This window comes from Nicotiana tabacum, chromosome 23, assembly GCF_000715075.1.
Source record: "Nicotiana tabacum cultivar K326 chromosome 23, ASM71507v2, whole genome shotgun sequence".
NCBI classification, from domain to species: domain Eukaryota; kingdom Viridiplantae; phylum Streptophyta; class Magnoliopsida; order Solanales; family Solanaceae; genus Nicotiana; species Nicotiana tabacum.
In genome coordinates, this window is record NC_134102.1 from 93728514 (window position 1) to 93800602 (window position 72089).

Consider the following 72089-nt stretch of genomic DNA (forward strand, 5'->3'; position numbering starts at 1 on the left):
TTTTCTTTTCTTTTTAATATTCTTTTATTTTATCATGTTTGGATTCTGGTTTGGAATTGTGGGACATTTATTCTTTTATTTTTGTGTAATGATGTACCGAAACAAATGGGTTTATGGGAGAGTACAGCTCATTGAGCCATTTCAAGGATTGTATATATATAAAAATTAATTGTGAGGGAGCGAGATGAGTTAGGAACTAATTCAAGACTCGTGGTAAATATAAAATATAAGTATAAATAAATGTTTTGGATCTTTAAAAAAAAAATAGCCATGAACTAATTCAAGACTCGTTTCAATAAGTAATAAAGTAATAATAATAAAATATGCAAATAAACAGAATACTTTGAATACTTTAGTATGCTTTAGGTGCGTGTTAACCAATCAATTATTGTAATTATGTATACGTTCGCGTGACATAATTATGATTTTCTAAATTAAAGGCAAAGGATGCGTTCGTGCGACCTTGACAAAACAATCCTTAAAAATAATAAAGTGTTATTGATTGTGTACACGTACGCGTGACATGATTCATGACACACCAAACAAAACGAATACACGTACGCGTGATTCGTTTCAAAATAATTTCATAATTACAAATAATAAAGCAATTAAAAACGGTAAAAAGGTAAATGTACATAGGTTCTAAAATGAGTAATTAAACCATTTAATTAAGCCAGGTATGATTAAAGCGACCGTGCTAAAACTACGGAATTCGAGAGTGCCTCACACCTTCTCTCGGGTTAACAGAATTTCTTACCCGATCTTCTGTGTTCGCGGACCGTAAAACAGAGTCAAATTTCCTCGATTTGGGATTTAAAATAAATCGGTGACTTGGGACACCAGAAATTATCCCAAGTGGCGACTCTGAATCTAATAAAACATTCCATTTCAATTAATGTCACTTAAATTGGAAAAACTCCTTTGATTCCATTCCCCCGGGTAAAAGGAGGTGTGACAGCTCTGGCGACTCTGCTGGGGACAAGAACCCAGAACTTCTAGTTCGGGGTTCAGAATTCGAGCTTATAAGATGATTTATACTTGGCTTTATTGATTGTATGATATTTGTGGGCCTAATGTGCTAATTGTTTCTTATTTACCGCTTTGATACTATTTGAACTGTATTAAATTGTCTTCTTACGCCTCCCTTCTGAGTCTTCTGAATTTATGGTGTACACGTGCGCGTGGCCCACTTTTCTGTTAGAATTCATACCAATTAGAACGAGACTGGGTCAGTAACTAGGCCGGGTAGACTTTCGTACTCCCGGTACATTACCCCCACCTCGGCTCGAGCTGTCCGCTTGGGTAAGCCAGGTCTAAAACACTCCCCTTAGGATTTAAACCTAGAATAATATAGCCTCATGCCGGATCCCTAGTAGGAACGTTTGTTTGCATCATGTGCATTTGACTTTGGGGACTCAACACAGGGGTTGGGTCCGTCTAGGACAGGTGTACCCGAAATTACAAGACCATCCTTATGCATCTTATGTGCTACTTGTGCATTATGTTTGATTTGGCTTGTGTATGTTGACCGGTTTCTAAAATAAAATAAAAATATAAAAATATTGAGGGAAAACCAGAAAGAAAAAAATATGAGGGAGAAAATTTACCCGATTTTCGAAAATTTCAGTATTTACCCCCCAAAAAAAAAAGCCTGCATTTTTCAAAAAAAAAAAAGTGTCATCCTATTCCTGAAATTTTTACGAACTACGCGGGTCTGATTCTCACCGGATGTGAGATACGTAGGCAACCTTCATAGGGTTCGGCCCCATTTTTATAAAATAACTATAAAAAAAAGAAAAAAGAAATGTGTCTAGTATTTTTTTTTAATCAAAAAACAAATAAGCAGACTCAACTTCGGTTAATCCCAAATCGTTCCTGTCGGAATAGCGAACATCTTCAAAATTGTTGAAGGGATGTTCTCGCAAGAACGGACGTGTCTGTCAATTGGGAATCACTTTTACCATAATGCCCTTCCCCCGGCCCTAAAGCTATCCTTGAAAGTAAGAAGGGGCCATAGTTGCAAAAATAGCCACCCTTTCTTCGGTCACAATTGCAAAAATAGCCCCCCTTTTTCGTTGATTTTTCTTAAAATTGAGTTATTTACAAAAGATTGTTTGCAAAAGGAGTGCATTGGTTCTGTCTCTTGAGACTAGTGTCAACCCTAACCTTAACCACCCACAGGTACAAAATGAGCACTGTCCAGAACACACCGTTCACAGTTGTAGACGAGGCTCCACTTCAGCTTCAGATTTGGTGGTATGATTTAGGAGAAGATGGTCAGAAATGGGTCACCAAGTACCTGAGAGCCCTCACAGATATTATGAAAATTAAACCACGGGATGATTTGATTGAGGCACTAGTGACTTTTTGGGACCCTGTTCACAATGTTTTTCGCTTCTCCGATTTTGAGCTAACTCCCACTTTAGAAGAGATAGCTGGATAACCGGTTTTGGCAGGGATTTGAGAAAATAGGAGCTCATATTCCCGAGGGATCTTTCTGTACACCGATTCTTCGATCTTCTGAACATCAGTAAGCAAATTAGAAAGACCAACATAGTCGAAGGGTGTTGTTCTTTCTACTTCCTGTACTCTAGGTTCGAGCAGCCAAATGGGTTTGAAATGCATGAAAGGGGCCTTAACAACAAGCAAAACAAAGACACATGGCAGATTCATCGTCGCTTCGCCTTCATAATGGCATTTCTGGGAATTATGGTCTTCCCAAACAAGGAGCGGACAATTGATACCCGCATAGCCAGGGTTGTACAGGTCCTCACTACCAAAGAATATCACACTCTTGCCCCGATCATTCTATCAGACATTTATCGGGCGTTGACTTTGTGCAAGTCCGGGGCAAAATTCTTCGAAGGGTGCAATATTTTGTTACAAATGTGGTTGATTGAGCATCTCCGACATCACCCCAAGTTCATGAGCTATGGTCCGAACAAGGACAATTTTATTGAGAGTTACGAAGAAAGAGTAAAAGATTACAATTCTCCAGAAGGGGCGGAAGCCTGGATATCCCACCTAAGATCTTTAAATGCAAGTCAAATTGAGTGGACTTTGGGATGGCTCCCGCTAAGAGAGGTGATACACATATCGGCCATAAAAAGTTATTTGCTGTTATTGGGTTTGAGAAGTGTCCAGCCGTATGCGCCACACAGAGTTCTAAGACAGCTAGGAAGGTACCAAGTAATACCTAAGGATGAAGATTTGAGTGTGCAAGTTATTGAGCTACACCCCGAAGCCCCACTCCCCGAAGCTTTAATCCAGCAAATTTGGAATGGTTGTCGCTACTTGAAATATGATACTCAGGTGCCAGATCCTGCGAGAGGTGAGGTAGATCCGGGTTATGCTATATGGTTTGGGAAGAGGTCTCACGTGGATGATGTGCCAGAGCCCAAAAGGCCCACAAAAAGGCCGCATGTTCAAGCCTTTGATGATAAAATCCAAGAACGGTTGGCTTGGGGTGAACGGGAAAAGGGATACAAAACAACTATTCATGTCTTAGAAGAAAGGCTAAGAAACCTCAATTTTGAGAAAGACTTGCAAGAACAAGAAGCCGAAGGGGAAAAGAAGAGTCTGATCTGCAAAAATGAAGCCCTCCGTGCTCAACTTCAACAGATGAAGAAAGCCTCTGAAGTGCCAGTGAGAAGTTGGAAAGACCAGAGGACCATTGCCAATCTGATAGAGAAAGTGCAAGATTATGATTCCCTCTTGGCAAAGACTGAAAAGTCGTTGGACAAAGCCAATGAAAAGATCGTACAACTAAATGAGAAGGCCGAATCAAGTAAGGATCGCCAAGTAACACAATTTGAAGAAAAGAGGGCTCAATTCGAGAGAGAGAAGGCCCATTGGGTACGTTCAGAAGCTCAGCTCCATGCACAATTGGAAGAAATGAGAAGGTACAATAGAGAATACCAGCATGCAAATTTTGATAGGGAGATGGCTCAGGCGAGACTCGAGCAGGCTAGACTTCGGGCTCAGTTGGAGTCAGCCTTAGATCGTGAGGGCCACATAAGGGAGATAGCCACCACTCGCCAGCAGCAGTTACAAGATCGAGACCAAAATTTCCAGTACTTCAAAGAGCAAGTTCATAATTTGGCTGTTTACACCGCTCAAAGTTATGTGAACTGCCAAGGGATGGATTATGAGAAGTTTTTGGAGCATGCACCTACTTTTGCCCGTCTTCTTGCAGCAGAGTTAGAAAGGATGTACCGTACATTAGGGGGTCAACCAGGGCAAGCCCCACCATGAGCAGATGTTCCAGTGTTTGAAAGCCAGAAGATTGTGGAGTTGAATTATAGTCGTAGTTGTTAGAACTTTTTATGTAGTAGTTATGTTTTAGTTTGAGTCATTGTTGAATCTTTAAAATTGCTGTCTTTTAGTCTTGTCAGAGTCTGGTAAGTCATTTTCAATATAATGTCCTTTCTGTTATTGTATTATTTCGTTTTGTTAAAAAAAAAATGTTAAAAAAAAAACTATTATTGTTTTCCCCTGAACTACGTAATGGTCTGATTCATGCGGCGTCATGATACGTAGGCAATCCTCATCGGATGCGATCATAACCATAATTAATCTAAAAAAAATGATAAAAAAAAACCCCCGTTAAATTCAAGATGAAAATAAACCAATAAATCAATAAGCCGGGATGAAACATAAAGCCTTCCAAGATCATTTTAGAAATGAAAATGGCATTAGGTGCATAACATATAATGTGTGATTAATGTCTGCAAAATGCCTAACTCTAACACGTTTGTTGTTTGTCATTTTCAAAGATAAAGTAAAACTGAGGTGGTTGGTTTGTGGTTTAAACTGGCGACTCACCCTTACAACACGAGATCAAAAGGAAAAAGTAGAATGGCAAACAACAGTGAGAATGAGTCAGATAATGATGATGTCCATGGACATTTGGTTAAACAAGGTTCAGGACTGGTTGGAGAAGTAAGAGTGTTGAAGCAACAATTGGCAGAGATGTACCAAGCCTGGGTGAATGGACAAGCACCGCCCTATTACCCATAGGGCCTTCGGACAATCTTCATAATGTGTCAGTTGCCACTCAAGTGCCTATATCCATAACAAGTAACCCATTGTACCAACCTGGATTTAGTCCGAGCTTTAACCTTCCCACTATCCCCAGTACCTCCATTCCACGTCCTCCAATCGCACCCCTCAGAAATGACCCACCTACTATACCCATTGTCCATACTTTCACTGTCCCTCAACCGGCTCTTACTCAAAAGTCCAATAATGATCCACAGCTGGATGCTCATGATGCCCAACATTACTCTCCAGAACTGACTTTAAAGGTTCCAGATTCATACAAGCACACTCCTCATAACGTGTTCCCAATTGAGATCGAAAAGCCCGAAAAGAATATGGAACAAGAGGAAATGACCAGAAAAATGAAGAGCTTGGAACAAACCATGAGAAACATACAGGGTTTGGGGGGCCACAAGAGTGTTTCGTTTAGCGATCTATGCATGTTTCCCCATGTTCATTTGCCACCCGGCTTCAAGACCCCCAAGTTTGACAAGTATGATGGGCATGGTGATCCCGTTGCCCATTTGAAGAGGTATTGTAACCAACTAAGGGGAGCGGGAGGCAAAGAAGAATTGCTCATGGCTTATTTTGGGGAAAGTTTGACAGGAATTGCTTCAGAGTGGTTCATAGATCAAGACATCTCTCACTGGCACGTTTGGAATGACATGGCTCAAGATTTTGTCCAACAGTTTCAGTACAATATTGATATAGTGCCAGACCGCTCCTCTCTCGTCAACATAAAGAAGAAACCAACAGAAAGCTTCAGAGAATATGCAATCAAGTGGAGAGAGCAGGCTGCTATGGTCAAACCACCAATGAAAGAGGCATAAATGATTGACTATTTTCTCCAAGCTCAGGATCCAGATTACCTCCATTACATGTTGGCCGCCATCAGTAAACCTTTTGCTGAGGCGATTAAGATTGGTGAAATAGTTGAGAATGGCATGAAGGCAGGCAAAATTGTGAGTCAGGCAGCCCTTAAGGCAACCACACAAGCAATACAAAGCGGGTCAGGCAATTTCAGAAATCGGAAAAAGAAAGAGGAAGGATCCATGATGGCATCTGGGTTCGGGGGAGTTCAAAGAGGAATACCTCCTTCTTACGTGCAATTCCAACAAGGACTATCCAATTCTCTTCAACATTATTATCCGCCTCAAGGTCCCCGATACTCAGTTCCCCTGCAACAATACACAGTGTTTAATGCTCAGGCTTATGCTAGGCCTCCCAATCACCAACAATGGCGGGCACCGATTCCACAAGGCTCCCGTCAACTCCGACCGAATTTTCAGGCACCATATAATCCTCGTCCCCGACAAGAATATGTGAGAGAACAGGAGCCAAAGAAAGAGTTCACCCCAATTGGAGAATCGTATACATGCCTATTTCGAAAGTTGATGCAGTTGAAGTTGATTGAACCTATTATGCCGCGTTATGTGAATCCAAATTCAAAAGGTTTTGACTCAAATGCAAGATGTGAGTATCACTCTAACACCCAAGGGCATAGTACTGAAAACTGTTGGACATTAAAGAAAGCCATTGAAAATTTGATTGAAGCAAAGGCAATTGTGGTAACAAACAATGAGGATACTCCTAATATCACAAACAATCCGCTCCCAACTCATGATAATACACATTTTATTGGGATGATTTATGATGATCGGGATTATAAGCAGTCTGGCAAGACAGAGGTGGTTTTTAGAACCATAGGGCCAGAACCAAAAGTGATAGTGAGCCCGCCGCAATTGGCACCATTGATGGTAAAAGGTGCGAATTCTAGTTTGAACTTGGCATGTTCTGAAAAAATGATTCTCTATGTTCCTGGAAGCACAAAAAAGGTTGAGGTTCAATTCGGTGGGCCAAAACTTTACATCCCCGGAGGCATTCAAAAGATCATTCCGAATAATGGTTTGAGGAATATAACAGAGCCAGTCGTGATTCGACCTGTTGCCCAACTCCTAGTGACAAACACAAAAGCTATTCCCTGGAATTATAACAAGACTGTCATGACATACAAAGGAAAAGAGATAGTTGAAGAAACAGGTGAAATAGGGGGCTTGACCCGCTCTGGAAGGTGTTATTCACCAGAGGAATTGAGAAAAGCTAAGCAAGCCAGGGAAAGTCACTTGCCAGTGAAAGAACCCGTTGCAGAAAAAGAAGCGGAGGAATTCTTTAAGAAGATGAAATTGCAAGACTACTCAATCATTGACCAACTAAGGAAAACTCCTGCTCAGATATCTTTGTTATCTCTGCTTTTGCATTTAGAAGAGCATCGTCGTGTGTTGATCAAAACTCTGAACGAGGCATATGTCTCAGAAAAGACAACGGTGAATCAGCTAGAAAAAATGGCTGAAAGATTCTTTGAAGTAAATAGAATTACTTTCAGCGATGATGATTTGCCTGAGGAAGGGTGTGGCCATAATAGAGCTTTGCATCTTATGGTCAAATGTGAAGGGCACTACGTAAAAGGAGTCATGATTGACGGAGGCTCAAGTGTAGATGTGTGTCCTCTTTCTACTCTACAACAGCTGAACATCGACAATAACAGAATTCGAACCAGTAATGTCAGCATCAGAGCTTTTGATGGTTCAAAAAGAGACACTATTGGGGAAATCGAACTCACCATGACAATCGGCCCGGTTGATTTTAACATTGTCTTTCAAGTGTTAGATATGGAAACTTCATATTAATTTTCTTTTGGGAAGGACGTGGATCCATATGGCCAGAGCTGTACCATCCACCCTACATCAAATGGTCAAATTTGAGTGTGACGGGCAAGAAATTATTGTTCATGGGGAGGACGACTCATCCGTCTATAAAGACCCGTCCATTCCATATATAGAGGCCAACGAAGGATGTGAATCCATCATATATCAAGCATTTGAGGTGATTGAGGTGGACCAAGTGGAAGAAGGAAAACCAATTCTGCATCCCCGTCTTTCAGCCACATCTATGATGGTATCTTCGCTGATGTTGAGGAACGGCTATGAACCAGGAAAAGGATTGGGATCCTCTCTGCAAGGAATTGTGAACCCCATTGCTCCATTTTCGAAGAAAAATACCTTTGGCTTGGGCTTTAAAACCAACATCAGCTGACATAGACAAAGCCAAGGCCCGCAAAAAGAATGGTTGGAATCTGTCCAAACCAATCCCTCACATTGCCTACTCTTTTGTCAAGCCACAATTTGAAGAAGTCCAAAATCCTTCTACTCAGGATGACATTGACGGAGTTTGCCAGGGTCTCAAGGAGATGTTCTATGAGATCAATATGGTTCAAGTTGGGGAGGGCCCTAGCCGTGCAAGTGTTCAACTGATTGGTCCAGATACCTCGCTCAGCAACTGGGAAGCAACTCCTCATCCCATCAGAAAGGAGTCTTGGTAGCCTGTTTTGTTGTTTTTTCTGTATTTGGATTATTTTAAGAGTTGTAATCCAGATATTTTAGTTTAATTGCTTTGCTGTGATGTTAACCCTTCTATCCTTTCAAATTCAATGAAATGAAGTTCCATTTTCGTAGTAAAATTCTATCTTTTTATTTCCCTAATTTTTGTTATTTTTTTTTATCATTTTCAGTTTCGATAATGCTGGCTTTAAAAATATGACATGCATGCGGAATTCATGCCCAGATCTTAAAAAGCTGTCTAATCTCGAAATAATGAATCAAGAAGTTGAGTATGACGAAGATGAGGCTTTTAGAGAAATGAAAAGGCAATTGGATCAATTTGAGAATAAGCCTAAGCCTAACTTAAATGAAACTGAGGCAATTAACCTGGGAAGCCCTGAAGAAACCAGAGAAACAAAAATAAGCATTCATACTGAACAAAAGACGAGAGATGCCATAATTCAAGTTTTGTTCGAGTACAGAGATGTATTTGCTTGGTCGTATGATGACATGCCGGGTTTGAGTGCCGATCTAGTGGTCCATAAGCTTCCCACACATTCTAATTTTGCACCAATCCAGCAAAAACAAAGGAAGTTTAAGACAGACATGAGTGATAAGATTAAAGAAGAAATCACGAAGCAACTAAGTGCAAATGTGATCAGGGTCGTCCGATACACTACATGGTTAGCAAATGTTGTGCCAGTGCCAAAGAAGGATGGGAAAATCAGATTTTGTGTTGACTATAGGGATTTAAACAAAGCAAGTCAAAAGGACAACTTTCCCTTACCCAACATTCATATCCTTGTTGATAATTGTGCTAAACATGAAATCCAATCTTTTGTGGATTGTTATGCCGGATATCACCAAATTCTGATGGATAAAGAAGATGCAGAAAAGACCGCCTTCACAACTCCATGGGGAACTTATTGTTATAGGGTCATGCCATTCGGTTTGAAGAATGCAGGGGCAACTTACATGAGAGCCATGACTACCATATTCCATGACATGATGCATAAAGAGATTGAAGTGTACGTTGATGATGTGATCATTAAGTCGAGAACACAAGCTTACCATGTGCAAGACTTGAAAAGGTTCTTTGAAAGGCTACGAAGGTACAATCTCAAACTCAATCCAGCCAAATGTGTATTTGGAGTTCCTTCTGGGAAGCTTTTGGGTTTTATAGTTAGTCGAAGAGGCATTGAGTTAGATCCCTCCAAGATAAAGACCATTCGAGAGCTGCCTCCCCCAAAGAACAAAACAGAAGTCATGAGTTTACTCGGGAGGTTGAATTACATTAGCAGGTTCATCTCGCAGCTTACAACCACATGTGAGCCTATTTTTAAGTTGTTGAAAAAGAACGCCGCTATCAAGTGGACAGATGAGTGCCAAGAAGCTTTTGATAAGATCAAGGAATATTTGTCAAATCCCCCTGTTTTGGTCCCGCCGGAACCTGATAGGCCTCTGTTTTTATATCTGTCAGTAATGGATAGTTCCTTTGGTTGTGTTCTGGGTCAACATGATGCCACAGGCAAAAGGGAACAAGCAATATATTATTTGAGCAAAAAGTTCACCACTTATGAGGCCAAATACACTCTTTTGGAAAGAACATGTTGCGCTTTAACCTGGGTCGCCCAGAAGCTTAGGCATTATCTTTTGGCCTATACAACTTACCTCATATCCCGAATGGATCCCCTGAAGTACATCTTTCAGAAGCCGATGCCAACTGGCAAATTAGCAAAATAGCAAATCTTGCTCACAGAGTTTGATATTGTTTATGTCACTCGCACTGCCATGAAGGCACAAGCTTTGGCTGATCATCTGGCAGAAAACCCGGTTGATGATGAGTATGAGTCTTTGAACACATATTTCCCAGATGAAGAGGTTAATTTAGTTGAAGAAGTAGTCCAAGATGACAGTCAAATTTGGAAACTATACTTTGATGGGGCTGTCAACATCAAAGGCGTAGGGATTGGGACAATTCTGGTATCACCTACTGGGCAACATTACCCTGCCACGGCGCGACTTCGTTTTTTCTGTACAAACAACACAGCAGAATATGAAGCTTGCATCATGGGTCTGAACATGGCAATAAACCTAAATGTGCATGAATTGTTGGTGATGGGAGATTCAGATTTGCTTATTCGGCAGGCTCAAGGTGATTGGGAGACTCGAGACATCAAACTCATTCCATATAGACAATGTGTGGAGGATCTTAGCAAAAGGTTCAAGTCCATCGAATTCAGGTACATTCCCAGGTTTCACAATGAATTAGCTGATGCCTTGGCCACCCTGGCCTCAATGCTTCCATATCCGGGTAATACTCACATTGACCTATTAGAAATTCAAATTCGGGATCAACATGGTTATTGCAATACAATTGAAGCAGAACCAGATGGTGAACCATGGTATCATGATATTAAGCAGTTTCTGAAAACAAGAGAATATCCGGAACATGCTAATAGGGATCAAAAGAGAACTATTAGGCGACTCTCTAATGGTTTCTTTTTGAGTGGGGAAATCCTATACAAAAGAACTCTGGATTTGAATTTGTTGAAATGATTATGAATGAGGTGCATTCGGGAGTTTGTGGTCCGCACATGAATGGATATATTCTAGCAAAGAAAATCCTTCGGGCAGGATATTATTGGCTTACTATGGAACGAGATTGCTTTTGTTTTGTTCGCAAGTGCCACCAGTGTCAGATTCACAGTGATTTGATTCACTCGCCTCCTTCAGAGTTGTATCCTATGTCGGCTCCTTGGCCTTTTGTTGCTTGGGGAATGGACGTCATTGGCCCAATCGAGCCAAAAGCTTCAAATGGGCACAGATTCATCTTGGTTGCAATTGATTACTTCACCAAATGGGTGGAAGCTATTACATTGAAAGCAGTTACCAAGAAAGCAGTAGTAGACTTTGTTCACTCCAACATTATCTGTCGTTTCGGTATTCCAAAAACCATTATTACAGATAATGCTGCTAATTTGAATAGTCATCTGATGAAGGAGGTATGTGAACAATTTAAAATTGAGCATCGCAATTCTACTCCTTACCGTCCCAAAGCTAATGGAGCTGTTGAAGCTGCAAATAAGAACATCAAGAAGATTCTTAGGAAGATGATCCAAGGGTCTAGACAATGGCACGAGAAACTACCTTTTGCTCTTTTGGGATACCGGACAACTGTCCGTACATCAGTTGGCGCAATGCCCTACTTATTGGTTTATGGAACTGAAGCGGTCATACCTGCTGAAATTGAGATTCCCTCTCTCCGAATCATTGTTGAAGCAGGGATTGAGGACACTGAATGGGTGAAGTCCCGATTGGAACAGTTGAATTTGATTGATGAAAAGCGTTTGGCGGCAGTTTGTTTTGGTCAGTTATACCAACAAAGAATGGCACGCGCTTACAATAAGAAAGTGCGCCCAAGAAAATTCGAGGTAGGACAACTTGTTTTGAAACGTATCTTTCCACACCAGGAAGAAGCAAAAGGAAAGTTCGCACCGAATTGGCAAGGTCCTTACCTCGTCAAGAAAGTATTGTCAAAAGGAGCTCTACATTTGGTAGATATAGAAGGAAAGGTGACTGATATATCCGTCAACGCAGATGCGGTCAAGAGATACTATGTATGACATGGCTATGTTGGGGCATTCTTATATTTAGCATTCTCAGGTTGGGATGACGAAAGGCTATCATTCTCGCTACCCAAACACTGGTCAACCCTAGTTATCCCTTTAAAGCCTTGTTTATATTTCTTTGTTTTCCCCTCTTTTGGAACCAATGTACTTTAAAAAAAAAAAAAAATAACCATCAAAACAAGTTCATGTTCATTGAACTACGTTCGACCTGATTCCGAAAGGATACGTAGGCAGCCTCACTCTGGGGTTCGGTCACACCAAAACAAAAATCCACATGTACCCAGTATTCAAATAAACTGGGGCATGGTTTTATTTTATTTTCGATGGTTGTTCCATCAAAATGGGTCCAAAAGTTGTAATTCAGTTGAATATTTCTTTTTACCTTTCCCTGCTAAGACCTTCTGATCAACTTTCGAGAATGCTAAGTCATTATACTACGGGTGATGCCTCAGTCATTGTAAAGAGAGAAAAATAAATGAGAGAGTCTTATTGGTGAAAACCCTCACGGGCATTATAAGGCAATGGTGAGTTGAGAGAAAGACAAATGAGAGAGGTCAATTGGTGAAAACCCACAAAGGGCATCATTGATCGATTTAGGTCTTCATATATCTTAGCACAAGCATGGTTAAGACAAAGAACTCAGTTTCAAAGTGAAGTTTACAACAGATTTCGAGAATTAGACGGTTCAAACGGATCGGGCATCCAGTCCAAAGTGCATGTCATGTTCATTGAAGTCAGCATATTTCCTCTAGATAAGTCCTTTCTTATTTTTTCTTCTGAAAGGGACACTTCTTGATTAAGTTGTAATATCTATTAGGTCACCTTCTTGTTTTCTTTCGCATTACTTTTTTGAGTCCCTTTCAGTATAATCTTGTCAAAGCAAAGCAAAGAAAAGGCCGCAAAATTGGTTACAGTTTCCCCGTTATATAAAGCAAAGATTGCTGGGCATAAACCGTATAGGAAAAGACATAAAGCCATCTGCGATTTTCCTTGACGAGAAAAAGGCTGGAATGACTAAATAATGTTCCAAGGGTCAACAAAAGTTACTCAGTTAAAAGATTTTTGGGAAGCAAGGTTGTCTGCACCATGAACACAAATGGTGATAGGCGCAAAATGGTTAGGTTTTGATGTTGAGAAAGAAGATCTCCAGAAAGAAAAGACAGAATCTCCATGCAACTTGTACAATCATCGACGGAGTCAGTTTTTCTAACAAGTGTAATAGACGCAAGGTCAAGTCGCCCAAGAAATCAAGGCCACAAACCGACCACCATTTTAAAACTAACAAATCTTTCTTTGTTTAGAACAGGAACATAACAATTTTAGGAAACAGTTCGTGAAAAGACGAACACCACCAAGTGAAGTTCTCAAATCCTTGATTTTCTCCTAATACATGTAATCATGTTATTTTTAGTTTCATTATAGGGAATCAATACCCTATCTTCAATATAGGGTACTACATCCCCTGGTTGCATTTTTTAACATAGGGTACGACATTCCGTAGTAGCATCTCCGAGTGCCAAGAGCCTCATTTTATTGCCAACATAGGGTACGACATTCCCTAGTAGCATCTCAGAGAGCCACGAGCCTCATCTTATTGCCAGCACATGGTACTACATCCCCTGGTTGCATTTCTCATTGCTAACATAGGATACGGCATTCCCTAGTAGCATCTCAGAGAGCCACGAGCCTCATCTTACTGCCAAACACAGGGTACTACATCCCCTGGTTGCATTTTAGTGCCAACATAGGGTACGACATTCCCTAGTAGCATCTCAGAATGCCACGAGCCTCATCTTACTGCCAAACACAGGGTACTACATCCCCTGGTTGCATTTTAGTGCCAACATAGGATACGACATTCCCTAGTAGCATCTCAGAGAGCCACGAACCTCATCTTATCACCAACACAAGGTACTACATCCCCTGGATGCATTACTTTTTGCCAACATAGGGTACAACATTCCCTAGTAGCATCCCAGAGTGCCGCGAGCCTCATTTTTACATTCTGCCTACATAGGGTACGGTATTCCCTAGTAGCATCTCAGAGAGCCACGAACCTCATCTTATCACCAACACAGGGTAATACATCCCCTGGATGCATTACTTTTTGCCAACATAGGGTACAACATTCCCTAGTAGCATCCCAGAGTGCCGCGAGCCTCATTTTTACAGTCGACATAGGGTACGACATTCCCTAGTAGCATCTCAGAACGCCATGAGCCTTATCTTATTTCCAACACAGGGTACTACATCCCTTGTCTGCATTACTTTCTGCCAACATAGGGTACGACATTCCCTAGTAGCATCCCAGAGTGCCAAGAGCCTCACCTTATTGCCAAATAGGGTACTACATCCCCTGGCTGCCTTACTTTCTGCCAACATAGGGTACGATATTCCCTAGTAGCATCTCAAAATGCCACGAGCCTCATCTTATTGTCAACATAGGGTACTACATCCCCTGGTTGCCTTCCTTTTTATTAACATAGGGTACGTGTTTTTTTTTCAATTCTTTATTCTGCAATAGCAAATATAGTTTAATGAATTTTCAATAACTCACAAAAATTTCCTAGAGCAAACTGGGGCAGAAAATTTTTTTTTTGTTCGTTTCTGATGATTTGCAGGTTGTTTTTGCAAAGTACGGATTGGATGTGCAAAAAAATAAGATTCCATCTCTCGCCAGAGAAAGTGGAACGTTTGATCTCAATACCAGCCGAACCAGCTTTGACATAATGCATGCTAAGACATAGGGTCTCAAGATCCATCTTCTCGTCATCTGATCGAGAATCAAGCCTCGGAGAATATTTCATAGTTTGTTACATCGAGAGCATCAAATTTCAGTTTAAAGTCAATGAGGGAAGCAAGTCAAGAATCAAGACAAGACTCCAGATAGCATTTAGATAGAAATTTTGTAACTCTTAGATTTCAAGAGTATGTAATTTTCTTTTCACTTTGATGTAATAGTAGGAACCGCGGATCAGAACCTCGACGGAACTTCGCTCGGCTCTCCATCTAAGTATACTCTATCAGTCATTTTCCACTTGAACTACACGTGACCTGATACCCTTATAACCCGGGATATGTAGGCTGCCTACAACCAAGGCTCGGTCGCACTTTTTTCTTTTATCTTCTTTTCCTTTTTAAATAATAGTGAGGTCAAAAATCAGTCACCTTGTTCATTTTCTTTGCTTGAAAACTCTTCATGTTTCCAAGCAAAGAGGGGCATGCTGTGAACACCTAATTTTTTACCGCACCCAAATTCTATACTATTTTAGTGTAAATATTTCTTTTTAGGTCTAATCTTAATATTTTAAACTTTTATCTTACTCTTAATAGGTTTTATTTTTTAAAAAAAAAAAAAAACTACAAAGATATTCACATACTTATAGTACAAATTTTATTTCTTTTTGTAAAGAGAAAAAGAAAATTTACAAAAAAAATAATAATAATTTGGTTTTCTTTAATTAGAATTTTAATAAGTAAATTATAGTATCTTTATTAGTATCATTTAAAGTACATGTAAATATTTAATTTTTCTATATTGTAAGAAATGTTAGTTTATCTTCTTATTTAATATTTTAATTTATCTCCTAAAAAATGAATTCAAAAATCTGATTTTTAATTAGATAACAATCCCAATCCCATAAACCTTCATTTTTAGCCTAACTTCCCACCTTTTATGTCCCTCTTACTCACGTCTCTCACGTCCCAAGCCCATATCCCCATTTCCGTCACACACACACACACGCCCCCCCACCTTTCCACTTTTCTTCTCCATCAACACACATACTATTACACATGCTCTATATTAGACATACATTTAGATTAGAAAAGGGGGGAGGAGGGAAAGACTTGACTGGGATCTAAAAGAAAAAAAAAGAACGAGAGAGAGAGGGACAGGAGGAAAAGATTTCATTGAGTGGAGAGTTTGAAAAATATTTGGCTTCTTTATTTCTTTAAAGAAACTTTAGAAAGAAAAATGGAGTTTGAATAGAAGCAAAGATTCGAGTGGACGTTTGGTTACTGCTTTGGTTCCGATTCCGAGTTTTTGTCTCCTTTGGCTGCTGTCTTTCTCATTTGGAAATTTTGAAACTGAAGTTTGTACGTACCAGTTTTTACTATTATTGGTAAAGAAGCTTCACATTACAGGTTTTCTTCTAATCTTTTGTTTAATCTATTTTAATGTGTTTGTTGGAAGATAAACTATAAATAGCTATTTTATAAGAATTAAGCTCTATTATAAAGTTATTGTGTTGCTATAGTTTATATATCATTTATTATCTGAGTAGTATTTGAGTTTTTAGTTTTCTCTTAATCCCTGTTGTGTATTTAAAATATTATTTCTTAAATATTGAGTGTGTAAGTATTTTCTATTTACTATTCTGGCTAAAATATTTTCTTAAATTTTTTGTGTTAAAATAATATCATTGGTAAATGGGTAAGAATAGTTCAATCAATAAAGTTATATCTGATGCCATAAAATTTATTAATAAGAAGTACTGAAGCTAAAAATCAAGTCCATCATGAGTTTTTATGTTAAGTCTATTAATTTGCGGTAATACCACTTCTAAAAAAAAAATAGTTTTACTTCCCTTCAAGAGTTCATGTAAACTCCATATAGTCTATTTTGGGTTTGGAGTTTATTTGAATTTTTTCTTTTATGTGTTATTTTGAATTTTTCTTTTTTTCTTTTTTCTAAAAATTTTGCAAAAGACTCACGTTACAAGTTTCAATGGAAGGTTGTGATATTTCTATTGATTAGTTTTCTTAGTTTTACATTGATCTCTCTTCCAATGTGACTAATAGTGAATATCTTATTTGGTTCAATTTGTAATGTGATTTTCTTTTCTTTTTAATATTCTTTTATTTTATCATGCTTGGATTCTGATTTGGAATTGTGGGACATTTATTCTTTTATTTTTGTGTAATGATGTACCGAAACAAATGGGTTTATGGGAGAGTACAGCTCATTGAGCCATTTCAAGGATTGTATATATATAAAAATTAATTGTGAGGGAGCGAGATGAGTTAGGAACTAATTCAAGACTCGTGGTAAATATAAAATATAAGTATAAATAAATGTTTTGGATCTTAAAAAAAAACAAATAGCCATGAACTAATTCAAGACTCGTTTCAATAAGTAATAAAGTAATAAAAATAAAATATGCAAATAAACAGAATACTTTGAATACTTTAGTATGCTTTAGGTGCGTGTTAACCAATCAATTATTGTAATTATGTATACGTTCGCGTGACATAATTATGATTTTCCAAATTAAAGGCAAAGGATGCGTTCGCGCGACCTTGACAAAACAATCCTTAAAAATAATAAAGTGTTATTGATTGTGTACACGTACGCGTGACATGATTCATGACACACCAAGAAAAACGAATACACGTACGCGTGATTCGTTTCAAAATAATTCCATAATTACAAATAATAAAGCAATTAAAAGCGGTAAAAAGGTAAATGTACATAGGTTCTAAAATGAGTAATTAAACCATTTAATTAAGCCAGGTATGATTAAAGCGACCGTGCTAAAACTACGGAATTCGAGAGTGCCTCACACCTTCTCTCGGGTTAACAGAATTCCTTACCCGGTCTTCTGTATTCGCGGACCGTAAAACAGAGTCAAATTTCCTCGATTTGGGATTTAAAATAAATCGGTGACTTGGGACACCAGAAATTATCCCAAGTGGCGACTCTGAATCTAATAAAACATCCCATTTCGATTAATGTCACTTAAATTGAAAAAACTCCTTTGATTCCATTCCCTCGGGTAAAAGGAGGTGTGACACAACCAACTCAATAAGTAGTAAATCAAACCTTTGGACTGAAAGGTAGTGACGAACTCAACCGGCACAGTTCAATATAGAAATAACAGTGCAGAAACGTAGGCATGCTTTCAAGTTCAATAGATAACTCAAACAGTAAAATAGATCAACTCTGAATGATATGAAGAATATAACTCCTCTACTTCAACATGTCAATGCACATGCTGTATGTGATGCACCATGCTGATAGCCTCATGTTCTCACACTCTCAAATGCTCAATCACTCGGTACTGTATATGGCCCATACGGCCCTGTAAAAGATCCATCTCAGAATATATATACATCACTGACCATCAGTCACCCAGTACCGATTAGGACCAATCCAGCCCGTGGAAAAGATCCATCTCCAGGTATATAATATTTCGGACAAGATCCATGTCCAGGGAAGATCCATCTCTCAATAATATCAATTGCGCTCATTGGGGGTGTGTGCAGACTCCGGAGGGGCTCCTTCAGCCCAAGCGCTCATAAATCAGTATATCCGCTGCGGCGTGCAGCCCGATCCCATGAATGTCACTCATAATCAGGCTCTCGGCATAACTCGGTAATCAAACTCTCTAGTCTCACTCACGGGCTCACAAATGTCATGAAACTATCCCGAACATGATATGATGTAATAATAAATAATAATAGAGACTACGATATGATATGAAATGAATGAATATGACTGAGTACGAAATATCAATGAGATCAGTAAGTCAACAGCAAGAAACGACCACTATGGGTCCGAACAGTACCAGCATATAGCCTAAACATGATCTCTAACATGATTGACAGCTCAGTTATATTATCACATGGTGAAAACACGAATATCAATAAGATAGAACCACTTTACAGTGCCATGGAATCAACCAGGTCACAAAACCCCAAAGCCCATTCGACCACGAGTCTAACCATACCAAATTTATCAAAATCCGACATCAAATCGCCACTCAAACCCCCAAAATCAACTCACTAAATCCCTAGCCTCAAACCCCCAAATTTCACCTCAAAAATACACCAACTAGGTGAAAAATTCAGTGGGAAAACATAATTATTGAAGAAAAAAACCACAAGGAGCTTACCTCAAGAATCTCTTCAAAAACCTCCAAATTCCGAGCTCAAAATGTTAGAAATGGCAAAAATCTCGGAACCTTCGTTTATATAGATTCTGCCCAGGCCTTCCGCACATACGGCCAAAATCCGCTTATGCGGTGAAAATTCCACTTCTACAAAAGCCACTTAGCCCTAGTTGCCTCCGCTCTTGCGGCGTCTGACCCGCATCTGCGGCCTCGCAGGTGCGGGAAAATCATCGCACCTGCGACCCCCTGTTCCTCTCTTCCTTGCCCGCTTCTGCGGCTTCTTTCCCGTTACTGCGGGCTCGCACCTACGGTGCCCACTCCGCAGGTGCGATTACACCAGCAGTAACAAAACTTCAGCTGCTTCTCTAACTTAATTCCAAGTCCGTTAACCACCCGAAATCAACCCGAGGCCCCCGGGACCTCAACCAAACATACCAACAAGTCCTAAAATATGATAAGAACTTAGTCGAACCTCGAATCACCTCAAACAACATTAAAAATACGAATTGCACATGGATTCAAGCCTAATGAACTTTGAAATTTCTAAATTTTACAAACGACGCCGAAACCTATCAAATCACGTCCGATTGACTTCAAATTTTGCACACAAGTCACAAATGACACTTCGAACATACTCCAACTTCTGGAAATCCAATCCGACTACGATATCAAAAAGCCCACTCCCGGTCAAACTTTTCAAAATTCCAACTTTCGTCATTTCAAGCCTAATTCTACCACGGACCTCCAAATCACAATTCGAATACGCTCCTATGTCCAAAATCACCTAACGGAGCTAACAGAATCATCAAAATTCAAATCCGAGGTCGTTTACACATAAGTCAACATCCGGTTAACTTTTTCAACTTAAACTTTCAATTATAAGATTAAGTGTCTCAATTCACTCTGAAATCTCTCCGGACCCGAACCAACTAACCCGATAAGTCATATAACAGCTATAGAGCACAAAAGGAGCAGAAAATGGGGGAATGGGGCTACAACTCTCAAAATAACCGTCCGGATCGTTACAATTGTACCGTGGGTTTAAAGACGCAACTTGAATGTCCGCCTTTTCCTTTCTTAACCTTTTTCAGAGTGATGTCTAATAACTTAGACTGTTCAAACATATTATACTTCATAATATATATATATATATATATATATATATATATATATATATATATATATATATATATATATATATATATATATATATATATATATACTTATTTATTTATTTTGCTAAGGAGTCCTTCTGATATTATTGGGATAAGATTGTAGAGCTTCGTACACTTAAGAGTTAAGACCAAATGTGGTAAGATCAATCCATTCTCTTTAGTCCGTATGTCTAACTCCCAAAGTTTAAACAGGGGGAGTTATGACCCGTTTATTGATTTGGCCCAATGAATGAATAAAATATGACTCCTAAAATTATTTTTAACTTTAGCTATATAATAAGTGAGAGTTTTGGTACTACGAAGGGTAAAACAATAATTAACAAATAATTCTATTCTATTCTACTACTATATAATAAATGAGAGTTTTGGTACTAGGAAGGGTAAAACAGTAATTAAAAATAATTCTAGCTTCATATGTGACGTCATCTTGGCATGGTTTTTTTTATTATGGACACCCTTTTGCCCTTGCTTTATGGATATATTACATTAGTTGGCTTAATGTATCTAGAAAATAAACCTCTTTTTGAGCCTGTTTTGGTAAATTAATTCTTCTTGGAGTTTCTGCATTAGTCTACACTCTCGATCACTATACCTCCAGTCATCTTCTAACTTTACCCAACAACCCATATGGTTTAACTTGAAAAGTATCAATTCTCAAGTTGAAGTTCAAGATTACACAAACAAAGAGTCAACTGATTGCTTTTCTTTGAGGTAGGTTTATGTTATCTTTTCCGTTTCAATCTTTTTGGTTCTTGGGTTTCTTTTTGTTGATTTTCTGTTTGATAGAGTTGATGTTTCTTTCAAATTTTGTTGTTTTGTTTGGTATTTGGTTCATATAATGTTGCATGTATTGTTTTAACTCTGCTGAATTTTCTGCATTTTATTTTGATGGATTCTTGCAAGTCTTTTTCTTCTAACTTCATCCCTTCTTCCAGCCTCACTGATGATACTTATTGATGGATATTATGGGTCATCTGCACTTACTGATTGTGATCTATATTGTTGTTCTTGTGGAATGTCTCACTGTGGGCATCCGCTTAAATAAGAAATAAAAGCAAATTAAGGTGATCAATATATTAATATCAAGCATCATCTTTATATTTTTATTGTTATGGTAACCTCGATGACAAGTAATTATAATATTTTATCAGGATAAATGATTAGCCTTTTTATACTGGTAAAGTTTTCAAGTATTTTCTGATTTTTATTCAAATATATTTTTCTGGGTGTCAGAGAAAATGGGAAGACTTTATGGCTGGAAAAAGGTTATGAAATAGCAAAGAAAGAGTGGTTCATTATATTGTTCAATTCACCATCTATTACAACTGCTTATGGTTCTAATTGCCTCGATTACCTTCGTCATACGTTAGAATAGTTCGTGAATGCCGGTAAATTTGTATAAATTTATTTGTGTCGTGAAAGTTATTATGGTAGGCTGAAGTAACTTGTATAATGTCTATCCATGTTTCAGTTCCAGTTGTCTATCCAATAGATATACGAGCATGCCTTTGTATGGTCCATAACCTAAAAATATGGGAAATGTCCCCTTTTATGAGGAAAAAAAGAATATATTGGATGAAACTTACCGATGACCAATTACTCATATATAATTTTGCTTGTAGAAAACTAATTAGTCCCTCTTAGATAGATTGATTCAAACTAAGCCTATACATTTGTAAGTTTTTATTTTTAAAGGTCATAAAATTTGGCACAAAAAATAAGATGTTGGCTACAGGGAAGGAAGAAATAAATCTACACAAAACTCTTTCACTTGTGCCACAAAATTCTGGTATTGTGCAAATATGGATACAATATCTCCTCCGATCTCTCACTGACTTGTAATCACATTATCATATTTTCTTATAATATTTTTGGTGTTCAAATATATAGTTTTGCCAAGTTAGTAGTGCATTATAGATCTTATAGCTTAATTTTTGGAGCAACATTAATATATTGGACATTTGAAGGACTTGTATGCTATGTTGGATATGGTATCAAGTAATAGGAATGATTATCGCGACAGAACAACCTATTTTAAAGAATGCACTCTTCATTCTTATATTTTTTGAGATAGTGACTGTCAAATTATTTCTATCCTCCAAATAAACGCAGCAGACACTAGACACCAGACATGATCATGAACATGTATTTGCCTTAGCATTGTCAACAGCTCATATTATTCTTGCTCTCTTTGAGCTAGGGCGAGTGGCTACTGCTTCTTATTTCTAGGTGGATCATGGATAATGTTCTTAAGTTTTCTTATCATGCGAACTTAGAATGGAAAGCCAACAGGAAAAATGTAAAGCATTATGATAAAGATAAAGATCAGTTCTTAAGTTTTCGTAAGAACTGATCTTGTGTGCTTTCTTTTTGATTATCACGCGGTCCCTTTTGTCAGTTACACCTTTCATCCCTTTTATAAGGCAGTGCATCAAATTTTGGCAATTAAGGTTCTTTAACCTTGGCGGTAAACTTTAACTTTGGCCAATCGACTGACTACAAATAATTAAAATAACTTGAGCGTTAGTGATCTTTTCCAACCTCGACAATCATTTTGGAACCAGCTGTCCTCCAGTTCTTTTATGATAGTTAGATAAGAGGTAATATATACATTAAGATAACTAGAAAACTTGAGCCATATATTACTACTTCTAGATGTTGGTCTTTCTACTTTTAAATTTTTTTTTGCTTTCACCAACTTTTGTACATGACAAAAAAGGGAGTTGATTTTTATTCATGTGCCATCTTTGGATCATATGTTTGTGGTCCTGTTTTCCTTACTACTTGCCAACAGATTGGTCTATTTTTATTTTAAAGAGTTATAACATCGTTTTCTTTGTGCTGTAGTTTTCATGATGTCCAGACTTAAATGCATGTGGTAACAGGTGGTAAACACAATAGATTGGACAAACTGTAGTGCCACTCAAATGGTGGCATCCCCCGAAAGGCCTCCACGTTCAGGAGATCATATGGGTACACTAGCGTATTGTTTTTTTTTTCAAATAAAAATCATGATCTTTGCCATGTCACTACAGACTCCGATAGAAGGGACTAGATTAATTTTTTGATAGTTATTCTAGGATTTCCTGCAGCTTTGATTAACTTTTTAGCTGACTCTGTACATGCATATCTTTATCGACTATTTTCTGTCAATTCATTGGGTATATAGAAGAACTCATTCAGTGTACCTAAAGTTTCTAGAATAGAAAGCCTCCACAGATTAGCATTACTGCACAATATTCTGTAATTTTCTTTAATTGCCTTTCACTACTTACTTTTGTTCTACATTAGAGTTGGTAAAATAAGTTACTTCTAGATCATTTCTTAAACAGTAGCAACAAGGCATTTTATTCTAATTTTGAAGACTTATTTTATCACATAAAAAGAAAAAAGATCATTTGAGGATAATGTGAATGATTGATAACATGACAATAGTCAAATTTAGCAACATGCACATGAGATAGAAATTATGCTCATATAGTTTTTAGGTAAAAATTATATTTGCTCTCTTGGTAAAAGTGTTACAACTGGTATTTGATAGCAGACATAAGTGGATACAGAAGTTCTGAATCTGAGGACTTCAACATGCGCATGAAATAGAAGTTCTGCCAAGAATTGTTGATGGAGAGGCATGAATAATTTACTGAGAACTAGCAACAAGTATCTGGAAGGGGAGCCTTGGCGTAAAGTTGTTGACATGTGACTAGGAGGTCACGGGTTCGAGCTGTGAAAACAGTCTCTTGTAGAAATGCGGGGTAAATGTGCGTATGATAGACCCTTGTGGTCCGACCCCTTCCCCGTATCCCGCGCATAGCGGGAGCTTGCTGCCCTTTTAGCAACAAGTATCTGACATAGGTAACATACTTGAACGTAAATTCTTACTCCCTGGCCTTCACTTCTGGGTCTTCAGTTCCTATGTGTACCTTACCAGTCCCTGTCCCAACGTTTGAATATTTGGAGGATGTGTGACCATATAACGTTTGAATTGTGGGGGGGACTTTTGGCCATATTTTCTTTTCGCATTATTTGTCATTTTGATTTCGTTTGTTTGATTCCAAAAGAAAAGAGGGAGCGCTGCCAATTTTTATCTTTAAGAAATATTTATTTCATTTTTTAATCTTGTAGCATTGGTGCAGACACTACAGCACTAGGGTGGTTGATGGTTTCTTTGGGGCAAAAAGAGCTCTTGAGTCCTAAAGGATCGAGTGTCTATTAATAATTTCTAAAATATTGGGAGTATTAACATCCGAAAATTTCCACTTTTATATTTCATTCCCGCTCTTCTTTCTTTTCTTTTCTTCTCTTCTTCTTCCTCTTTAAATCTTTGCGTTTTTCTTTTCTTCTTATTCTTCATCTTCCTCCTTCCTTCTCTTTTCTGGCATAGTTTCTCTTCTTTTTCTTCTGCCCTTTCATCTTTTTCTTCTGATTAAAGGATCGGGTGTTTAAATATTTGTTAGTTGTTTGAAGGAGGAGAATGAGGCATAAGGGAGGGGGAGGGAGGGAGTAGGGGAGTTTGTGTAAATAAGAAAATTTTAGATTTTTAAAAATATATATGCGCACTATCTACCAATTTTTTCTTAAGACTTGAATCTTTGACACTAAATAAAGTTGGACTCAAAGGTCCCATATAATCTTTTGCCCCAATTTAGCAAGTTCAGAATCCATTACAGAGCATCATACACTTTGAATTATCACAAAGTTTAATACAATTAGAATCTAATTCTTGGCGGCTACATTTACCGTCATTCTTACACAAAATGCTCCAGCATCCGTGCAGTATGATACACGCGAAAGCTCCAAGTAAAACTAAGCAAATAATCAAACAAATGCGACGCTTAATCTTTGTATAAGGATCTTCCCAATATTGTTGATCTTCCCTGTTCAAATGTAATTGATCACCAACAACCTGGGGAGAACACTGAGCTGGTTGAGGAGTAGTATGAGCAGAGAAAAATTCAGAATTTGAGTCAAATGGTAACGTAAGGTCATTGTATTCTTTCCAAGCAATATCATAATGGCTCAAAGTTTCTATGTACTCTCTTCCTATTGAATATATTGCGAAAAGATTGATAATGGCAGCGAATAGGGAGAGAGTGAAAAGGAACCATCGGTTAGAACAATTGAGGGATGAAGCATTGGATATGGAAGCTAAGATGACACCTTGGAAGATGAAATAATAGTTTGCAAGTTGGAAAACAATGTTTTGGAGATTATGAAGGCGATCTTTGTGCTTGTCAATACGCTTATCCATTGCTTCTACCATCATTTGCCTTCGTGCATTATCAATTGCTCCTCCAGTATCCATTATTAGAGAATATCTATGCAAGTTTTATATATGTATATATAGGGCATGTAGTAGGTTAGTATTGTCAGTGGCGGAGGCATGATATTTGCGAAGGGGGTTCAAAAATTTTAAAAATCAAATACACAATGAAGCTAGCCAACCAAAAAAAAAAATAGATGCTAACATATTTCATTAATAGAAAGAAAAGTTCTCAACACAAACATAGTGTTAAGATAAACTGATCATAGTAACAAGACTTTCAAAACAGAAAATACAAAAAACAAGTCTTGTGTTAGTTATAAGGAGTTAGTTACTAATGAGATCAACAAAAAATAACTAAATACATTATTACAACTGCACTCGACGAGGTTTCATATCTTGAAATGTTTTAATAATAGCCTCATTAGAAATACTATCAAACACATTTTTTTTCTACATAGCACCAAATAACCGCTAAAGAACTCATCATTCATTCGACTTCATAAGTCATTCTTGATAAACTTCATCGCCGAAAAAGCTCTTTCAACTGATGCAGTAGCAACAGGCAGAAGCAAAGCAAGTTTCACTAAGCGAAATATAAGAGAATAATTTGAATGATTGTTTGTCTGAACTAATCTTTTTGAAAGATCACAAAGCCCATGTAGATCGGAGAATCTTTCATCAACATCACGAACATCAATAATATAACTTGCAAGCTGATTCTCAAGAGCACCCATACTAAATTCATCAAAGTCATTAGGATATAACTCTGCCATTCTCATTATTTTCTTGATGTCAAAACTTAAAAATGAGTTAATTGGATTCAAACAAGCAATTCCATGAAGCAAATAAGTTGTCACTTCGTCAAAACATTCATTAAATTCTTGAATTTGCCAATCAATAATTTTGCAAAATATTTTAACCCGATAATGATGTGAGGCTGTACAATCAGCAGGTTTGCCGCGTGATCTTAAAGAACTAACATATGGCTCATCAAAGTGAGGTATCAAAATATTATATTTGATACAAAATGCAGATATCTTAGCAATAAGAGATTCTCATTCCTCTTTCCTTAACTTTTGCAACCTTTTCTTTTCTACTTCAACAAGTAGCATGGTGTTTGCAATGTCTTGCTCTTTTTTGGTAAGAATTTATTGAGCTCATTTGTCATTGCTAAAATATTTCTCATCAAATGTAACATGAATGCACCCTCAAATGTTTGACAAGCCCTGAGATATCACATTGCCTTGGCTCTTTCTTCTGTAGAATGTGTATCAAGAACAAGCGATTCAAGAACATCAAGAATAGAGCCAAACATCATAATAAAAATATTAAAAGATTTAAAGTGATATCTCCAACGAGTATCACATGCTCTTGAAAGACCAAGTTCTTGATTCAAGCCCCTACCGGTTGTAAGCTCACCCATATCTAATGCCTCTTGAATTCTTTCTTTTTGAGATTCTCGAAATTCATCCATACGCTTAAAAGAAGATCCCAATATATTCAAAATATTTGAAACCAATACTACAAGTTCCCCCACTTGAAGACATTTCTTAGAAATCGCAACAAGGGTAAGTTGGAGTTGATGAGCAAAACAATGAATGAAATGAGCCGATCTACTTTCTCTCTTAATCAACATTTTAAGACCATTAATCTCACCTTGCATATTGCTTTCCCCATCATAACATTGTCCACGCACATATGATAGACTTAAGGAGTGTTGAGCAAGTAAATTAATAATTGCACTCTTCAAAGATGAAGTACTAGTATTTTGAACATGAACAACATCAATAAGTCGCTCCATCACAAATCTCATTATATCAATATAACGTAAGACAATAGCCATTTGCTCCTTACAGGACATATCAAAAGATTCATCAACTAGCAAGGCAAAGTAATCACCATTTAGTTCCTCAATTATAGTTTTAGTTGTTTCTATCTTACATGCAGTAACAATGTCTTTCTGAGTTATCGGAGAAGTCATTTGATCATTTTGAGGAGCATGTTCCAGTACATAATCACGAATATTATCACACACTTTTGCATACCATAAGAGAGTTTGATAAAAATTACCCCCTACTAAGTGAAGACTTAGATTCATCATGACCTCGAAATGCTAAACCTTGAGTTATAAGAAGTCTTACTACAATAACTGAAGCAGTTAAGCGAATCCAATACTCATATTTAAGTTGATTAGATTGTCTCTCAAATGAAGATTGAATAGACCATTGTTTCAGAATAATAGCAAGCAGCAACAACAAGGTAGAGAGATTGAAGAGAGAGAGAGAGAGTGGAGTGAGCTAGTGAGGCAACGAAGAGATAGAGAGAGAGAGATTTAGGGATTTTAACCCAAAGTCAGTCACATTTTTTGGGGAAAAACATATTAAAAGAGACGAAGTCGTTTCGTTTAAAATTAAAAAAAAACATCTTAGGTAAAAAGAATTAGATTGCAATTGACAGGAACTGAACCTACGACCTTCTACAAAATCTGAACACCCTTGACCACTAAGCCAAGCTTGTGTCAAGGGGGTTCGACATATTATATCTATACGTAAAAATAAAAATTACCCCTATATAAACAATGCAATTTTTCCTAAATCCGCCCCCGGGTATTGTACGCATTTTTTATTCTCTAAACTATTTCCTACCATCTCATTAAATATGAGGACCTTTTTGTCCTTCTACCAAAAGTTCTCGCAATTCCCTCTTTAATTCCTCTTCTCTACTATTCCCCTTCGATACAAACTCTTCAGATTCCTGGACGGCGAACAACAAATTAAATATTAGGTCTCTACTTATTTACAAAACATAAATTTTAAATCCATATATTAATTATTATATCTAAGTGCACATTCTTTCCGGTTATTTTCTTACTGATAATTTGGATTCAAGATTTTTGAGATTTAAATTTGGATCTATAGAACTTTGGGTATTCAAGAAGATCCTTTTTTTTAAAAAAATAAAAAAATCTAAGATAGTGTTTGGATTCGATTATTTCCATTCCAAGTATATTTTCCTTTCTTGGTTTACCTCGTAATTATTTAAGTGAAAGTTGCAATATTTAGCGTTGGGTATTTGTTATTATTTGTTAGAAATGAAATTATAGAGATGGGTTTGGGGAATATGTAGTGGAATGATGAGGATAAGGCTATGGTGACAGCTAACTAGGAACAAAACCTTTAGATTGCTTAATGTCCATTTCTGTTTCATACAATATTACTTTAATGGCAATGGAAAGTGATGAGAATCTGCACATTTGAAAGGGACTTTGACTTTTGGAACTGTTATGCGCGAGAATTTTAGAATTTTTTTGGTGAAAAGACAAAAGAGTCCTTGCATTTAATGAGATGGTAGAAATAGTAAGGGTAATTTAGAGAATCAAAAGATGCATATATATATATATATATATATATATATATATATATATATATATATATATATATATATATTCTTTTTTTTTAGACAAGAGTGGGTTGCTATAGTGGTGAGCACCCTCCACTTCCAACCAAGGTCTTCATTTAAAATTTTTGGTAGGATAGTGGTAGTTGAAATATATTTTCAGCTAATATAATAGTCAAGTCGAGACCTAATCAGAAAGTTTGAAAGGAATAACGTGCTTTGGGAAGACCCTTAAAGTGCGGTGGTACTTTCTTAAAATTTCTATCAGATTCATTTAATTGAGGCACCTAATGCAAGAAAGACCAGTTATGTTGACCAAAATTTAATCTCATATTGGTCGGATGCTTCACCTATTCAACTGATGTAAATGCGGCTGAGGCAATTCCTCGGCTGCACACACGATGTCTAATAAAGGAAAATATTGTTTCCCAACTCTAACCAAAATAAGTCTGACAACCCCAACTACCAAATTAGACCCAACGGCAGGCGACCTCTCCCATCTCCGCAATAACATTCTTCTAATTCTCCTGGCATATATATGTCTATACTCCTAAGTTGCATAGTATAGACTTAATATATCAATTCTACTCCATTATGATCTATTTTGACGAGCCAGAATGAAGGTTTCTTCTATATCTGCATGAGAAACATTTTTATTGCGAGCTGCATATTATGCACAAATTAAGACTAAAACAATAGAGCTACGAACATCTAGAAAGCTATTAACAAGAGGAATTAGGCCCTACCTGATGCACTGCTATAATTGCTATGTCATACAAGTTAAAATAAATTTGTGAATAATATAACAAGATAGGTTAAATGAAGATAGTACAAAATCTTTCCGTCCGGAAATTAGACATGGATAATTAAACAACACAATAGTATTACCAAGTCTTCCCGGGCCGTCCGGCAAAACTTGTGAACAATTTAACAACACAAGGAAGTATTACCTATCTGGCAAAAAAGGTGAAGGAGGCTATTTGGTAAACGGTTTGGTAAATGATCTTGGATTGGCTCAAAGAAGACTTTACTGTTTTGTGACAGTCATAGTATCATTCATCATAGTAAGAATCAGATATTGTACCATGAGCACATATTGACATCAGACATCACTTTTATCTGAGATATTATATATATGACAGGGCATTGTTTATGTGAAGAAAATGTTTACACATGATAATACAACTTATATGATATGACCAATGCAGTTGAGCTAACAAGTTTAGATTGGTGTGTGCTGTAAGTACTCATGAGTAGAGCCCTTACAAGGAATGTGGGCAAAATTAGAGTGATGCTCGTTTTTTTGACGTCGATGGAAAGAATTCAATCCAAGTAGAAGATTTGTTAACTTTTTATTTTTGTATTATTTTTTTGTGGATCCCAATTGTTACCCGACTCGAAAAGCTCGTAATTACGCATTTCAGAGAGTTACGGATCTAACATAATAATACCGAGTTCAATTGAACTCATAACTTTCAACGCGGAGTATAAATTTATATGTAAAAATCGATTAAATTGCAACAAAGAGTATATATGAACTCATAACTCTAAAAGTATAATGAGTAGTTTAAATCTTGACCCGAAAAAACGCTTGAAATATCATATTGGCTTTCTCTGTCTTTAGTAATTAATTAGTCTATTTATGACTGAGAGGGCACCCCATTTAATCCTTATATCCTTTTCTTCTTCTCTATTTTCTTTGTATATGATTGTGTGCTTCTAACCTTTTTGCCCCTCAAAATAATTTGACCAAAAATTCTAAACTTATGTGAACTTAAAAGATGATATAAGTGATCAACATCATACTATATTGAAAACTATTAGTGAAAGTTATTTTACTACAATCTCCTTCAAACATTGATAGACCATTTTACTCTTTTATTACACATATTCAATTTGTTATTATTGTATAAATATGTAAACATACGTTATAAATTCTTATATGGACTAACATTCAATTGTAAGTTATAATTAGCAAGACAATAAAGAGTTACTTCTATTTAATTATATATATATATATATATATATATATATATATATATATATATATATATATATATATATATATATATATATATATATGTATGTATTCCATAGTTTGCTTAGCATTTGGAGTTGCGTGCTGCAACTTATAGCAATAATTACATACTTAAAAGTTATTAATTAATTAATTATTCTGGAATTAAAGTCTCTCTAATGTGTCGTGTTTGTTTCACTTGTAACGGAAATGAAGAAAACTAGCGAATTAACCTTTCATTATCGTGACTTTTGAGATTTTTGCATTATCCTTGAGTGTACCTTTTGTCTTATAAGTAAAATTACCTTACAAAATTTTTATGTGAATTGTGCCATGTGAAAATAATATTTTTTTCATTGATTTACAATAACATTATTGTCTATTTGCTGACAATTACAAGTTATCATCTTGATTATCGAGGTGTTGGACAATGGAAATTCAGAAGGCCTTATTTATACATTGTTGTATATGCTCTGTATTTTCTCACCGAGTTTAGAGTTCTAGCATTATTGTCGAGGCCAAGACAAATATTATGTTGCCAGATGAACTCTTCATGTATTCTCTTTGTTATTTTTGTTCATCTGTCTTCTGTTTACTCGGATGTCTTTTCTATTATTGCTTGGGGGTTTGAAATATATAAATTCTGATTGTATTTGTATATATAATTCTTGTATTGTGTCATAATTAACTATTCAGTTGCCAATCCATTTAAATGATAGTATTTAGAGGTATCGTAATTTTAGTGAATAGATATGTATTTTTTTTTGAAATTGTGGTTGATCTTGTCCAAGTCGCACCTCAAATCGAGGTTATGAAACGGTCGATGCAATAGTAATACCCAACAAGGAGTTGGGGTCGAATTTCACAAGGAGCTATATGTGGGACTTAGGAGTATATATTGTAGTGTATGAGCTTGAATTATCTCAATTTACACTTCCACAAATTTGGATTGATTCTAAGTCTAATTTAAACTAAGATTGCAAGCTAAGAAGTGTAACTATGAAATTGTTTTTGTTTGTTTTTCAAGTTTTGTAAAAAGCCTAGGGGTGTGACCATTACCTAAGTGTAATTGCCTAATAATTGTGCACAGAGAGTGACTGTGCACAATTTGGCTTTCTCAAGTCCAAATGGGTGTTGCACAAAACGGTTGATAAAAGCTCAAGTCGGGTTATTACTATCTCTAGGTTGAAACCTTTAATTGGGACTATCAATCTCTCGATTGGCCCAATTCCTTGTTAGCCAAGTTTTCCTAGACTAAGTCTCTCTTTCTCAAGTAAAGACTAAGTCAAATAGGCATGAACTAATGTTTGCAACCATCAATTCTACAAATTAAAGCACGAACAAGGCTAAATAATAAACACTCAACCATAAACAAACACTAAATCAAACACCCATAATGTTTACACACTAGGGTTGGGTCACATCCCTAGTAAAACTCTAGCTACTCGTGCTTGAAATAGAAGAAATAGAAGAAAAAATGATAATTAAACCCATATTGATAATTAAAATGATGAAATCAATGTTCAAAAAGCACAAAATAGCAAAAACTACTAAAAAGAGTAAAAGAAACCGTCTACTCTAGCGGCTGATGTCAAAACTTGACCTAAAAAAGTGAAATTCTTCTATTTATACAGGGCTGGAATTTTCGGACAAAAATGCCATTTTCGGAGGTTCTACGGTCGCACAATTCCATGTGCGGTCCGCACTTTGCTTTAGCTTGACATGACTGAAAATCTGCGGCCACATAATTCTGAACTGCGGCCGCACTGCTCTCTTTTTGCGGTTCGCATAATAATGTCTGCGACCGCACAATAATTGTACGATCCGCACTTTTGTTGGACTTGAGATGTAGGTTCTCTGAACTTTTGCTCTGACTCAGTTTATGCGGCCGCACATATCATGTGGGGACCGCACTTTGCACATTTCTCTTATGGGAATTTCTTCACAACCTGCGGACGCAGATGATATTCTACGGTCCGCACTTCTGAGCTATTGCGCCTGTTTTTGTCTTTGAGTTCAGATTATTCCTTCTTGAGTTGGATTTCATCTTGGGAGCTCATCTTCCAATATTCCTTCAATTAAGCACATTTCATCAGTTTTCGGAAATACAATTAAGCGCTTTTGGACTGAAACGAAAGCTAAAAGGCACTAATAAGTAGTCAAAATCTCCACTTATCAGTGGTGTTATAACTTTAGTCTCATTTTATGTTTTCTTATATTTATTTCTTTTATTATTATCTTCTGAGACTACGAGATTCAAATTTTGGTGTGTAATTGTGAGTACTGGTCTAAGTAAAGCGAAATATTTAATTAGTGAGTGCAAGTTAGATTTTATAATAATTTTATTTTTATTTCTACTTCTGAGGAAGTATTTATAAATCTGAACGAACAATCCTATTTCTGAACATTTGGGGCGAAGATAAATATAGAGTTATTATGCTTTGTTTGCAGGTTTTGTTGAAATATATATTTCTTCATATTTTTCCTAATTTTGTTAAGAGTATTTACATGCGTTTATTAAATTTAGAGCATGAATTCATCAACATATTCATACCATTAGAGGTTATTTTATCTTACTTAGCTTCAAACACCTTTTGCTAAATGAAAAATGTAGCACTCCATTGCTATGAATTGTGTTTAATGAATAAAATTTAAATGTAAAATTGATATTTTTTATTAGTTGCAGTATTTTCTATTTTATAACTTAATATTTTTTTAAATTTGTCGATATTTTATAATAATGACCGGAACAAACATGCAACGGACGTTACTAGAGACCAGTAATGTAATAAGAAGGAAAGTTGCCTCACCCAAAATTCAAATGATCATTTGGGTTAAAATCTGTTGGGTTGAAAATCTCTTTACATAATGTTTTCGTTTCCTTTCTTTCGAAAAAAAAGAAGAAGAGGGGGGGGGGGGGGGGGGGGGGCTTGGTGGGCGGCATGTGGAACGCTGGGGTTCGATAGGGAAACAATTAAATTTCTGCCTTAAGATTTTGAATATGGTCTTGAATTATTTATCACAAATTTAGAGTAATAATATTTAATCAAATTAAAAATCTTCAGTGATGAATAGTAGCGTCAACTCCCAATTAATACTATGTATTATGTAGTTAAATTATTAACATACTTTTGAACAATTAAATTGCGTCTAACAGCAAGAAACGGGGGATTACGTAATGAAATTCCTCAGGAAAAAAAATTGCGTCTAGGAGCAAGAAATGGAGATTTGCGTAATCAAATTCCTCATATCTTAAGTACACATAGAGTTTGTTTAAAGAAAGGAAACTTATATATAGATTCATTAAGTATCCATTGTAAGTTGACTTGAAGGGAAAAGGGTTGACTATTATCGGAGGGATCAAAGATTTGAAGCTTGTCGGTGCACTTTTGGATTCAACCAAAATCTGCTATGCGGTGTCCACTACTAATAGATTACTATTTTCTAAAAATATGCATATGTATATATGGAGTTTTTGCCAAACTTTACGGGTGTCGGTGACCCCTATTTATATAGCATAGGTCCGCCCCGACTATTATGAACGGTCCAATTGTAACCATATCTACATTTCAAGCGGCACAAATAAAATAACTGCCTCCAAAGTAACAACTAACAAACAATATATACTAAGCTATTGGAAGCCCATTTTAAAGTATGGATTTTATCCAGCTTGAGTTGTTTGGAATTCCCCACACTAATCTGTGTAAAAGGATATTATTAACACAAATCTCTCTTATTAAGGGCAAAGTAAATCAACATCATATGTAGAAAAGATACACTTAATATTACATCAAGGAAGCTCGCTCTTTCATGTAGGTTATTGTGGATCCCAAACTCTTCCCCCTCTACTCTCCGTTTGCCTATCTCACTTAAAAAAATATAGCACTCAATTCAAAGATTTGTGAAAGGTTCGCTCATCTCTCTCAAAAGAATGTCACAAGTACGGCTTTAAGTACCATAGGCTTGCCCCTCATTTAAATCACCACTAATGTAAGCTTACTCGACTTGAAATCACGTAGGGCTTTTTCGGAATGCAATGAAGGCTTTTGGACTAAGGTTGGATAAGTTATGATAGAACGGGTTCATCTTTCCTTAAGCACTCCATTTTCTTTTATCGGCTCATGTTTTGCCAACTCTTTGAGGCCTTTTCTTTTCCTTAGGGGAACTAGAGAGACTTAACATCACTATTTCTTGGTCATGATATTCATTTTTCTCCTTCTTTTCTTTCTCCATGCTTTGCATCATTACTTTTCTTTGAATCCCTTTAACTTATTCATTTTTTTTTGTATTTTTTTTTGTTCTTTCTTTTTCTTGCCTTTCCTTCTCTTCATTTCTTTTCTCTTTTGCCTTAAATACCTTTTTCAGACTCCTCGTCTCTCCCCAAAACTTATATTTTTAGCCAATTATTTCACAAGAGTATTAAGGAAAGCTCGGGTGCTAAGAAAGGGTTACAATAAAACGGGTAAAGGCTTGTAACATGGTTATCAAATGAGAAAGGTTTTAGTCTCAAATGGGCTGACTAGGGATAATAACATTGGTGGGCCATAGAAAATTTCAAGCGGGACAAGGAGAGCCTACAATCATTTCTCAAGCCAAGCAGAACTTATAATTTCGCCTAGAAACATATTCGGGGCAAGTTCTAGACCATTTTCATGGGTACTTGGACTTGCAACAAAAATATCTCACCTCTCACACAACTGGATTGTTAAAGAAGATATAGTCGAGGGCCCACAACGATCATATTCAAGATTGAAAATCACTATGGTTTGACTAAACCACTCGATGATTGCCTAAGTCAACACAAGAGTCAAAAGGTCACTAACTAGAGCTATTTCTTTCCAAAAAAACTTATTTTTAACTATAAGCACGTAGTTAAGTGTGTTGGTACCAAGTAAAGCATGTTTGCCTCTTCGAGCCTGACTCAATTAGGTTTTTTATTCATTATTACTACTATTACTACCTAGACATCAAAGATGGACTCAATCCCTTAAGAAGGTTGTCACGCCAAACATCGTTGGGACGAGTCACCCGGTTCACACAAAAATTACCTTTGGAAAGAACCGTGGCATTAAGAAAACCAAAGGCTTATTATCCATTAATACATAAAAATAAGCTACTAACTCAAAAAGAAACTACTAAATTAAACATTTGCTAATAATAAAATAAAATAAAGAAGCTACAAAGCAAAACTACTGAAAATGTAATGAATATACATAATGAGAGAGGACAAGAGAGAATATATACATAATGATAGAAAGGAGAGAATATATACAGAATAAGGAGAAATAAGAAAATACTGTCAGTTATTACAAACCAAATGTCTAGAATCATCAAAATAGCTCAAATAAACTCCACCGCCCCTCCCGATTAAAATAAGCATTGTCCTCAATGCTTAACAAAATAAGAATAAGGAAGGGTAAGAGTGAAGAGAACTCCCTATGTGGCCTTGGGCATCTCTGTGTCCATAGCAGCATCACTGCCCTCAGTCTCCTCTAGATAAATCTCATCATCCTTGGCTCTAGGAGTATCTATGTTGGTGAACATATGGTGCACCGCCTCGGCAGTGTCGACAGCCAGGTCTGGCTCCTCAGACTGGCCAGCTGGTGCCACTGGAGCTGATGGTGCTGCTGGATCTGTTGGTGCTGCTGGATCTGTCTCCATCAGCATGTCAAGTGGAAGATCACTAGCTGCTGCTATCTTGGTCACCTCTCTCCTCAACTTGTCAACTGATTTCTTGGACGCCTAAGATTTCCTCATTTTCTTTACTTACTTTCCCGGCTCCTCAATCACTACTCCATGTGCTACCAAGGTGTTCATTATGGTGGTCTGGTTCTCCAAGATCTTCTTCAATGTATCCTCCACTATCGGAGGAATCTGGGTTGCCGGAGTGGATGATTGCACTTCAACAGTACTGGATATGTCAGACAGCTTTGCAGTGTTTGTCTGCATCCAATTATTGAGGCTCACCAGTGTTTGGGAAGCTCGAAACGCAGATAGTGGATGAGTGGGCACAGGCACCGGCTTCAAAGCCGAGGTGGAACCTGTAATAAGTGTGGTTGAAGGACCTGAAGAATGAGGTGGAGGCATAGTTGTTGCACTATCTGAAGGCTCTACTAAAGTAGATGGCATGTCAACTATCTCAGCAGCTACCCCGGCGGGCTCGTCAGATTGGCCCACAGTGGTAGGGGGCTGACCCTTCTTTTTTGGGTTTCTACCACCAATCAAAGAATAATATGAGAAGGTCTTCTTCGCCTGCACCTTAGTATCAAAATCCTTTGGCTCCACCCGCGCATCCGTAAGGTACTCAGTGATAGTGTTGGGATACAGGTAGGAGGTGTCGCCTTGCCTGGCGACCACAGACATGTTGGCCGACATCACGATACCCACATTGATCGGGTACCCGGCCATAATAGAGGCGACTAGCACTGCTCGAAGAATCAGAAGATTAGTTTCAATTTGGCACGGGTCTAGTCTGATGCACACAAATGTATTCCATCCCTTTGCCTCAAAGTTTAGGGTGTTCCGCTGAATGGGAACCCCTGCTATGATCCATAGTGGAGGCAGCCCTGGAGCTGTAAGAATTTTAGCTAGCCACGGGCAAGCTGCATCTCCCAGTGCTAACTCTTCCAGGTATTGCACAGGCTCCAAATCCTTAAACCCTAAATAAGTGTTCAGGGTGTTCTGGTCGAATCTCACCTTCAGATTTCTCACTTTTGTTACTTTGGTTCTTTTCTTTATATGCGCCACATTGGCGTAAAATTCCCGGACCAGGTATTCCTTGGTATCCACCATACTCTAGGTGAACCACATCCACCCCTTCTACTCCCAGAACTGTCTCAACACTGCCGGGTTATATTTGTCAAGGTCTTTCAAATTGAACTGATGCTCAAGAGTGAGCGATCTCAACGGCCACCACTCTCGAAAACTCGTGAAGGCGGTCATACTAACGAACCTATCTTCCCATACCTCTTTCTTCTTCGACCTCTCAAGGCTGGAAAATCTAGTATCAACCTCTCGACTATCATCCAGAATATCATCAACATCCACTGTAGTAGCCGGTGCATCAAGGGAAGGTATAGATGCAGGCTCCAAAGCCTGACTGTCACCTTTCGAACCCTCAGAAGTGCTTTGTGATGTAGAAGGCTCGTCCCGGAGTTGGAATCTACATGGTGGCTTTGATTGGACAGCATGTTCTTCAACCAAGTTGCCCTCCGATGCCTCCCTAGATGGGACATAAGAGCTTGATTCGGCGGGCTCGACATTTCTTCCTTGGCTAGATGTAGCCTTTTTGTTTATAATCTTTTGAAGGGAGAGAGGTAAGGCACTTTTGCCTCGGCCCTTGGAATGTTCACCCCTCCCCTTTGATGTATCACCGCGGTCTCGAGATCTAACCATTATTGTACAAAGCAACAATAGAAGTCAGGTCTAGTTCAAGTGTAGATAGACAAATATTCACAGAACAAAACATGTTTGTAGGGTGAGGAAGTGTGGTCCACACAATTGCAAGTGCGGCCGCAGCCTGGGTTGTGCGAACCACACAATTTAAATTTGCGGCCGCAGAGAAAGAACTGTGAACCACACAATTATCATTGCGGCCGCACATTGGATATCCCAAAATAACAACTCTCTAAAGATAGAGATTGGGCCATTTTGCGGCCGCACACACTTTTCTGCGGCCGCAATGTAATTTCTACGGTCCGCACTATTTCAAGTGCGGTCCGCAGAATCATGCTTTACCAGCTGCCCTAATCTCAACTTCTGCGGACCACACAATTTCTAGTGCGGCCGCAGATTTCAAAATAAAATCGTGCAGACTTCCTAAGGGTTTCAATTTTTTGCACAAATTCGACATAGTAATAGAAATTAAACATGATAATGAAGTTACCCATACCCCAGATAGCAATTATGAGTTGACCCAACATAATTTAAACCCCACATAGTTGTAAAATTTACTTCTAGTGACAAATGGCTTGAACTAACTAAAAAATTTGAAATTAGACTAAAAATTGAAAAATCTATGAATAATTGAAGTATACCAGTGATGAAGTAGTGCGAAGGAATGATCACAGATGTGTATTTAGAATGGTAGTTGATTGAACAGATGCATGCAAAGTTTTAGCTTTATGAGTGCTTAGAGAGTGAAAAGATTGTACAGTAGGCATAGGTTCACTATTTATACACGATAGTTCTGGCTAAGGGACAAAGAGACGCGTGCGGACACAGAATTCCTTCTGCGGTCCGCACTCTGTTACCTGGAGGTTCAAATCCTTTGAAAATCTGCGGTCCGCACAATTTGGGGTGTGACCGCAGATTTTGACTGCGGACAGCAGCATTCGACGTGCGACCGTACTTTGGCTATTTCTCTGACAAACAAACTTCAGAGAGTTTGCAATTTTCCATCTCAAGTTATGCGGTCCGCACAAGAATTGTGAGACTGAAGGTCCCATTTTACTGTAGCATTCAAAATTATACGGTCCGCACAATACATGTGCGGTCCGTACTTTTTTCATACTTAGCCAATTTTTCTGAGCACAGTTCTTGTAAAGCACTCATTCCTGCAATATATTCGAATCCTGTTAGCACAAAAATAACACCTATCTACTAAAGAAGAAAAGAAAAAGAAGAAAAATACATCGGTTGCCTCCCAAGAAGCGCCTGATTTAACGTCGCGGCACGACGTAGATTACCATCACTTGAAATTAATCACTGCTACAACGTGGCCATCACCAACTTTTTCCAAATAATGCTTCACCCGGTGACCATTGACTCTAAACACCTCATCATTTTTATTCTTCATATCCAATGCACCAAAAGGTGTCACACCCACAACTTCAAACGGGCCTTACTATTTAGACTTTAACTTTTCGGGAAATATCCGCAACCGTGAATTGAAAATCAACACAAGATCACCTTCCTTGAACTCCTTGTTCCAAATGTACTTGTCATGAAGGTATTTCATCTTCTCTTTGTGTAAGGACGAATTTGTGTATGCATGGTACCTGAATTCATCCAACTCATTCAAATGTGCCTCCCTCAAGTTAGGGCGACATCCCACTCAAGATTCAACTTCTTTAAAATCCACATGGCTTTGTGCTCAAGTTCCACCGGAATATGACAAGCTTTTTCGAATACCAACCGATATGGAGACATTCTGATGGGTGTTTTGTAAGCCATCCTATAAGCCCATAAAGCATCATTAAGTTTCTTGGACCAATCCGTCCGGTTTGCATTCACTATTTTAGACAAAATACTCTTTATCTCCGGGTTGGAGACTTCCACTTGACCGCTTGCTTGTGGATGATAGGGAGTCGTGACTTTATGAATGACACCATACTTGGTGAGTAAGGTGTCGAAGGCTTTGCTGCGAAAATGTGACCTCCTAACCCTTATGATAGCTCTAGGAGTGCCAAACCTTGTGAAAATGTTCCTCTTCAAGAATGCCACCACATTTCTCGCTTCATTGTTGGGTAAAGCAATGGCCCCAACCCATTTGGACACGTAATCAACCACGACCAAGATTTAGGTGTTTCCACAAGAATTCACAAAAGGACCCATGAAGTTAATACCCCCACACATCGAAAATATCAATCTCCAAAATGGTGGTGAGGGGCATTTCATTTTTTTCGAGATTCCACCGACCCTTTGACATTCATCACAATGCTTGACTAGATCACTTGCATCCATGTAAAGAGTGGGCCAATAGAAACCGCAACTTAGCACTTTGGTCGCCGTTCTTGCTCCACCATGGTGACCACCATATGGAGAAGAATGACAAGCCCGAAGAATTTCACATTGTTTCTCTTCCGGTACACATCTTTTAATCACTCTATCCGTACAAATCCGAAAAAGGTACGGTTCATCCCAATAATAGTCTTGACAATCCCGTTTGAGCTTCTTCCTTTGGTTTGAAGAGAACTCATCAGGGATGATACCACTCACAAGAAAATTTGCTAGATCCATGAACCATGGCACCCCTTTCATTGAAATAGCCAAAAGTTTCTCATCCGGGAAGGAGTCATTGATTTTCAGGCCATCATGTGGCCTCCCCTCCTCCTCCAAACGAGACAAATGGTCCGCCACTTGGTTTTCACTTTCTTTTCTATCTTGAATGTCAATATCAAACTTTTGCAACAAAAGCACCCATCTCATCAATTGGGCTTTGGAATCTTTCTTGCTCATAACATAACGAAGTGTCGCATGATCCGTGTGAAAAATCACTTTTGCACCCATCAAGTATGGGTGAAACTTCTCCATAGCAAACACAATAGCAAGAAGCTCTTTCTCTGTAATAGTGTAGTTGACTTGGGAACTATTCATGATCTTACTAGCATAGTAGACCATGATGAAAAATCTTATTGATGCGTTGCCCCAAAACAACACCTACAGCTACATCGCTTGCATCGCACATGAGCTCAAAAGGAACACTCCAATTTGGAGCAGTGATAATGGGAGTAGTAGTCAACTTGAACTTTAGCAATTCAAAAGCTCTCATGCAATCATCATTAAAGTGTAACTTAGCATATTTCTCCAAAGGTTTGCATAACGGGTTCATAACTTTAGAGAAATCCTTGATGAAACGTCGGTAAAACCCTGCGTGTCCTAAGAAACTCCGCACACCTTTCACCGAAGTTGGAGGTGGAAGTTTAGAAATCACCTCAATCTTTGCCTTGTCGACTTCAATGACATTCTTTGAGATCTTGTGGCCAAGGACAATGCCTTCCTCGACCATAAAATGATATTTCTCCCAGTTTAACACCAAGTTTGTTTCTTTACATCTTGCCAACACTTTATCCAAGTTTGCGAGACAATCATCAAAAGAATTTTTGACTACCGAAAAGTCATCCATGAAGACTTCAAGGTAATCTTACACCATGTCCGTGAATATCGCCATCATACACCTTTGAAAAGTCGTCGGTGCATTGCACAACCCAAATGGCATCCGCTTGAAGGCGAAAGTACCATAAGGACATGTAAAAGTAGTTTTCTCTTGATCCTCCAGAGCAATAAGAATTTGGTTGCATCCGGAATACCCATCAAGGAAACAATAGAAAGCACGACCGGCCAAACTATCAAGCATTTGATCTAGGAAGGGAAGTGGAAAATGATCCTTCCTTGTGACTTTGTTGAGCTTACGATAGTCCATACACACTCTCCACCCGATCACCGTTCTTGTAGGAATCAACTCATTCTTATCATTGGTGACCACTATCATGCCCCCTTTCTTTGGGACACATTGAACCGGAGAAGTCCACGGACTATCGGAAATGGGGTAGACAATCCCGACATCTAACCACTTGATGATCTCCTTTTTGACAACCTCTTACATATCTTCGTTGAGTCTCTTTTGATGCTCAATAGATGGTTTGGAACCTTCCTCCAAGTTAATCTTGTGCATGCAAAATGCGGGGCTTATCCCCCGAATATCTGTCAATGTCCATCCAATAGCCTTCTTCCTCTTTTGTAGCAATGTAGAGTCTACCTGCGCATTAGTCAAACAAGAGAAAAGAATAACCGGTAAAGTAGAAGAAGGGCCAAGAACTTCATACCGAAGATGTGGAGGTAATGGCTTCAACTCCAGATAAGAGGCTCTTCAATTGAAAGCTTTGTAGGAGGAGTTTTCCTATTTTCAATATCCAAGGACAATTTGCGGGGTTCATAAATGTACGACCCCATTCCTTGCAAAGAGTTCACACATTCCACGAAGCCTTCCATCTCTTCATCATCAAAGTTGAGCAAGACGACCTCCAACGTATCATCAACATTCATCACAGCACTTGTTTCATCCACAATCACATCGGTCACCAAGTCTATGAAAGAGCACACCTCATTGCTATTGGGTTGCCTCATAGGCTTACACACATGGAAAATAACTTTTTCATCACCGACCCGGAAAGTAAGTTCTCCGGCTTCAACATCAACTAGAGCCTTCCCCGTAGCAAGGAAAGGTCTCCCAAGAATAATCAATACCTCATAGTCAACCTCACAATCAAGAATAACAAAATCTGCCGGAAGAATGTATTTATCAGCACAAACCAATACATCTTCAATTACTCCCAACGGTCTCTTCATGGTACGATCGACCATTTGTAGTCTCATAGATGTGGGTCTTGGTTGCCCAATTCTTAAAGTCTTGAAAACCAAATAGGGTATCAAATTGATACTTGACCCAAGATCACACAGAGCTTTAGCAAACTCAGCACTTCCAATGGTACAAGGGATTGTGAAGGCGTTGAGATCTTCCAATTTAGGATCCATTGAATGCACAATTGCACTCACTTGATGAGTGACTTTGATAGTTTCAAAATTCATCGACCTCTTCTTTGTCACCAAATCCTTCATAAACTTTGCATAACCGGGAATTTTCTCCAAAGCTTCAACCAATGGCACATTGATCGATAGACTCTTCATCATGTCAATGAACTTTTTAAATTGATGCTCGGCATTTTTCTTGGCAAGCCTTTGAGGATATGGAGAGGTGGTCTTAGGCAATAGTGACTTAACGTGCTCCCTAGACGGGTTCACGTCCTCTTGAGTCTCTTCCACATTGACATCAATATCAATCCGCACTTCATCATTTGCTTGCACAGTATTGTTCGGGGTCTCATCTTCTTGTACCACTTGCTCATCATCCACAAGTTTACTTTGACTTGAGGTGGATGCGTTTCCATCCTTTTCACTCCTTGTCATGATGGCCATGGCACGTACCGTGTTGTTCCCCCCCCTTTGGGTTCACCACCGTGTCACTTGGTAGTGCCCCCTTAGGACGAGTGTTTAGAGCTTGAGAGATTTGCCCTATTTGAACTTCCAAGTTGTGAATTGATGTGGTGTGTGAGGCTAGTTGTGCATCGGAGTTGGCATTCTTCTCCATCATTTGTTTGAACATATTCTCAATTCGTCCCATCTCATTGTTGGAAGAACTGGGACATTGGGAAGGATAAGAATGCGGGTTTCTCGGTTGTTGATACATCAGGGACCTTTGAAAACCCGACTCCCGATTGCGTTGGTTATTATTCCATCCCCCTTGATTGTTACCTACCCAATATCCTTGGTTGTTGCCACTCCAATTACCTTGGCTATTTCCACCACTCCAATTTCCTTGATTGTTGTTATTATGCCAATTCCCTTTATTGTTACCTCCATTCAAATTACCTTGGTTGTTAGAATTCCAATTACCTTGATTGCCTTGAGGTCGCCATTGTTATTGATTCGGGCCTTGAGAGTTGTTTCTTTGCCCTTGAAAGTTGTTCACATATTTCACTTAATCCTCTTGTTCATTGTAAGATTCATCTTGATCAAACCCACTATCTTCTTGCACATAATTCTCCACTCGATTTTGCACTTGCGGACCCTTTACTCTTCTTTTGTTCACCAACATGCTTACTCCATTCATGGCATTGACTTGCTTAGGACCTTGCACTTGTTGAAGTTGAGCCTTCGCTAATTGATTCATTGTGGTGGTCAACTCGGCAATGGCTTGCCCATGATCATGCAATTCTTTATGGAGGTGAATCACGTTCGGATCACCTTGAGGAACATTTTCCTACTTTGATTTGCCGATGAAGTGTCCGCCATTTCATCTAGAATCTCACAAGCTTCCGCATACGGCGTTGTCATGAAATTTCCACCGGCAAGTTGATTTACCACGCACTGATTGGTTGTATTGATCCCCCGATAGAAAGTTTGTTGAATCATAGCCTCGTCATGTCATTATTGGGTCACTCTTTGACCATTGTCCTATACCGCTACCATATCTCATGTAACGACTCATTGGACTCTTGTTTGAATGCTAGAATCTCGTCTCTAAGAGTAGCCATATGCTCGGGAGTAAAGAACTTGGCAATAAATTTCTCCGCCAACTCATCCCACGTATGGATGGTATGGTTTGGCAATCTCTCCAACCAATCCAAGGCTTTTTCCCGTAGAGAGAAGGGAAATAGCCTCAACCTTAAAGCATCATCGAAGACGTTTGTCTGTTTACTCCCCCAACAAGTGTCCACAAACCCCTTCAAATGTTTGTATGCATTTTGGTTCGGAGCCCCGGTGAAGAATCCTCGTTACTCTAGCAATGTAAGCATCACATTTGTAATTTGAAAGTTGCCCGCCCTAATACGGGGCGGGACTATGGCACTTGCATACCCTTCATTCGGCAACACCCAGTGTGGAGCCGCTCTTGGTGGAGGTGGGGGTGGAACTGGGACGTTGTCTTGAGGCGGTCGGCCTCTTCTATTTGCTTGAGGTTCAAGAGGAACCTCTTCAATGTCCACATCCCCCAAAGGTATATTTCCGAATTGATCATTGTTGAGAGCCATTGTTACACCTACAATTGATTCACAAAAATCAGTAACACGGAAGGAAAAGAAGATAATTCACACACAAAATCAAATATATAGCTAAATCCATTTTTTATCTCCCCGGCAACGGCGCCAAAAATTGATCTCGTCCAAGTCGCACCTCAAATCGAGGTTATGAAACGGTCGATGCAATAGTAATACCCAACAAGGAGTCGGGGTCGAATTTCACAAGGAGCTATACGTGGGACTTAGGAGTATATATTGTAGTGTATGAGCTTGAATTATCTCAATTTACACTTCCACAAATTTGGGTTGATTCTAAGTCTAATTTAAACTAAGATTGCAAGCTAAGAAGTATAACTATGAAATTATTTTTGTTTGTTTTTCAAGTTTTGTATGACCATTGCCTAAGTGTTTGCCTAATGGGATATAAACCTTAATGCTGGTTTTGTTAGTCGGGTGTATTATAGCTATCAACACTCAACTACCCACTCAAAACCTCTCGGCCAGAGAGTGACTTTGCCCAATTTGGCTTTCTCGAGTCCAAATGGGTGTTGCAAAAAATTGTTAATAAAAGCTCGAGTCGGGTTATTACTATCTCTAGGTTGAATCCTTCAATTGGGTAATATCAATCTCTCGATTGATCCAATTCCTTGTTAGCTAAGTTTTCCTAGATTAAGTCTCTCTTTCTCAAGTAGAGACTAAGTCAAATAGGCATGAACTAATGTTTGCAACCATCAAATTCACAAATTAAAGCACGAACAAGGCTAAATAATAAATACCTAACCATAAACAAGCACTAAATCAAATACCCATAAAGTTTACATACTAGGGTTGGGTCACAACCCTAATAAAAATTTAGCTACTCATGCTTGAAATTGTAGAAATAGAAGAAGAAATGATAATTAAACCCATATTGATAATTAAAATGATGAAATCAATGTTCAAAAAGCTCAAAATAGCAAAAATTACTAAAAAGAGTAAAACAAATCGTCTACTGTAGCGGCTGATGTCAAAACTTGACCTAAAAAAGTGAAACTCTTCTATTTATACAGGGCTGGAATTTTCGGACAAAAATGCCCTTTTCGGAGGTTCTACGGCCACACAACTCCATGTGCGGTCCGCACTTTGCTTCAGCATGACAGGACTGAAAATCTGCGGCTGCATAATTCTGAATTGCGGCCGCACTCCTCTCTTTCTGCGGTTCGCATAATAATGTCTGTGGCCGCACAATAATTGTGCGGTCCGTACTTTTGTTGGACTTGAGATGCAGCTTCTCTGAACTTTTGCTCTGACCCACTTTCTGCGGCCGCACATATCATGTGCGGACCGCACTTTGCACATTTCTCTTATGGGAATTTCTTCACAACGTGCGGCCGCAGATGATATTCTGCGGTTCGCACTTCTAAGCTATTGTGTCTGTTTTTGTCCTTGAGTTCAGATTACTCCTTCTTGAGTTGGATTTCATCTTGGGAGCTCATCTTTCAATATTCCTACAATTAAGCACATTTCATTAGTTTTCGGGAACACAATTAGGCGCTTTTGGACTAAAACGAAAGCTAAAAGGCACTAATAAGTAGTCAAAATCCCCACTTATCAGTGGTGTTATATCTTTAGTCTCATTCTATGTTTTCTTATATTTATTTCTTTTATTATTATCTTCTGAGACTACGAGATTCAAATTTTGTTGTGTAATTATGAGTACTGGTCTGAGTAAAGCGAAATATTTAATTAGAGAGTGCAAGTTAGATTTTATTATAATTTTATTTTTATTTCTACTTCTGAGGAAGTATTTATAAATCTGAACGAACAATCCTACTTCTGAACGTTTGGGGCGAAGATAAATGTATAGTCATTGTGCTTTGTTTGCAGGTTTTGTTGAAATATATATTTTTTCATATTTTTCCTAATTTTGTTAAGACTATTTACATGCATTTATTATATTTAGAGCATGAATTCATCAACATATTCATACCATTAGAGGTTATATTATCTTACTTAGTTTCAAACACCTTTTGCTAAATGAAAAATATACCACTCCATTGCTATGAATTGTGTTTAATGAATAAAATTTAAATATAAAATTGGATTTTTTTTATTAGTTGCAGTATTTCTTATTTTATAACTTAATATTTTTTAAAATTTATCGATATTTTATAATAATGACAGGGAACAAACGTGCAACGGACGTTACTAGAGACTAGTAATGTAATAAGAAGGAAAGTTGCCTCACCCAAAATCGAAATGATCATTTGGGTTAAAATCTGTCGGGTTGAAAATCTCTTTACATAATGTTTTCGTTTCCTTTCTTTCGAAAAAAAAGAAGAAGAGGGGGGGGGGGGGGGGTTGGTGGGCGGCATGTGGAACGCTGGGGTTCGATAGGGAAACAATTAAATTTCTGCCTTAAGATTTTGAATATGGTCTTGAATTATTTATCACAAATTTAGAGTAATAATATTTAATCAAATTAAAAATCTTCAGTGATGAATAGTAGCGTCAACTCCCAATTAATACTATGTATTATGTAGTTAAATTATTAACATACTTTTGAACAATTAAATTGCGTCTAACAGCAAGAAACGGGGGATTACGTAATGAAATTCCTCAACAAAAAAAATTGCGTCTAGGAGCAAGAAATGGAGATTTGCGTAATCAAATTCCTCATATCTTAAGTACACATAGAGTTTGTTTAAAGAAAGGAAACTTATATATAGATTAATTAAGTATCCATTGTAAGTTGACTTGAAGGGAAAAGGGTTGACTATTACGAGAGGGGATCAAAGATTTGAAGCTTGTCGGTGCACTTTTGGATTCAACCAAAATCTGCTATGCGGTGTCCACTACTAATAGATTACTATTTTCTAAAAATATGCATATGTATATATGGAGTTTTTGCCAAACTTTACGGGTGTCGGTGACCCCTATTTATATAGCATAGGTCCGCCCCGACTATTATGAACGGTCCAATTGTAACCATATCTACATTTCAAGCGGCACAAATAAAATAACTGCCTCCAAAGTAACAACTAACAAACAATATATACTAAGCTATTGGAATCCCATTTTAAAGTATGGATTTTATCCAGCTTGAGTTGTTTGGAATTCCCCACACTAGTCCGTGTAAAAGGATATTATTAACACAAATCTCTCTTATTAAGGGAAAAGTAAATCAACATCATATGTAGAAAAGATACAGTTAATATTACATATAGGGGTACGGGAAGGAGAAATGGGGGAGGTGATTGCAAGTTGGGGATCAAACCCTCGCCAACGAGGAAAAAGTTCAGGTTACCAACCAACTAAGCTACTAAGATTCCGCATTTGTATGTCTTCTTTGCCCCCATTTATCCAAATGCTACAATATACTCCAAACTACAACCAAATGTGTTAAAGTCATTTACAGACCTTTATTCAAAAACTGAAAGGTCACCAATGCAAAGTAACTATAACATTGAGCACTACTTTACCTGAACGGCATCAAGTCAACTTAAATATTTAACTATTCCAGTGGCGTGCGACTGCTGCTAGCTGAATTCCTCAGCCAGGATATAACAAGGAAAAATAACACAATGCTACAATCAGCACATCTTTTTATATAGATCCATTTTTTCTCTTTCTAATATAATACGCTATCACAATCTGAAAAACTGAATATGACAAGAAATGGTATTTGTTTGTATTAGTTGCAGCTTAATTCATACGCGGTGACATCTCTATATAATCAGTTAAAACAGGGTCTCAAATGTGCAAATCCTTAAATTCATTTCCTTCAGTCAATCGGATTTTCCACCTTCCGAGCAGCTGTAAGGATCGCAGCTTACTGAATCTATCTGATAGTAGCTTACAAAGAAACTGATTGTAGCTATGAGGGTAAATTAACTTTCTACACAAACCATACTTACTCAAATTTCCTCAAAAAGAAACAAGCTTATTTGATAGCTTTCAACCATGTCAAAAGGTAATCAGATAAATGCCATATGGAGTAGACTGTCCCACGCCCTAGAAAACCACAAAAACACCTGCAAAGAGTTGGCCATCATCAATCATAGGCTAGTGAAGCAAATCCAGTACTATGATACAAAAGCAACTCACATGGCCATGTTTTATGTTATTTACCTGCTTATCATTTTCCTGTCAAACTCGAAACCCTCGCCAGTCCAATGTAAAAACTGGTGGAAACCTTTCTCCCTTTCCATTTTGGTCGCAGTTGCATTTGGTGCCAACTTCATATCCACCACAATTAAATGCATCCACATAAAGAATGCTCTAGACACGAACTGGATTGACCAGGGGCTGAGCATTCAACAAATGGCTCACCTTGAGCTAACAGCACAAAAAGAAGCAGAATTCATGGACCATCAAAGGAGCTGCAACCAAGTTGTCAATGTTGAACCATACTCCACGAGTTCAGACGCAGACTCCCTAGACCAGAAGGAGAGCTATGTGCATTTGCCCCATGTTAAAAGTCATGTTGCTTACCCATATACTGATACAGATGCGGAAAGTTCATCCAGTACGGTTGTGGATTTGCCTAGAACATACTCAACCCAGCAGCAGCAAAATGTGGATAGCATTACTGTCTTTCAACGGTATGCCAACGCTGGAATAACTGTTTCCTTCTTGCTAGCCTACACAGTTCTGGTATTGTACGAATGTCGCTCTTCTGTTTGTGATCGCAGTGCATAGTTGGACATACAAGTGAACCGGTAAAGCTCCTGTTTCCTGAGTTACTAGAAAATAAACAATTAGAACCACAAGGACTATTCTAACTACCATAGATCTAGAGCTTTTCTCTGTGTGTGTGTTTATATATGGTTTATTATTACATTAAACTCTTCCTGAAGTTAAACTTAACCGATGATAAAAGATAATAAGAGCATGCAATTAATGGAAGCTCTGTACATGCTAACAAAATATAACAAAGAGTATAATAATCAGGTTGAGAAATATGTACTCCCTCACTTTAGACGACACTTACTATTTAAAATCAAAAATAAATGGTTGAAACAGAGAAGTGCTACCAAGGTGTTATGTGATAGAATCATGCCTATCAAAAGTGAAAGTTAAATACCATAGAACACTTAGAAAACCATATGTCATATGGAAGTGAATGTTGGGCTATTAAACCCCGTGTAACACATCCACAAGATGAGCGTTACAAAGATGTGATTGCTTAGATGGATGTGTGGTCAATAAGATTAAATAAAATTAAAAATGACCACATCCACCATAAGGTGCAAGTAGTACGCATAGATGGCAAAATGAGAGGTTGGTTGAGATGGTTTTTTTCACCGGTTGAGATGGTTTGGTCAAGTCTTTTTTTAAACAACAAAATCATAGTGTCCGGGCTAGCTTCCACGCACCTCGACTAATGCCATGGGATACCTGGTATCTCACACCAGCAACAGGTACTAGGTAACTCTGTCCACTAAGACTTGAAGAGATGAGAAGAAATCACCTAACATTTTTGCCTCCGCTGGGATTTGAACCTGATACTTTATGGTTCTTAACCCACTTCATTGACCACTAGACCACACCCTTGCGTGCGATAGTTTGGTCAAGTCTTGCATCGACCTCCAAATGCAATGGCCCGTAGGTGTGAAACCACGGTGAGTGGAGGTGTTAAAAAGGGACGAGATAAACCTAAAATCTCATGGAAGGAAGTTGTCTCGAAAGATGTTCTCATGGAATCCAACTTAGCGTAAAATAGAGCACGATAGAAGAAAAAATATTATATAGGTGATACTACTTAGTTGGAAATATGTTTTAGTCATGTTAGCACGTTTCCTTTAGGTCATATACTTTCTAGGGTAATTTGTCCCCATCGGAGATTTATACGCCAATAGAACATATAGAAAATTTCTGGTCCTAATTTAGAGATTTCTTCTGCTGTATATACCTCTTTTTTTAAAGTTTTAGCCAGTTTGAGGAAATTTTGATAAATTTTGACCTCCACCAGTGCATTATTCATTTAATTTGTAATATAATATTTTTCATAAATAAAAAAATTAAACAATGATGTATGGATAAGACTTCAAGTTGCTTGTCGGCGTCCAGTCACAAATGACAAAAAGTTCACAGCAGATAGAGAATAGGGAACAAGTTAGAAGCAGAGTAGCAAAAGCAAAAAAGAAAAAGAAGTTTCATTCTAACTGTTAAGCAAGGCACGTGTATTTGCTTTCTTGGCCAATTGTTTCACCTATACCTTTTCTTAATTTATGACAGGAAGTTCACCGAGACTTTGACCTATGGGCTATGATACCCTAAGTTGCTCAGCCACGGGTGCGTGTGTCCGACACGGGTGCGAATCTAGAGGTCGGATTTTTCAAGATATAAATTTTAAGATTCGGGGATACGGATCCTAATACGGATACGGGTGCGGGGATTCGGCTAAAAATAAAAATAAAAAAATAAAAATCTCTCTAATTTATGAGAAATTTTGTGGAATACTTACGTATAGCTTGTAAAGTGTGGATTATCTTTTTATTCTCAAGTTGTAGATGAGTAAAAGATTGATTTCCTTGATAAGATATGCTATTTTCTTGCCCCCAGGGCCTAGCTCATGTGGCAAAGGGGGGTGGATTTGTGTCTTAGGTCACACGTTCAAGCCCCCACACCATGCAAAGCAAAACCTGGTATTTAAGTGGAGAAGGGTAGAGGGGCGAGCCCATTATCCACCGAGTTTCGAAGGCTGCGGTTGGTCCAAAGGATCGGCCCCAGACGGATTTCTCGGTCATCAAAAAAAAAAAGATATGCTATTTTCTTCAAATGTACCCTAGTTTTAGTTCTGATTTCGGTAATCAAATTGTATCTCGTCTCGAATTATTCTGTCCGTCGTGTTCAAAGTACCCAAAATTGTTTGACCAGATCCGGTACGGATCCCATACCCACACCCATACTAGTGTCGTGTCGACACGGGTGCGGCACCTAAACTGCCATGTCGGAGCAACTTAGATGATACCTGTATTTGAGTTGGTGTTTGAGAATTGAGAGTACTAAAACTTCACAGCATTTTCACGATACGCTTTCCAGTAGTTCTGGAAGAACATACCTTTGGAAATGTTTGTCCAATGTCCCAATGTCAAGTTTCAATAGCATCTTATAAGTTATAACTGTGGAAAAGAAAAAAAAATGTTGAATTTGAAAAAGAGCCAATGATGCTTCTGTATACTAGAAAATAATCGCAAGAAGAGTGATGAGAGGACCTTCAGAGTCATCAAACGTGGATATTTTGTCTATTAATTAAGTTAGTGAGGCTAGATCTTAATGCCTAAAGTTTCTAGTACAGAAGTAGCTATAAGAACTCCAAATTTCAGCTTCAGTAAGGTACTCTGACACTACTTTATGCTGATAACAAGTGTTTTTAGGTGTTCATCAAGACCAACCTAAGACGCACCTTTTGCAACTAGTTTTTGTTCAACTACAGTGCTCTCCCTGTCACCCCTTGAACTTGGTTATCTTAACAACACCAAATGTTTTACTGATTATGATTCTGTTACTAAAAATTTCTCAAGCTCTATACACAAGTCAAGAACTATCATTTCTTATGCACTACGTTTGCATTCTCATAAACAGGATTAAAAAGAACCTACAAATAACAATATCAATCATTATAGTGTGGAAAGCTCATATAGTTATCTATAAACTGCAGATTTACAGAAAGGCAGGATCACCATATCAAAGTGTTTTACCGTGCCTATCATCTGAAGAGTTGTCAGGTGGATACACTATGGGCTATGGCTCAACACAAACAAATGCTTGCGTAGTTTCAAATTCCAAGTTTTGATATTTTATGTAAACTGGATCTAAAAGCTTGTACTTTAAAGTTTGGGATGCATTTCTTGAACAGTGAACATAGATTTGAAGAATGTGAATTATTTTTGGCTCCCATTCAGCAAGATGGTCAGTTTTTCAGGATCCAGGACCTTTGCAGATAGGTAACCAGAGATTAAATATGCTCGAACATGAAGTAAAAGTAGATCAATTGATAGAGATTGAATATGCTCGAACATACACTCAAAATAGAAATATATGATAGATAAGTGGAAGAGAGGTTATCAGATGCAGTGAATGACTTACCTGAGCAAAACATGATGATATCATCAGCATATGATAAGCGGTTAATCCTTTGTACAGTTGGCTGCATACTGAAGCCAATGACTCTTGGATTTTCCTATAGACTATTAAGCATCCTTGATAATACTTCAGCAGCTATGATGAATAAGGAAGGTAATATTGGATCTCCCTGCTTCACACCTCTTTGTGACTTACAAAAACCCATGTCTTCTACCATTTGATGATTGTAGTATACCACATATTTGACAATAAGTTCCAAATAATGTGGATCCACTGTACGTTCTGCAAAACCCATCCTTCTCAAGACTACAGAGGAAGTGCCAGGATAGCCTATCATATGCCTTATTCATAGACCATCAATTATGTGAATCCGGTAGTCGAACTACATTCGTCACAAGAAGAAGTGAACGTGCACCGCTTCCTGCAAAATGAACATGAGAACCGTGTGAAATTCAGCTAGTGAACAATTAGAAGATACTTGCAAAAATGAACAAGTCCTAATGAGGTAGAATGCAGTATCACATACTCTAAAGGGAAAAGACACATGTAGAGCTTCTTTTGTGGACTAGTTGAAGGAGAAAACATATTAATCGCTCATTGTGAACTGCATAGAAAAATGAGACATAATGAGTTTAACATAAAGTAAATCCATTATTATTAAATAATGCAAATTTGAATCCTTTAGACACGTTAAAACAGCTGCTATTTTCAGTGATTTTAATGTCTAACTAGAACAAGACCGGGGTAATAATGAACAGTCTGATATACTAGTAACTTGAGAATCACAATATGACACATACTACTTTCCTGTGCTATGTTTTAGGCTAAAATTACATTTAGCAGACCCCTTTTCTTAGATTTGATCGACGGTGTTCATTGTGGATGCACATATCTCCACAAAAGTTGCCAATCCATCTTTGTCTAACCTTGCACTTCAGAAGAACAACTAGCAAAAACAAGAAAACTGAGAATGTTGGAACCACGTTTTAATGCGCTATTAACTGCTTTAGGCAGAAGAAATGGAAACACTATTTTCACCCTGGAATAATAATAAAATTCCATGGTTTTCTATAACGGAAGTACCTTAAAACTATTTGAAGCAAAAATAACTTAATACTATTCGAAGATTTTAAATGAAAGCTAATTTATTTGTTTGCAGAAAATCTACGAGGCACAATCACTAGAACGGTGCAATCAATAGTGTTCAAAAATATATTCCTTTGACTATTCTATTCTAGTTCTCATATTTTCTTTAAAAACAAAAGGATGCTGTATGAGAAATATTTTTAATCAACAAAAATAGTGGTCGAATATTTGTTCCATGGCTCGCTAGGGCTTTAGCGTGCAAGGTTAAGAATATACTTCTTTTTATTATCGGAAGTACTCGGTTCTCACAAAAGAAATTGTATTGGGTCGACATCAATCGCCGGTGTTACTTGAAGGATTCTTATAACATTATCTCTAATAGCTCATTATCATACTATAAACAGGCCATCCTTTTATCACTCCCAGTTCTATATATCCCTAATTTTTATAGATCATGCATTAATCACTCTCATTTCTATATATCCTTTTTTGTGATTAAGATCTGCTCCTTGTACAGGAGCCCCGGCAAACGGTGAAGTTCTTTCATTTCCCAATCTCGCAAAGTTCTCTGAGCTTGGGTTTCTACATTATCCCCCTGCTCCGTCTATATTTGAGCACCCACTTTAGTTCTGTAGTAATTAGCACAAAATATTGAATATAGCTACGAAGGTGACATCTCCACACCATCTCTAAAAGCTAAATTTGGCATCGTTTCCCACTCTAAACTTGAATGTCTACAGAAATCATTCACATCTTTATGCTGCTTCTCCATAATACTACCCTATATGGCCCAGTGTTTTAAAAAGGTGAGGCGACAAGCCTTCGCTTTTTTGAAGCTGAGGCGACTCGACCAGCCGAAGTGATCGCTTCAGGTGTTGAAGCGAGAAGCGCAAAAGCGATCGCTTCAGTCAACATGGGCCAATTGTTTTTAAAAAAAAAGATTGATTCGTTTTTTATTATACAAAACATAGACCGCAAAGTCTTCTCTTCTTCCCTTCCATCGACCTGACTACTGCTTCTAGGGTTCCGTCCAACAGCCTCCGGTCCAGGTAATTTCTTCTTCTTTTTCTTTTCTTCTTTCTTCTTCTCTTTCTTCTCATTTCTTTTTTTCTTCTTTCTTCTTTTTCTTCTCCCCGTTCGTCTCTTCTGCTAGGGCATGCACGTCTTTTTCTTTTCCTTTTTTCTTCTTATTTAGCCTTTATTTATTAATTTTATGTGTATTTCAGTTTATAAAGTTAATTTTATTTGATATATATATACATGTGTCTTTGCAAGGTTTATATTATGTTTTTTAAGAATTGCGCTTCACTTCAATAAAGCGTGCGCTTCGCTTTTGAAGCGAGGCGAGCCCCTGTCGCTTTTTTTGCGCTTCTCGCTCTCAAAAACACTATTATGGCCGAGAAATTTGGTTGTCCTCCATTTCCTTTGTTTCATAATTGTCAGCAATGACCGATCTCAACAAAACAGTCCTACCTACTAAATCTATAAATCCTTTTGCTATTTGCCAATAAGGTTTTATTAAAAACCTTCAGACCTGTGAACCCCGACACCCATCTACATAACGATCTTCTACTTCTAGTTTAAAATGTATTTCTTCACCTCCTCTCTCGTATTCCATAAGAAGTTGTTTTACATTCTCTCTAGTATCTTCTCCTCCCACATTACAGGGTATCATAGTTATAAATAGGTTGCAAGATATTGTACTCGAGATCCGTATCGTTTCTCCCTTTTCAATAAACATTTCTTTTGCCATACATTTACCCTCTTCAACTCTTTCAGTTACGTGATTCAACACTATATGATTTTTCTGGGTTTGCACCCAATGAAAATCCTAACTAAGTTGCATGAAGCGATTCAACCTTTAAATAGGGCTTCAGATATATACTTCATGTTGTCAAACTTGTCCACCATCAGTAGAATATTCTTACTTCTTTAAATTTAACTTTAAACCAGAGACTATCTGAAATCATATCAATACATCCTTCAAGCATTGAATTTGATCTACTTCAGTTTCACATAGGACTAGTGTACAATCAATAATTAACTAGTGGGACACTTGTACACTATCTTATGTCCATTCCGTATGTTTAAAACCCCTCAAATATTGTCTATCATTCTCCATCTATCATTTTACGATATGCTTCCATCACTGAAATGAACATTGAGAATCACAGATATCCTTTTCATAGCCTCTTAAACTCACAAAGAAACCTATAGGATCCCGCTGACCCTAAAAATCTCAATGCACCTTTTGTTACACTTGTTCGTAAAAGGATTGAGCATCTTACATAAAGGACTTTAGACCAATAAATCTAGATGAAATCATCTATCATATACAGTTAAGATGCTCTCGTAAAGATCTTAGAAGGTTTTAGATGCCAGAGTGTTGGCATCCCTGAAGGCTTTTGTGAAAGGATGGCAAACATTATTTGCAATTTATAGCTTTACCGGCGAATGAGCTAGTGAATTGTAGAGGCTGGTCAAATGTTGCAAACTAGATTTATTAAGACTCGTGATCATGCACGGTAACTGGTTTTTTCTTGGATTTGTAATGAAACAAATTACAAATTTTCAGGTGATGTGAAATGCTCCCACCCCGTTTTTCGTATTCCACTTGATTGTGTCCCAACATTGAAGAGAGAAACCCATTGTAAGACATCAGGACCCTGGGCTTTATCTTCTAGTTTCTTATGACATCCCATACCTCCTATTCCAAAAGCTCCATTTATACCAACCTACGGCTATACTCTCTCTTTATACAATTATATATAAAATCACCCAATTGCCTCTCCGCAACAAGCTAACACAAACAAGACTATTATAAACTTCTACAAAATAAGCGCATATGCAGACAATTCTTCCCTTACATCCTGGCAACTCATTTAAAGAATGCAAACGATACACTATGCTACATCCCTTTCTATTGGTCCACAATAGTGTTTGCACTTTGCAGACAATCCCTGCACTGTTTTCTTCTCCATCGCTATTGTTGCAGGCCCAACATAATCAAGAGAGATTGTACTTTTGGATGAGGTGGTTAAACATTTACCAGAGCGTGCAGACGTCATTGGTTCAGGTCTCACCGCCGCCCATTACCAAAAAGAATATCTATATGATTGGCTCAAAAAGAGAGTTAGATATGAACATGAAGCGACGTGTTGCAATATGATGTGTCTAACCATTTACGTGTTTAGATGAGGTGGTTACACAATAGAACAGTTATATTTTCCTCTACATTGTTAAGAGACCGGAGGCTGAGTGGGTCAAAGGATTCTCAAGAAACACAACTTTGACTGCACTTGTCCCAGCATCACTAACAGGTAAAAAAGATGGTTTTTCCAACTCCAAAGTTGTTAAGACTAGATTAGAAACTCAAAACCAGTATCAGTTCATGCTAAAATGGTGCTTCAGAACCATGCCTACTAATAAAGTCTTTTGCTCTACATGATTGCATGCTATAACATGAGTCAATCTGAGAAAGGCAATGATCTGCCTAAAACAGAAGAGCAACTCAAAGGCTCATGATTCCATCAAAGAAGGGACAAATACCTGAAGCTTTCAAATGACATAGCAGTTCTTTCATTTATTCTAGTAGTTCTGATTTATGATGCTATGACTACTTGTATCCTTGATATAAAAGATGCCCATTTGCTTTTCCTACTCTCTAACATCATACACTATTATACTTATCGTTTCAGTTGAACCCAGAGAGAGAAGAAATATTTTCACTTTGTCCCTTTACCAGATAAATAATGGAGGAGAGATAAAAGGTTGATTTAACGTACCAAAACATGAAGGATGCACATAATATCAGGAGAATTTTCAAAGTGAAAGAAGAAGATTTGTCTTAACTCTCTTGGAAGAGAGCTATTAATTCTGAGATGCGAAATAGGTATAGAAAAGTTAAACTCAATACAAGCAACAAAAGCAATGAGAGTAGAAGGAGTAGATAATATCAAAGACTTCAATACATCACACACAATGGTAATAGTCACCAGTAGGATTTCATATAATGCTTCAATGAGTTCCTGCCTCGTCCTTAACATCAAATGCAGGTCTTTACAGGTGAACACAAGAAGAAGAAAAAAAGTTAGAAGCAACAAAAACAGCAAAGAAGAGCATCGCTCAAGTTGAGTTTGTTGCACTACTTCTATAAACCACTTTCATTGGATGAACACATATAGGCATTTATGAGAGGAAAGACAAGAGAAAATAGTTCAATTTCTGCTGAAAATATGGATCTTATTATACAGCTTTCCGAAAAGTCTCACACTACCGAAACAAAATCAATAGTAGTACTATCAAAACAAACATCCCTCACGAAGGCTAAATATGAAAGACACCCTTTCCCAACCATCTGTTGGGCCTTCAGATAAGAAATCACCCGGCTGGGAACATAATTTAGAGAACCTCTCCACTTGATCCTTTGCAACCCCGGCATCACCAACGTCACGGTCTTAGCGTGACAATCCAGTATAACAGGACATAGAGACAACCAATACATGCTCAAAATCACGTTAAAATCAACCATACCATGCAATAAGAGATCAGCTATAGTCTCCAATCCCCCAATAATCACTACACACGACCGATACACATGGTCCATAACAATAGTATCGCCTACCAGCGTTGATACGTGAACAGATGAAACTAAGGACTCACTGGGTATATCCAAATAACGAGTAAAATATGATGATACATAAGAATAAGTAGAATCAGGGTTAAATAATGTGGAAGCATCTTTGTGGCACACTGAAACAATATATGTGATTACTGCATCGGAAGCAACGACCTCTGGCCTGGCAGGAATAACATAAAATCATGCCTAACCGCCACTTGATCAGCCTTCCCCTCTAGGGCGACCTCTTGCTTCCTGAGCCCCACCCTGAGCTGGCTGAGTGGGTGGTGAAGTAACTGGTGCGGAAGTCGCAACCTGACTCTTCTACTGAACTAGACCTCCCGAGCGACGGGGACACTATCTACACATCACCAAACTCCCCGGTGGTGGTGGTGTGAACGTAATCGGGGCCCGAGTACCAGAATAACTGCTAGAAAGATCTAGCACAGATGAACCTTGAACCGATGGTGAACGGGATGAACTCTGAGCTAGGAGGGCACTGAGAGATGACTGACCCAGACGAGCACTGTATGAACCATGGCTAACTGATGTGCCACGATGAACTGGACGAGCCATCTGAGCAGGCCTATAAGGACGACCCTTTCTGTGGCAGAACTGGCCCCCCAGAAAGAACACTATTGAAACCACCCGAACCACGAGGCCTCTTGGACTCCCTCTCCTCATGCTCTTGATTGCGGACCAACTCTAGCCGCCGACCAATATCAACCACCTCATCGAACCTAACACCTACTATATTCTCCAGAGTCATAACAAAATGCAATTGATAGTTGAGGCCATCAATGAACCTCCTAATTCTCTCCCTCTCAGTGGGAACCAACCAAATTGCGTGACGACCCAACTCTGAAAACCTCATCTCATATTGGGTCACATACATGCCCTCTTGATATAGCTGCTCGAACTGCTTGCGCAGCTCCTCCCTGCGGGTCTGTGGCACTAACTTCTCCAAAGAAGAGAACGGAGAACGCATGCTATGAAAGTGGTGTTGCATCGACTGGCCTGCGCCTCTCATAGGCCTCCCACCATTTTAAGGCAACCCCTAATAGCTAAAAAGTAGTATATGAGACTCCACTAGTCTCTAGAATACCTGTCGTGCGAAGAATCCATTTGCACCTATCCAAAAGGTCCAGAGCATCCTCTACTCGGCCCCACTAAATGATGGAGACTGGAGCCTCCCGAATTTCTCTAGTCTCTTCTGCTCCTCATCACTTATAACGGGACCCATCTAGGCCTAAGCAACTTCAACCGACTGGGCTGGTAGTACCCTCGGTGTCTGAAGCCCATGCACTACTTGCTCTGGAGTACGGGCGGCGAGAGTCTGAGTACCTCCCCTGGCCTAAGAAGTGGCTGGCACCACCTGAATAGAAACCGCATGAGTAAGGCTAGTGTAAATAGTTAATATCTGGGCCAATGCCTCCCAAAGGCCTGAAATCATAATAGGCACAACTGGTGCCTGAGCTGGTCCCACTGGCTCAGCCACATGTGGAACCTGCTCTTGAGCTGGAGCAACTATGAGTCTACATGTGATGCTCTAGCTGTTATACGAGCTGCACCCCGACCTCTACCGCGGCCTCGGCCTCTCATGGCCCTAGCTGGTGGTACTGGTGGCCGTTCGCTTGATCTGGTAGCACGTGTCCTCACCATATGTGAGAGAATAAAATAACAAATGTTTAGTTCCAAGAATCAACAAATTCGCACGACAAGAATACAAGAATGTGAAGTTTTTCCTAAGGGTTTGACAGCCTCTCGAAGATAAGTACAAACGTTTCCGTACCGATCCATAAAGACTCTACTAAACCTGCTCATGACTCATGAGACCTATGTAGCCTAGGCTCTGATACCAACTTGTCACGACCCAAAACTCAACCTGTTGTGATGGTGCCTATCTTGATACTAGGCAAGACGACAACTCATACATACTAACACTTTTAAATTCAAAATATACTAAAAGAGGTTTAAATAAGTGAAAATCTCATAAAACTGGATGAAAACGTCAAAATTCAACACAGAATTTTCCAAAACCCGAGTGTCACATAGTTCATGAGCATCTATACAGTAACAAAGTCTGAAAACACTATCTAAGAGAGTAGAACAATACAAATAGAACTAGATGATAAAGGAGGAGAGTCAAGGACTGCGGACGCCAAAGCAGCTACCTCGAGGATCTCCGAACTGAATAATAGCTCCAACCATACCCAGAAGTATCTGGATTTGCACACGAAGTGCAGGGTGTAGCATGAGTACAACCAACTCAATAAGTAATAAGTCTAGCCTTTGGGTTGAAAGTAGTGACGGGCTTCACACGTACAGTCCAATTACAGAAATACAGTACAGAATTATAGACATGCTTTCAAGTTTAACAGTTAAAGCTCAAACAGATAAGATATGTCAAGTGTAACTAAACTGATAAATGATACATCTCGATATATACATGTCAGTTATGTATGCCAACTGAAATACAAAAGAGTGATGAAATCATATGCATACTCCCCGGGTATCAATCACTCAGTCCTCCTATTCACTCCATCCTCACAGTCACTCATTCCTCCCAATCGCTCGACACTCGCAGTCAGCACTTGCACTCGGCATTCACACTCAGTAGGTACCTGCGCTCATTGTGGGTGTGCAGACTCCGGAGGGGAAGATCGAGGCCAAGCGCAATAATAATCCAATCATGACATGAATCAATAGAGCATGCTGTGGCGTGCAACCCGATCCTATAAATATCCTCACAATCAGGCCATTGACCTCACTCAGTCACCAATCTCTCCAGTCTCTCGGGCTCACGATGTCATGAAAAGCAGCCCAAACAATGATGATATGAAGTATCAATAAATGACAACAGAGGTTGAGATATGATATGCGGATGATAGATGTGACTAAGTACATAATTGCAAATTAAGCAAGTAATTTAATAGCAATACGACCTCTGTGCGTCCCAACAGTACCAACATATATCTAAAGCATGATTTCTAACACGAATAGTAGCTCAAATTCTCTAACACTTGGAGAATATAAGGATAACAACAAGGTTATTCAACTATACAGTTCCACGGAATTGATCGAGTCACAATTCCTATGGTGCATGCCCACACGTCCATCTCCTAGCATGTGTGTCACCTCATCATAGACCACATAACACATAATTCAGGGATTCATACCATCAGAACCAAGATTAGAAGTGTTACTTACCTCAAACTGTGCAAATCTCTACTCTAGCAAGCCCTTGCCTCGCGAATTGGCCTCCGAATGTCTCGAATCTTGCCACAAACAATTCGATACAATTAACTCAAGCTATAGGAATCAATTCCATATGAAAATGCTAAGTTCTTAATCAAAAGTTAAAAAGTCAACCCCCGAGACCACATCTCGTAATCAGATAAAAGTTACAAAATTCGAATACCCATTCAATCACAAGTCCAACCATACCAAATTTACCCAATTTCGACACCACATCGTCACTCAAATCTCCAAATTTAACTCTCCAATCCCTATCCAAAACTCCCAAAATTTCACCTAAAAAACACACAAATTAGATAGGAAATTCAATGGGAAAACAATATTACTGAATAACAATGATCAAGAGTGACTTACCTCAATAAACCCTCTCGAAAACCCTCTCCAAAATCGCCTTAGTCCGAGCTTGAAATGTATAAAATTATTAAAAATCTCGGAACCCTTGAATTATTATACACTGCCAGAATTTTCGCTTCTGCGAATAATTTAGCCGGTTCTGCGGTTTCACTTTTGTGGTCAAAGCTCCGCATATGCGGAGTTACACTGGACACCGACTTTGCGCACCTACGGCCACTAACCCGCACTTGCAGCCTCGCTTCTGCGAGAAAACTTCCGCTTCTGCGGACCTCCCTCACTAGGCCCCTTTTCGCTTCTGCGATACTCCATCTGCAGCTGCGAACTCACAGGTGCGGAAATTCCCCTCGCACTTGCGCAACTCTCCCAGCTCACCCAAATCCGCTCCTGCGATTCCTCCTTCGCTTATGCAGTCGTGCGCCTGGGACCAAATTCTTCACAGGTGCAATTGCACCAGATCTGGTGCACTTTAGCAATCCATCAAGTCCAAACTTCGATCCGTTAACCATCCGAACTCCACCCGAGCCCCAGGGACTTCAACCAAACATACTCACAAGTCCTAAAACATGATACAAACTTAATCGAGGCCTAAAATCACATCAAACAACATCAAAAATATAAATCGCACCTCAATTCAAGCCTAACAAAAACTAAGAAATTCCAACTTCTACAATCTATGCCGAAACCTATCAAATCACGTCCGATTGACCTTATATTTTGCACAGAAGTCGTAAATGACACAACGGACCTATTCCAACTCTCGAAACCAAAATATGAGCTCGGTAACTACAAAGTCAACTCTCGGTCAAACTCTTCAATTTTCAAAACATCTAATTTTCCAACTTTTGCCATTTGAAGCCAAAATCAACTACGGACTTCCAAATCAGTATCCGAACATACTTCTAAGTCCAAAATTACCATACGGAGCTATCAGTACCATCAAAACTTCATTCCGGAGTCATTTACATATAAGTAACATCCAATTAACTTTTTTAACTTAAGCTTCCTACCTTGAGTCTAAGTGACTTAACTCCTTCGAAACATCCCCGGACCCAAACCAACTATCCAGGCAAGTCACATAACGAGAATTGAGCTTAAAACAAGCAGTAAATGGGAGAACGGGGCTACAACATACAAAACGACCGGGCGGATCGTTACAACAAGGTGACATGGCACCTCTCTACGGCCTAGAAGATCATTTAACTTTTTTCTCCTTATTTTGATTTTTTTAGCTTTTTGTCTAATTCTTTTAGTAAACAATTTAATATATTTCACTCATATTCTTCATCAATGATACTTATTGCTAATGAGCAATCATTACAGATGTTCAAAAACAAAATGAGCCCCAACTTAAGTGCGTAGTCAATTACAATTCGATCATTATGCTCCCGGGTTTTTTCTTTTTCAATTCTTCAAAGTTGCTATCAGAGAGAGCATTGGAGTCGAAGACAACCAAATCTAAAGAGAACATATGCATATTTTAATCAAAACATTGTCCCAATTGAAAACATCGTTATATTGGAGAGTACATAATCCTACAAATCTTGATTTTCATGTCCAAGATTTCATGGATATATGAGTGTTTACTCATGTCATGTTAATTTTTTGTTGGAAGAGGTAAAAGGTTTACTTCAATTGGACAAGCGACAACTCCCTTCTATGAGAAGAAGAAGATATGAAAAATATAATTTTTCTTTTAAGTTAATGTGCATATGCTTTGTAGGAAAGGATGATGTATAGGCTGATCATTTGTCTCTTTTTGGATAGTTTCTTTATAGAACGTGAATGGTTAGAGGTTTGGTCCATATCCCCCTCTAACATATGTAACTTTTTTATTAATTGATAATATAGTAGGAGTGAAGCCTACCTCCCGCCCGCACCAAAGAAATCACAACCTAATTAGGATGATGGCTTATTATTAAAAAAAGGTTGGAGCTATAGATCTATATATAATATAAATCTTGGCATAGACAAGGTGATGTGTCACCTCTCTATGACCTAGAAGATCATTTATCTTTTTTCTCATTATTTTGAACTTTTTTTCGCTTTTTGTCTAATTTTTATAGTAACAAATTCAATATATTTCATTCATATTCTTCATTAATGACACTTATTGCTAATGATCAATCATTATAGACATTCGAACATTAAAATAAAATGAGCCCCAACTTAAGTGCGTAGTCAATTACTATTCGATCCTTGTGCTCCCGGGTTTTTTCTTTTCCAATTCTTCAAGGTTTCTATTAGAGAGAGAATTGGAGTCGAAGACAGCCAAATCTAAAGAGATCAGATGCATATTTCAATCAAAAAGTTGTCCCAATTGAAAACATCGTTATATTGGAGAGTACGTAATCCTACAAATCTTATTTTCATGTCCAAGATTTCATGGATATGTGAGTGTTAATTGATCTCATGTGAATATTTTGTTCGAAGAGGTAAAAGGTTTACTTCAACTGGACGAGTGACAACTCCCTTCTATGAGAAGAAGAAGATATAAAAAATATAATTTTTCTTTTAAGTTAATGTGCATATGCTTTGTAGGAAAGGATGATGTATAGGCTGATCATTTGTCTCTTTTTGGATAGTTTCTTTGTAAAACGTGAATGGTTAGAGGTGTGGTCCATATCCTCCTCTAACATATGTAACTTTTTTTTAGTAATCGATAATATAGTAGGAGTCAAGCCTACCTCCCGCCCCGCTCCAAAGAAATCACAACCTAATTAAGGTGATGGCTTATTATTAAAAAAAGGTTGGAGCTATACATTTATATATAATATAAAGTTAGGAATAGACAAGGTGATGTGACACCTCTCTATGACCTAGAAGATCATTTATCTTTGTTCTCCTTATTTTGAATTTTTTTAGCTTTTTGTCTAATTCTTTTAGTAACAAATTCAAATATATTTCACTCATATTCTTCATCAATGACACTTATTGTTAATGATCAATCATTACAGACGTTCAAACATTAAAACAAAATGAGCCCCAACTTAAGTGCGTAGTTAATTACAATTCAATCATTATGCTCCCCGATTTTTTCTTTTCCAATTCTTCAAAGTTTCTAACAGAGAGAGCATTGGAGTCGAATACAACCAAATGTAAAGAGAACAAATGCATATTTCAATCAAAAAGTTGTCCCAATTGAAAACATCATTATATTGGAGAGTACGTAATCCTACAAATCTTGATTTTCATGTCCAAGATTTCATGGATATGTGAGTGTTAATTCATCTCATGTGAATTTTTTGTTGGAAGAGGTAAAAGGTTTACTTCAACTGGAAAAGCGGCAACTCCCTTCTATGAGAAGAAAAAGATATGAAAAATGTAATGTTTCTTTTAAGTTAATGTGCATATGCTTTGTTGGAAGGATGATGTATAGGCTGATTGGCTAATCATTTGTCTCTTTTTGGATAGTTTTTTTGTAGAACATGAATGGTTAGAGGTTTGGTCTATATCCTCCTCTAACATATGTAGCATTTTTTATTAATCGACAATATAGTAGGAGTCAAGCCTAGCCCACACCAAAGAGATCATAATCTAATTAAGGTGATGGCGTATTATATAAAAAAGGTTGGCGCTATACATTACAACAGAAAATCTAGCAGGTATTTGTTTTTGGTATGTAGTTAGACCATACTCTCTTCCTAATCTGTTTCTAAAATAATTCTTACTCGTTTTGTTTAATTCTATGGATTTATATAATAAGTCTAGAAGGTTTTGGATTATACAAAGGTACAATTCTGATCCGCTCTTAAGTTTTACCATTGTTTCCTAATTTATGGGACTCTTATTCCCCTACCCATTATAAAGCATGCAGGTGAGACTTGTTTCCTTGTAATTTATTGCCTTCTTTGAATATGATATCCATGCTTAGACTAGTTTATTGATTAATTGATCATTCTTTCCGCATTTATAAACTATTTGTGATGGTTGAGTATTGTTGGAAGTTGAGGTTTGATATTTTGGAACTGTTATCGACGTAGGTTTATTCTTGTTGATTCTATCTCCCAAATATTTATATTCATTGCTACATGGTAAGGGAGATTGTTAAATCACGAAAGGTGATGTCGTGCCATTTGTTGCTTCATTTATTGATTAATACATGGTGAAGAAGAGAGTTAAAGCACGAAAGGTGATATCATGCCGTATTATTCGTTTCATGGAGAGATTAAGAGTAAAAGCATGAAGGGTGATGCCGTGCCATTATTATCATTTCATGGTGAGGTTGAGAATGTTAAAGCACAATGGGTGATGACGTGCCATCTTTATTAATTATGTTATCCATTTTCATTGGTTGAGGGTTTATTTGACCGTCTCATGTTGTCTTTCCTGTTGTAGTTGCCGTATCTTGTTCCCCTTTCGCCTGTCCCCTCCCAATTGTACGTATTTAATCTCCATTTGTTGTTATATTGTACATATACCTTCGTTTGTGTAGGTTAAATTACGTGAGTGTCCTGTCATAGCCTCGTCACTACCTCATCAAGGTTAGGCTCAACACTTACGGAGTACATTGGATCGGTTGTACTCATACTATACTCTATACTTCTTATGGAGATTTTTGTACTGGTCCTAGTTGTACGTGAGGTGAATCAGCTCAGATTAGCACATTTGGAGACTCGAGGTAGATCTGCTGGCGTCCGTAGACCTTGAAGTTCCCTTCCTCTTTCCTTATTTACTGTTTATTTCATTTGAAACAGTTGTATTTACTTCAGACTCTATTTGTATAACCTCTAGAAGCTCATGTACTTGTGACTCTAGATCCGGGTTGTATTTAGATATGTTGGTTATTATACTACTTCATACTTTATTTAGTTGTATTTCAGTTTAATTGGTTTATTTATTTGAATTGTGTAAAAATTATCTTAAGAATTACTCTAACATTGGCTTGCCTAGCGAGTGAAATGTTAGGTGCCATCATGGTCCCGAAGGTGGGAATTTTGAGTCGTGACAAGTTGGTATCAGAGCACTAGGTTTCCTAGGTCTCACGAGTCACGAGCAGGCTTAGTGGAGTCTGAAAGATCGCTATGGAGACATTTGTACTTATCTTCCAGAGGCTATGGAGTTTAGGAACAATTTTACTTATATTCTTCTGTGTTGTGCAATTTTTATTCTACCATTGATAATTGAACTCTTCTATTCTTGTTCTTTCGCAGATGGCGAGAACACGTACTGCATCTACAGCTGGACAGTAGCCGGAGCCCCCAGTGGCAACTCTTACGAGGGGTAGAGGCGGAGCTCAGTCTAGAGCTCGAGCGGCAGCACCAGCAGTGGAGCCTCAGGTAGATTTTGATGAGGAGGTTCCAGCTCAGATTGCACCTGTTAGACCAGCTCAGGTCCCGTAGGGGTTCATAGCCACTCTAGTGCTTCAGGACACTCTGGTCTGTTCGGTGGGCCTTCTGGAGAGTGTGACCTAGGCCGATACATTTCCGGTGGCACCAGCCGTCTCTCAAGTTGGGGGAGGAGCACAAACTCCCGCTACTCACACTCTGGAGAAGATTGCTCCCTATTATCAGACTCAAGTAGCCCCGTCCTTTGAGGTAGTTCAGCCGGTTGCTGTGGCACAAGTTTACAAAGCTCTTTCCAGTTCACTTTAGTGGTGTACCTTCTGAGGACCCACATGATTATCTTGATCGCTACCATGAGGTGCTGCGGAACATGGGTATAGTTGAGACCAATGGGGTCGATTTTGCTGTGTTTCAGATGACAGGTTCTGCCAAGAGGTTGTGGAGAGATTATATGTTAACCAGACCAGCTGGGTCGCCTGCACTTAATTGGGATCGGTTCTCTCAGTTATTTCTAGAGAAGTTCCTCCTTATCACACTGGGAGAGGATTACTCCAGGCAGTTTGAGCATCTCTTGTAGGGTAGTATGACTGTTACTCAGTACGAAACCCGTTTTGTGGATCTTGCTCATCATGCCCTTATTTTGCTTCCTATTGAGAGGGATAGGGTGAGGAGATTTATTAATGGACTCACTTACACTATTAGGCTACAGATGGCCAAGGAGACCGGGGGTGAGATTTCCTTTCAGACGGCTGCAAATATTGATAGGCGGATCGAGATGGTTCTTGCTCAGGAGAGGGGACAGGGGTCTGATAAGATACCTCATCATTTTGGTGGGTTCAGTGGTGCCTTGTCTGGAGGCAGGGGTACTTTTGGTAGGTGACATCCTCCCAAGCCATTTCAGTCAGCGCTCCAAGCATCTCACAGTGATTCAGGTAGTCGCGGCCCTTATGTGTCTCATCCCGACGAGCTAGCCTACAGTGCACTACTAGCTCCTATTAGTGCACCTCTGATCAAGAGATTTTAGGGTGGTTACCCAGGTCAACAGGGTCAGTTCCAAGGTCAGCAGTCACAATAGCCGAGGGCATGTTATACTTGTGGTGATCCGGGGCACATTGCTAGATTTTTCCCTTGGCACTGGGCAACACACAATAGCAGGGTTCTCGTTCCATGGTTCTGGCACCAGTTGCTCCACCGCCCGCTCAGCCAACAAGAGGTAGGGGTCAGGCAGCCATAGGTGGAGGTTAGGTCATTAGAGGTGGATGCCAGCCAGGTAGGGCCCGTTCCAGAGATGTAGTTCAGAGTGGTGGGGCCCAACCCTAATTTTATGCTTTTTCGGCTAGGTCTGAGGCTGAGTCATCTGACGCCGTTATTCCAGGTATTGTCTCAGTTTGACATAGAGATGCTTCAGTTCTATTTTATCTGAGCTCTACTTATTCCTACGTGTCATCCTATTTTGCTTCATGTCTGGTTGTGCCTCGTGACTCTTTGAGTGCTCCTGTGTATGTGTCCACACCTGTTGGAGATTCTATTATTGTAGATCGTGTCTATCGCTCGTGTGTGGTTACCATTGGGAATCTCGAGACTAGCGTAGATCTCCTACTTCTTGACATGGTAGATTTTGATGTTATCTTGGGTATGGATTGGCTGTCACCTTATCATGATATATTGGATTGTCATGCCAAGACGATGACCTTATCCTTGCCGGGGTTGCCTCGATTAGCGTGGAGGGGAACTCCTAGCCATTCTACCAGCAGGGTTATCTCTTATGTGAAGGCTCAACGTATGGTCGAGAAGGGGTGTCTAGCTTATTTGGCTTATAACCGCGATTCCAGTGGTTCCTCATATGTATTCAGTACCAGTTGTTCGTGAGTTTTCAGAGGTGTTTCCTGCAAATTTGTCGGGGATGCCACCCAACAGAGATATTGACTTCTGTATTGATTTGGCTCTGGGAAGTCAGCCCATTTCTATCCCGTCATACCATATGGCCCCACTAGAGTTAAAAGAATTGAAGGAGCAGTTGCAAGATTTGCTTGATAAGGGCTTTATTAGACCTAGTGTCTCGCCCTGTGGTGTGCCTATGTTGTTCGTAAAGAAGAAAGATGGGTCGATGAGAATGTGCATAGATTATCGGCAGTTGAACAAAGTCACCATCAAGAACAAGTATCCATTGCTGAGGATTGGTGACTTATTTGATCAGCTTCAGGGTGCCAAGGTGTTTTCGAAGATTGATTTGAGGTCTGGCTACCATCAGTTGAAAATTAGGGCATCCGATGTCCCTAAAACAACATTTCGGACTTTGTATGAGCATTATGAGTTTCTAGTGATGTCATTTGGGATGACAAATGCCACAACAACATTTATGGATTTGATGAATCTGGTGTTCATGCCCTACTTGGATTCCTTTGTGATTGTATTTATTTATGATATCTTGATCTACTCCCACAGTCGAGAGTAGCACCAACAACATCTTCGGATTGTACTTCAAACTCTGAGAGATAGACAATTATATGCCAAGTTTTCGAAGTATGAGTTTTGGTTAGACTCAGTTGCCTTTTTGGGGCACGTCGTATCGACAGAGAGCATAAAGGTGGATCCTAAGATGATTTAGGCAGTTCAGAACTGGACTAGACCCACTTCAGCTACAGAGATCCGAAGTTTCCTGGGTTTGGTGAATTATTACTGCCGGTTCGTGGAGGGGTTTTCATCTATAATAACCCCATTGACCAGATTGACCCAGAAGGGTGCCCCGTCCAGATGGTCAGACAAGTGTGAGTTGAGCTTTCAGAAGCTCAAGACTGCCTTGACTATAGCACCAGTGTTGGTGTTTCCTACAGGTTCAGGATCCTACACGGTGTATTGTGATGCATCTCGTATTAGGCTCCGTACAGTGTTGATGCAAAATGGAAGGGTGATTGCATATGCGTCACGGCAATTGAAGGTTCATGAGAATTACCATGTTCATGACTTAGACTTGGCAGCCATTGTTCATGCGCTAAAGATTTGGAAGCATTATCTCTATGGCGTGTTGTGCGAGATATTCACGGATCATCGGAGTCTACAGTATTTGTTCAAACAAAGGATCTCAACTTGAGGCAGAGGAGGTAGTTGGAGCTGTTGAAAGACTATGATATCACCATTTTGTATCACCCCGGGAAGGCCAATGTGGTGGCCGATGCCTTGAGTAGAAAGGCAGTGAGTATGGGCAGCCTTGCGTACATTCCAGTCGGTGAGAGACCGCTTGCATCGGATGTTCAGGCTTTGGCCAATCAGTTCGTGAGGTTAGATGTTTCAGAGCCCAATCGTGTTCTAGATTGTACAGTCACTCGGTCTTCCTTATATGAGTGCATCAGATAGCGGTAGTATGATGACCCTCATTTGCTTGTCCTTAAGGACACAGTGCAACACGGTGGTGCCAAGTAGGTTACTGTTGGAGATGATGGGGTTTTGAGGATGCATTGTCATATTTGTGTGCCCAATGTAGATGGACTTCGGGAGTTGATTCTTGAGGAAGGCCACAGTTCTCGGTATTCTATTCATCCGGGTGCCACCAAGATGTATCAGGACTTGCAGTAGCTTTATTGGTGGAGAAGGATGAAGAAGGATATAGTTGCATATGTAGCTCGGTGTCTAAATTGTCAGCATGTAAAGTACGAGCATCAGAGACCTGGTGGTTTGCTTTAGAAGTTAGAGATTGTTGAGTGGAAGTGGGAGCATATCACTATGGATTTTGTTGTTGGACTCCCACGGACTCGGCTGAAGTTCGACATGGTATGGGTCATTGTGGACAAGTTGACCAAGTCAACACATTTCATTCCTGTGGCAATTACCTATTCTTTAGAGCGGTTGGTTGAGATCTACATTCGCGAGATCGTCCGTCTTCACGGTGTGCCCATGTCTATCATTTCTGATCGAGATATGTAGTTCACCTCGTACTTCTGGAGGGCAGTACAACGTGAGTTGGGAATGCAAGTTGAGTTGAGCACAACCTTTCATCCCTAGACGGACGGACAACCCGAGCGTACTATTCAGATATTGGAGGATATGCTTCACGCTTATGTAATAGATTTCGGGGGTTCTTGGGATCAACTATTGCCACTTGCGGAGTTTGCCTACAACAACAACTACCAATCGAGCATTCAGATGACTCCCTATGAAGCATTATATGGGAGGCGATGTCGTTCGCCAGTTGGATGGTTCGAGCCGGGGGAGGCCCGGTTTTTGGGTACGGATTTGGTAGATGATGCCTTAGATAAGGTCAAGATTATTCATGATCGACTTCACACAAGTCAGTCTAGGCAAAAGAGTTATGCCAGCCATAGAGTTCGATA

The 72089-nt window shown here is 38.6% G+C and overlaps 1 protein-coding gene and 2 long non-coding RNA genes across 3 annotated transcripts; 2 read left to right on the forward strand and 1 right to left on the reverse strand.

The window, feature by feature from the left end:
- Positions 1-20489: 20489 nt before the first annotated feature.
- On the forward strand, positions 20490-23389 carry LOC107820895 (uncharacterized). The gene is made up of 2 exons (XR_001656008.2): positions 20490-20828; positions 22965-23389. It is a non-coding gene; the product is annotated as an uncharacterized LOC107820895 (long non-coding RNA).
- Positions 23390-26617: 3228 nt separating this feature from the next.
- Positions 26618-27364, reverse strand: LOC107820894 (uncharacterized). Its single transcript, XM_016647248.2, has one exon. It carries the CDS (start codon positions 27362-27364, stop codon positions 26618-26620), a length of 747 nt encoding a protein of 248 aa, XP_016502734.2.
- Positions 27365-48285: 20921 nt separating this feature from the next.
- LOC107774608 (uncharacterized) lies at positions 48286-52975 on the forward strand. The gene is made up of 2 exons (XR_012706191.1): positions 48286-49793; positions 52739-52975. It is a non-coding gene; the product is annotated as an uncharacterized LOC107774608 (long non-coding RNA).
- The last annotated feature ends 19114 nt before the right edge of the window (positions 52976-72089 follow it).

Excerpts from the sequence above, each read along its gene's own strand:
- LOC107820894 (XM_016647248.2), bottom strand. The coding sequence starts at position 27,364 with ATGACTTCTCCGATAACTCAGAAAGACATTGTTACTGCATGTAAGATA.